At 45.6% G+C, this 72,089-nt stretch overlaps 1 protein-coding gene across 1 annotated transcript; it reads right to left on the bottom strand.

Moving 5' to 3' along the window:
- Positions 1–27,843: 27,843 nt before the first annotated feature.
- Positions 27,844–43,428, bottom strand: MAT1A (methionine adenosyltransferase 1A). The gene is made up of 9 exons (XM_075559150.1): positions 43,335–43,428; positions 38,479–38,556; positions 35,995–36,117; positions 33,645–33,757; positions 33,114–33,257; positions 30,781–30,999; positions 29,110–29,292; positions 28,622–28,755; positions 27,844–27,946 (listed from the first exon to the last, which is right to left on the bottom strand). Exons 1-9 carry the CDS (start codon positions 43,426–43,428, stop codon positions 27,844–27,846), a joined length of 1,191 nt encoding a protein of 396 aa, XP_075415265.1.
- Between the last annotated feature and the right edge of the window lie 28,661 nt (positions 43,429–72,089).

Consider the following 72,089-nt stretch of genomic DNA (forward strand, 5'->3'; position numbering starts at 1 on the left):
CTGTGGTTGTCTCTTCTCTATTGTTCTCCCTGCCCAATGATGTCAGACATCACCATTTCTCCTGTAGGTTCCCTGAGCAGGAGTGTTGACTGTACCCAACTATGGCTTCAAGCTCTTGGGAGGGTGCCTTCTCACTACGTATTAGGAACACTGACTGCACTAATCCAGAACCAGACTCCCCCACTTCCATGCAGGAATGCTAGCTACGCCCCTCCATCACCTGCTCACTCATTTAGATGATCAGCTGACTCTGTTGGCTCACCATTATCCTACCCACCCCCATCTCCTCCGGAGAGTGATGGCCACATAGCTCTGACACTAAACTCTGTAACTCTCAGAGCTGCACCAGGAGAATTCTTGGCCAAGGTCATCAACTTTGCTCCACAAGCCTCAGAGTCACCTCTCCACCACTGGAAGCCCCAGCTGTTTCCAATTCACTATGTGTCCTCACTGTTCATCCACCCAAGTCCACTATGCTTGCCAGGCTGTTCATCCCACGAGGTGGTGCTTCATCCCACAGTGTGCTCACCTGGTCTCTCCGTCCTGGGCTAGAAAGCTCAGTTCTAGCTTGTGCTATGCTCACCATGGACACTAGGTGTCTTCTCAGGCATTTTGGCTCATGCGGAACTTCTGGGCATCTCTGTCCTGAGCCCAACCACAGATGCACCGTAGCCTGTGCTGTGCCCACCACGCCACGCTTTCCCAGAACACACAGGAACTCTTTCCTGTTAGGATTGCCAACGTTTCCTGTCCTGCATCTGACCCCTTAGGCGTCTCAACTGCACTGTGCTCATTATGTCTCTGGCCTAGACCCAGCTGTCTTCGTGCCATGGTCCACCACATTGCTCTGTCCTGGAGTGCACAGGAATCCAGCTTGCTTCATGCTTCTCAAGCTGCTTTGCCCGGGTCTGACCCAATTTGCTCTGCTGCAAATTCAGAAAAGCTGCAGCCTCCCCAAGATGGCCACGGTGCGCTGGCAAGGGTGCATGGTGAATGTCTGCTCCCCCCTCGCCTGTACTTTACGTGTGTGTGGATGCATAGGAGTGTGCATATGTGGGTATACATATAAAGTCAAATGTATTGCCATCAAGTCAATGCTGACTCATAGTGATCCCCTGTGGCTTTCTAAGACTGACTGTTGACAGGAGTAGAAAGCCCTGTTTTTCTTCCTCAGAGCTGTTGGTGGTTTTGAATAGCTGACCATGCGGCTCTTAAACCACCAGGACTCCATTCTGTATATATATATATATATATATATATATATATATATATATATATATATATATATATATCAATGTATATGTGTGTATATATATTAATACACACACACATATATATGTATATATCTCTGATTGATATCCGGAATTGTGAGATTCTGAGATTGCTGATCTTAGGTTTTGGTTGTTCTGAATTTGCTGTAGGGTAATGGAAATATATGACTACATATGGCACCATCTTACTCCATTTTTTTTCTGTTACTAAAAATGAAATTTTTTATCCATACTTTATATCATATACAAAACTTAACTCAAAATAGACCTAAATATGAAACGTAACCCCCCAACATTTCTGCATGAAAACAGAAATGCTGACTCATATGGAACCCCTGTGGCTTTCCCTGAGACTATAACTGTTTATGGGAATAGAAAACCCAGTCTTTCTCCCTGGTGGTTTCAAACTGCCTCCCGTGCCTAATGATGCCTTCTGGGGTGGCGGGGTTGGGTGGGGGAGGGGGGTTGTAGCTTTTTTATAAGAGAGAAACTGGGAACTTTCCCCCTCACTTTGCCCCTTTGCCTTCCTGCTTGCTGGGACTCTGCCAGCCACCTGGCTCTGAGAACTGTTGGCGACCTGCCATGCTTCTTGACATTTTCTTTCTCTAGATAACCCAGCCTAAGAGAGACCAGGCTGAGTCAAGAAACTGTGTTTACACTTCAAGCTCAAGACAGAAGGAAAGAGTGGGGTTTGCTACCTCCAAATTACTTTGACAATCCAATGAAAATCAAGAAAGTTATTATATATCCCAAACAATATGCAAAGAAGCAGGTTTTCCAATGATCACAATTAATACCCCAAACAATGTGCTAAAAAAAAAAAAAAGCAGGTTTTGCAATGAATGCAGGAAAGAACTATCTATACCTGCATTTTTCCCGGGGATACCAAACCATTATCCCTTAAAGCCTCATATTTCATTGTTTATCTAAATAGGGAATGCTTCCTGCTGGGCTAATTATCTTAATGGCCTCACTTATTCCTTCCTGAGTTAGAACAAACGTATTGATTAAGCTTGAAAAGAAAATTGACTGCAAAGGAAGGGACTATTACATGCTGCATTTCCCAACAAATGAAATCCCAAGTTATGTTATCTTTCTAGTATTATGATTAACAGCAGGCTAATACTTTCACCCTGTATTACTAGGAGTGGCTAATGATCATGTTTAATAACTTCAAGGTCAGTATTCCACATTTGAAGATAGTACCTCTCCAAGGTACTTATGAATTAACTTGTGTCCCCTGCAGAATCTGTGTCAATTTATCTAATCCATGATCTTTCTGGTTTGACATTTAGATCATGATGTCATTTGACAGTTGTGTAAAGATGTAGTCATCCCCCGTGATGTGATCTGTGGACTCAGCCCTGATGGGATGTAAAGGGACTAGCGTGGAACCTCAACAAATTCACTGCCACTGTGTGACCCTACAGGGCAGAGTAGAACTGCCTCCGTGAGTTTCTGAGACAGTAACTCTTTTTCTTGTTTACGCTTCCCATCTCATACCATTTCATTGTTCAATCATGTTCAGAAGATGTGTGAAATCACCACCACGATCCAATTCAGAAGTTTCCCCAATACTCACGGTTGTTGGCACCCCATTTCTACCCCACTCCCCTCCTTCCCTGCACCATGCCCCTAGGCAACTATCAATTCCATTACTGTCTCTATAGATGTACCTATCCTAATATTTTAATACAGAAAATCGCACAAAACAGACAGCAAGCAAGCAAACACATGCAAACCAACAATGACCAGATAAAACATTTTTAAAGGTCAACTAAAAAGAAAGCCGAAAATATTAAAAAAAACTGAAACAACTTTAGAATGGGTCAGAGGGGAGATCAAGTGATAGGGTAGGACATTTGAGCCTAACTACATCCCATCTGCCGTAATTAACTTTAGAATACCCTCTGTCTGTTAGCACGGATATTCACATGCCTCAACTGTGGTCAGAGGGAGTCCCCAGAGGCGGAATCCACGTGGGCACCCAGTGAATGGACTCCGGGCTCCCGCTGTTAGCTGTAGCCTTCTACAAACCAGGTGTTCACAATTTAAACGCTGATACTATTTCCTCCTTCGGATTTGTATTTTGTTATTTACAATCCTTGTGGTAGGTACGAAGGTTAGGAGGAGATAAAGGACATCGTCTCCATCGAATGTCCACGCTAAATGAAAATTAGCTGGCCATGCCACAATAACGGGGTTTGAAAGCAATCAGGCACACATTAGAAACTTGTGGGGAAGATCCAAAGCTGGGCATTCACAGACCAAGGTCACCTAGGTGCTGATGAAGGTCAACCTGGGTGCTGATGAAGGTCAATCTCGGTATGCATACTAGACACTGGAGTAACCTCCATTAACATAAAGAACTCCATTTTGTTTCAAACTGCCTTTAACCCCTGCTAGCAGTTAGCTCCCTTCCCTCTCTCAGCTCTCCAAACAAGACCTTGACTCTTCTAAAACCTCTTGAGAGACCTTGAATTAGCACCTGCAACTGTGTTGTTCCCCCAAGCCCTGTTATCCTGCCAACCTGATAAGAATGTAAGGGCTAGAATATCCCTTCCCGTGATCCAGCCCCCCATTGTGAACTATAAACATTTTGGAATTTCTCTGTTCTGGATCGAGAGGTTTCCAAGCGCTAGCCTACTCTCAATCTAGCTGTTTAATAAAGACTTTAATTATGACTATAGTGGTGTGGTTGAACTCACCCCTTTACAACAGAAATCAGTAACATTAAGTCATATTTGTGCCAACAATCAGCCCCTAAGAGCGGCCAACACCCTCAGTCAGCCCCCTCTCCTCCCTAAACACACACACTGACCACATGGGCTTAGGAGGGAATCAAATGCAGAGACCAGGCCCCCTTGTCAGTTCAGAGGGCAGGATCTCTCCTCTGTGCCCTCTCAGAGCTCTCTCTCTCTCTCTCTCTCTCTCTCTCGCCCACATACTCCTTTTTGGTTCCTGAGCTCTCTTTCTGATTCTTTTGGTTTCACAACCTCCTCTTTCCTCGTGATTTCATCGTACTTCCCCGAAGCAGCCATTTTCAGTTGTGAACTTTTGCTCGGTTCCCCATGAGGCCTTGCACACTTTCCAGAGAGCGTGTACGACCCAAACTTCCCTTTCCCTCCTAAAAGTGACTTGAATGTACCAAAGTGCTGCTGCGGTGTGAACTCTTTCAGCGTTGAGAAGCAAGAACCGGGGGAATCCAACCCAGAAAACTAACACTTGGATCACACAGGCTGATGTGCTTCTTCCATGTGGACTTAGTTGATGTCTCACTTAGATGGCTGCTTGTTTGAAGACCCCTCTTTAAGACCCCAGACACTATTCTTTTTAATAGTCAGGCACCATCTGGTTTCTTCACCGCACTTTTCTATAGCACCACATCTTCAATGATCCCTTCTGAGGGCAAGCATCAATCAGGGCCATGTCATAGGAACGCATTGTTCTGAGATTCGGTCTACAATTAAGTGCAAGCCCCAAATCCACTCAAACAGCTATCGTTCATATGTCTCTGGTTCACTGTAGAGACACTATCATTTTATTCTAGAGAACACAATAAATCCTCCCCCTAGGGCATGAGGTAATTTTATTGAGAGTGTCATTAATTTAGCCAAGGGTATAGTGTTTGAAGCTCTGTTGAGAAAGGGAAATTGGCCAACTATAGGCTGACTTCAGCTCAAAACATAAGAATTATTGACTTATACTGATTAAACACTTGACTAGAGACCATTTACACAAACAATGGGAGTTAGTGATAGGTAAAAACTTCCAATAACACTTATTCTCAAAGGCAGAATCATGCCCAGGAGATTAAGACATGTCATTAAAAAGCAAGGAGGGCATTAAAGTAGTAAGTATATGGTAGTCCCAGACCACCATTCATTTGGCATCCTTAAAGCAAGTGATCCAAAGTAACATTCAATGATAGTCAATTCCATAACCTTGGGATAGCGGCCACCTGCTTCTCACACTACAGTGTTTCAGCCTTAAGTCCAATGAGATGTGGGTTCCTTAAATCTGTTACAGGTAGGTTCAAGGTAAAGCGCAGTTCGCATAGTATAGTTTCCACATTGAACCCTATTACTGTGGCCTATGAAGGGTGTTGAGCACCTTGAAAGGACAGAGACACGTCCTGCCACTAAGGCCTAGATCGAAACTAAGTCAAAGGTATCCAATTAGGAACATAGTACCGGGCATATTTTACCCTCAGTTTCCATAGAAGTATTGTTAAACATTTTTTTCCTGATAGATGTTATTTCTCCCAGTTTTCCCACCAACAGAAATGTAGCTGCTTTCACTGAGATATACATGCCTTCTCCCTGCCATCTGGACTTGAATGTCCAGTAAGTTTTGCAAATCACTCTTGTAGGAGTGTCTGTTGGTCTGGAGTGATCTTGGCACAACACTGCATGGCAGCAAAGTATGGTCTCCCCTCACCCCCCCCCCCCCAATCTGGAGTAATGGCCCGCAGCCGAGGTCCCCTCTGTCAAAGGGTTTTTGGAGATATACGTATAAAGGGGGTGAAATATGGTTCCTGGATGCAAGGCTCGGGAGAACAGATTCGATGACATGACCTGGGAGCAAACACCCGCCTTCGTCTTGATGTGTAGCCTGAGAGTAGTGGACTTCTACGATATGTGTCCTTTTGTCATTGGCTAGCTTCACCCACTATATTGGTTTCCAGGTCCATCCACGCATGAGGTGCTTCACGTTTTCATCACTGGCCAGTGTCGTACTGTGGTGGCTTTCGTGGTGCTGTGCTACTGGAAACCATGTCACCACTGTGCTAAAGGTCAGCAGGGTCACCAGCATGAATAGGTTTCAACAGAACTTGCAGACTAGGAACAGAATATGGAGAAAGGACAAGTTGTCTGCTTCTGAGAAATTAGCCACTGTTGCCTTATGGATAGAATAGAGCCATTGTCAGATATGGAAAACTTCATGAAAAGAAGCAGAGCATTGTTGGGGAGAGTGCCACCATCGAGCCCCTCGGCTTTAGAACGAGCTCAAAATATGGCTGAGTAAGAGCTGCCCTCTCAAAGTGGAGTTGACCACACGGACATAAATGGAATAAAACCTGTGACCTTCCTTGCTGAGGGGGGGCACAATTCAAAATGAGAAGAAACAGCTGCAAGTACCAACTAATAATTGCAAGGTGGAATGCATGAACATAGGACAATGGGAAGTTGTAAAACATGAGATGGAATGCAGAAAAATGGCATTCTAGGCAGCAGTAAGCTGCTGATATTGAATGAAAACAGACAAGCGTTGTCTCATCATTGCACCACATTTGTTTCCTTTTGACTAACGTGTGCACGTTTACTCACTTGGCTGCTAACCAGAAGGTAGATTGGTAGTTAAAACTCGCCAGTGGTTCCCAGGAAGAAAGACCCACTGGTCTGTCCCCGGAAGATTGCTGAGGAGAAGACTCTTTGGGGACTCTCTCCTCTGACATATAGGGTTGTTGTGAGTTGGAATCAAGGGTACAGACCCATACATAGTAATATCACATTGTGTCATCTTCAGATCAAAGAAAACTACCAGAGACACAGAGGAACATTATATAGAGAGTGAGAAAAGTTCCCTAAGAAGACCTAGTCATTGTAAATTCATATAAACAAAAAGCAGAACTGAAAACATCCAGAAAGCAAACACTGACAGAATTAAAAGGAAAAGAGTCAAATCTGCAATGATGGTTGGAGACTTCAGCACGCCTTTCTCAGTAATTGACAGGAGAAGAGACGGATAAGAACTCAAGGAAACCCAAAGGCAACAGAGTCTGACCAACATCTGTAGAACAGTCTCATGAACAATAGCATACATTCTTTTCAAGTAAGTGCCCATGGCACATAGGAAAAAGATAGACCATATTCTGGCTCGTAACACAAACCTCGCCAACTTTTTAAGAATTTATAGTATACAGTATAGTCTCTGACTACAATGGAATCAAATTAGAAAATAATAGGAGAGAGAAAATAAGAAAATCTCAAAATCTTCGGGAATAAAACACTAAACACACCTCAAAACAGTGAATGAATTACAAGGGAACCCTCAAGGAAAATATTTTCAAATTGCACTTATTGAAAACACATGTCAAAATTGATGGGGTAGCTAAAGCTGTGCTGAGGAGGGCGTGTATAATACCCCATACATACACAATAAAGCAGGTGACTTCTCACATTAACAACCCAAACTTCCATCTCAAGAAACTGGAAGGAAGAAGAGCAGCTTAAATACAAGCAAGCAGAGTAAACCATTAGCGCTGAAAGGGATGATGCTGAAATAGTGAACAATAGAAAGACTCGACATGGAAAAAGAGCTGTTTCTTGGACAAGATCAATAAAAATGACAAACATGTAGAAAGATTGACAAAGAGAAAGAGAAATCACAATTTACCAATATCAAGAATCAAACAGGGAATATCACCACAGAGGCCATAGATATCAAAAGATTAAGGGAATATGACAAAGTAGTCGTCTATACACTGAAACTTGACAGCTTAGAGTAAACAGACCAATTTTGTGAAAAGTGCAAACTACTATAGCTAAATCGTTTGAATGCGTTTTCAATGGTCCCGGAACCATTATCAAAAAGCAAGCTATAATTTGCAGACTCCTATCAAAGAAATCACTATGTCATAAGAGTTTCCATTGAGAATTCTACAAAACATTAAAAATTAAATAACACCAATTCCACACACTGTCTTTCAGAAAACAGAAGGAACTTTTTTTTGGTAAATAAAGCAATCAATGCTCATGGAAGCAGCAGTCAAGAGATCAAACAACACGTTGCATTAGGTAAATTGGCTGTGTCTTGTTCTGTTACAGAAAGGGTCACTATGAATCAGAACCAACTTGACAGAACCTAACAGCAATAAGCACAATAAGGACGTAGCCCTGGTGACATAGTGGTTATGCATTGGGCTATGAGCCCCAAGGTTGGCAGTTCGAAACCTCCAGCCTCTCCAAGGTAGAAAGATGGGCTTTCTACAACCTTATAAAGTTAGTCTCAGAAACTCACAGGCAGTTTTCCTCTGCCTTCCAGGGTCATCATGAATCAGAATGGACTCCATGGCAGGGGTGGGGTAGGGAGTGGGAGAGAGACAGAGAGAGAGATAGAGATAGAGAGAGAGAGAGAGAATGGTATTAACCTGATACCAAAATCAGACAAAGATGATACAAGAAAGAAGGAAGGGAGAGAAGAGGATTGGGGGAAAGAAAGAAATGCTAGAGATCAAGATCCCTTATGAATATATATGTAAAAAAACCCAAGAAAATATTAGCTGATAGGATTCATCAACATATAGAAAGAATTAGACATCATGACCAGATGTGTTTTATTCTAGGGGTGCAAGACTGCTTCCAAATCAGCTGAAGTAATCTATTGTGCAACCCTTTCTGTATACATACATGTAAAGGCTTCACTGTTTTTCTCCAGAGAACCCAGTCTAGAACAAATATCAATAGCCAAAAAAGAGAAGAAAAAAAGCCTCACACTTTATACCAAAATCAACTCAAAACAGATCATGGACTCAGATGTACAATATAAATAAAGCATGTAGATAAAATACAGGAAACAATGCCTGGGATCTGGAGTGAGGCAAAGCGTTCATATCATTACGCGACCCTGAAAGCACAATCCATATAAAGAATAAGTGGTAAATTGGACTTTATCAAAAAGTTTTAGAAGTTTTCTGCAAGATAGGCCTTACTTAATGGATTAAAATAATTTACAGACTGGGAAAATATTTTCAAATCGCACATTCAACAAAGGACAAATATCTAGATTATATAAAGGACTGTCAAACTCAAGAGTCAAAAACAAAGAATCCAATTGGCAACTTGGCAAAAGACATAAACCTTCTGACTCACAGTGACCCCATCAGAGAGAGTAGAGCTAGGACTGCCTTGTGGATCTCCAAGACTGTAAATCTTGAAGGGAGTAGAAACCTCATCTTTCTCCCAGGGAGCAGCTGGTGATTTTTAACATTGCTGACCTTGCCATTACCAGCCTAATGTGTATCACACTATGCCACTAGGGTTCCTCAAGTTATCACTATACACATCAGAATAGCTTAAAAAAACACATCTATGTAGTGACAACACCAAATGCTGCGAAGGCTCAGAAGAAACTACTACCTCACACATTGCTGGTTGCAATGTAAAGTGGTACCACCACTCTGGAAAACAATGCTTCAGTTTTTAATAAAGTGAAACATATAGCTATCACAGCAATGCACTCTTGGGTGCTTGTCCCAGATAAATGAAAGTATATGATCCACACGACCTGGATACAAATTTTCATAGTACCTTTATTTGTAATAACCAATATGTGGCAACATCTCAGATGATCTTCAACAGGTTAAACAAATTGTGGCATATCCATACCATAGAATAGTTACCATCAAGGAGGTGCCAACCCATGGTGACGCTATACACAACAGAGAGAACACTTCCTGTTCCCACATCCTTCCCATGGGTTAATATGCAGCACTAAAAAAGAATGGATTGTTGCTATGTGCAACAACTTGAATGGATCTCAAGGACATTCCATTGTTGACAAAAATCCACCTCTAAAGTTCACACATCATGTAATACATTTATGGAACAAGTTCAAGATGATAGCATGATAGACAGGAGAACATATAAATGGTTGCCAGTGGTTTAGCAGGTGGTAGGGCTGGGTGGCAAGTGGAAAATGTCTCTACAAGGGCAACCTGAGGGACCTTTGTGGTGATGGAAACAATATTCTCTATCTTGATTATATTAAAGTCAACACTCAGGTTGAGTTATGATTATAGTTTTGCAATATGGGAAACTGAGTTAAGGATGCATTTTTGAGTATTGTTGCTTACAAATGCTTGCAAAACTATAATTATTAAGACGTGCAGTGAATTAGATAGCTAAACACTACACATCTTCCCTTTATAAAAATGACCTAGGAAACCCAAGTTAAACAAGTAAAGAGGATATAAAGTAGATCTAACACCAATTGTCAGAAGAGAGTGAATGAAGGCAGCAAACAAGGAGGTCTACATAACTTTCCAACTGGCCTAGCATAGCATGTCCATTTTGTGTCATAGGAAGGCAGTTTCGTGGAATCCACAATAAGTCAAAGACAGCGTGGACAAACCCAGAGTGAAGCAAGGCAAAGGCTTTTCCACACTACTAAACTACAGCTGTTAACCCTGCCACCTGGTGAGTGTCATCACCTATTTCAGCATCACTTGATTCATGACAGATGGTGGCCAATGAACCTACAGTACATGACCAATGATCAGGGAATCATGATACCAAACCTGCCGAGACACAGGTGGAGAGCACATTGGTTCAACCAAACTAGCAACCAGAATGCCATGCCTACAAAGCCTGAGCAGATATATCAAAACATAAAAGAAAATCAAGGTGACGAAAACCAGCAAATAAATATATTAACACTATAATATGTCAGAAACAATAGTAAACTTCAAATCATATACTACATAAAAACAGAATGATTCAAGCAATTGATCAATATGCAGAGCCCCCAAAAAAATCCAGAGGGAAAAACATATAATGGAGCTGCCTGATAAGGAATTAAAAAGAAATATATCTAGAATCCTCAATGTGCTAAGAAATAACTCAAGGGAGATAAAGACAGAACCAATGATATCAGACAAAATTAAGGAAGACACAAAATTAACAAATCAGTATAAGTAAAAATTAACAAAAGAAATAGAAAATTAGAAATCATACAAGAAACAGCAGGCAAAAATCCAGAGGCTTAACGTTTCAAAATAGATAATTCATTGGAAAGATAGAAATGTAGAATTAAATAAATGGAAGACATAGTCAATGACATTGAAGACAAATCCCATAATACTAATTTTGTTGAGGAAAAGTCAGAAAAAATAAACATGAAAAAAACTGTTGAAAGCCTAAGAAATATGTGGGAAACCTTCAAGTCTAGCGGAATTAACTATGTGTGATCAAAATCCAGAACAGGAAGGAACAAAAAAATTGTCCCCAGAGAAAACTGTTGAAGATATTTGGGAGAAAAAAATCCTCAACATCATAATGGATGCGATAATATCCATTCAAGAAGCTCAATGAGCTCAAAATAAGATAGACCCCAGGAAAAAAACCACCCATTCACATTATAACCAAACTTTCCCCAAACCAAAGAAAAACAACATGAACTGTAACCTCCAAAGGAGTACCAATGCCTTGACAGAAACCATTCAGGCAAGAAGACAATAAGATAGCATATATAACACTCTGAAAAAAAGATCATCAAACAAGAATTGTAAATCCAGCACAATTATCCCTCAAATACAAGGGTGCAATTAGGTCATTTCCAGATGAACAAAAATGAATGGAATCTGGTAAAACTAGGCCACCCTTAGCAGCCCTGGGGGCATAATGATTACAAGCTGAGCTGCGAACGGCAAGATGGGGTTTCTACTCCCTCAGTCACCGTTTCAGAAACTCACCGAGGCAGTTCTACCCTGTCCTGTAGAGCTGCTGTGAGTTGGCATCAACTCGATGGCAGTGAGTTTGGTTTGGGGTTTTTAGTAGATTATCCTTACAAGAATTACTAAAGGGAGCTTTTTGGACAGAGAAACAAAAACAGCAGACCCTCTGAGATCAAGACACATGACAACATTACTCAGAAAACAAAATAGATGAAGAATTTTTAAAAAACCAACAACTATATACTGGCAATGGGGATAAATCACTGGACTTGGAGACTCAACCACAACCTGAGGGACATCTAAACATAATATAATCCACAGATAATATTCTGTATCCTACTATAGGGACTGGAGGCTGAGGTCTGTGATAGGGTTTTGGGGCTTTTAAATACTGGGGGGCCAACTTAACACCCATAAGAAGATATAGATGGAGTTTAGCCTGTCAATGAAATTACAGCTTGATGACCTCATGTGGAGGTGCCACCAAGATAAATGGCTCTCTGGAGGCGGGCCTCTCTCTCTCTGCTTCACCTTTTTACTGTTGAGTGACTTGGAGAGTTGCCAGAGACACTGCCATTGGATCCACACAACTTTGCACCCACCAGCCTGTGATCTCCCTACATTCTGCATCATTGCATGCGGCTGCGTGAGTCTAAAGAGGGATTTATGAACTAATATCGGACTTATAGGCCAGTATCACACTTATGAACTTGATCTGGGCTATACTGGAACGTTTCTCTGCTTCATAATTCTTGATATAAAGCTCTCTCTTACACATATATGAATGTCACTGGATTTGTTTATTTAGTCAACCTGGCCTAACACAAGATCTTAAAAATTTGTGAGCGGCAATCTAAGACGCCGTGACTGGTATCTCCCAATCCAGAGCAAAACAGAAGGAGAACAAAGACACAGGGAAACAATTAGTTCATGAATGACAGTCTCCACCACCCTGAGACCAGCGAGCTGGATGGTACCCAGCTACCAATCCAGACTGCTCGTAAAGAGATCACAAATCTTGCCAACTAGGGCAATTCCGCCCAGCACCCATGACACTACACCAAAACGGGCACACGCACCCGCTACCTTGGAGCAGGGTTTAAACCCCTCCAGCAGGAGATCAGGGTTCGGCTATCTCTTTACTCCTTTTTTTTTCTTCTCTCTTTCCCACCACAATCCGTCTCAACGGGCCCAGTTGTGTTTTGTTTGGCTTCTTCTTTTTCTTTCTTTTCTTTTTCTCCTTCTCTCTCTACCTTTCACTCCACATGCCACTGCTGGCTTCCAGCTCCCTACCCTCCACCTAGGACAACTCCATCTACCCATCAGGGGAGTTCCAGCCTGCCCTCTGTGGCACTATTGCACAGGCATGAGGAAGCTACACCAGCCCTCTCTAGCGCTCCACACTGCTGCAGAAACCTCCGCCTGGCTTCCACAGTGACCTTGCCGATTAGGGAGATTCCACCTACCCATCATTGTGGGGCTCTTCACCAAAGTGGGCACACCCACCCGACACCTTTGAGCAGTGTTTAAACCCTTCCAGCCCCATGGCCAGGCAATCGGAGCTGAGCTATTGCCTTATTTATATCTATTTTTTCTTTTGTTTTCCTTCTTATTTCCCCTTTTCTTCTTCTTCTATGTCCTCTCTCTTTCCCACCACAGCATCAGCAGTATTTTTTTCTTTTTTGTTTGTTTTCTGCTTTTGGTTTTTTTACATGTGTTTATTGGTTTTTATTTTTGTCCTACTCTTTGTTTTTTCCTTTGTCTCTTTTCTCTTCCCTGTCTCTTTCCTTTCACACTCCACTACCAGGTTCTAGGCCACTCCCTTCTGCCTAGGGCAACTCTGACTGCCCAGTGGGTGGAGCTCCCACCTGCACTCATTGGTTTTTCATGCATCTGGGGAAATCATGCCCGCCCTTTTCTGAACTCCAAACGGCTGGGAGAATCTCCCCTTCAAATGGCTGGGGAATTCCCACCTATACCCAGAGACCATACAAGTGACTGGGGGAACTTCTGCTTACCCTTCGTGGTGCTCTACTCTGCTGTGGGAACATCCACCCATCTGACCCCCCTGACCTAGGGGATAATCAGGCAGATTTCAACAAAGGGGAAAAGCAGTCAAATAAAACAACCAGAGACACTGAAGAAAACCTAGTCATTTATGATGCTATGAAGAGGAATAATATTAGAATAATTGGACTACTGGAACAAAACACAGCAAAGAAGTCAACAGTAAAAATAGGGAGGGAATTCATAGAGAAAAACTTCCCCAGCTTAATAAATGAAAATCAGGCACTGATTCAGGAGGCCGAAGGAACACCAGTTAGACTGAATCACAAGAAGAAGTCACTGAGGGACTCCACAGAAATCAGGGAAGGAGAGCTGCTTAGAGGGAAATTCAGCACTGCTGGAACGCAGGAGGGGTATCATAAAGATAAGTAGACACAGACCCACAATGTTTTGAGGAGCTGGGGGCTTTTGGCTTACCACAGTGGAGGCCGGCTAGAGCTTGACCTTAGTCCTGCCACTGTCCCTGAAGGTGCCGGGATAATTTGGAGTCTGTGCAAGGACTTAATCTCAACACAGCCACAGTTTGCCGCTGCCTGCCTCGGGGCAGGGACTAAACCCTTGTAGCTCCATGGGCAGGGATCAGGGCTCGGTTACATTGTTGCTTTTGGTTCCCTCCCAAACTCCTTCTATGAAGCTAGTATAACTCTGATACCCAAACCAGGCAAGGATCCCACAAGAATCAAGAACTACAGACCAATATCACTAATGAACATCGATGCAAAAATCCTTAACAAAATACTAGCAAATAGAATACCAAGGTATATAAAACAAATAATTCACCATGACCAAGTGGGATTCATACCAGGGATGCAGGGATGGTTCGACATACAAAAGACTATTAGTATTATTTGTGACATTGACATGAAAAACTATAAGAACCACATGATAATATCGATAGATGCAGAAAAATCATTCGACGACACCCAACATCAATTCCTGTTTAAGACACTTGAGAAGATAGGAATGGAAGGAAAATTCCTCAAGACAATACAAGCTATATATGAAAAACCAACAGCCAAAGTGGTAGTCAATGGAGAAAAGACTAACAGAATCTCACTGAAAAAGGGAACCAGACAAGGATGCCCCTTGTCCCCACTCTTATTTAACTTCGACTGGAGGTTTTAGCTAACAGCATAAGACAAAGAAAATACATCAAAGATATTCGTCTGGGGAAGGAAGGGGTGAAACTATCATTATTTGCAGATGATATAATTTTATATATGGAAAACCCAAAAAGCTCCACAAGGGGAGTACTGGAAGCAATAGAGGAGTTTGGCAGAGTGGCAGGATACAAGATCAACAAACAGAAGTCCATTGGACTGTTATACACATCTGATAAGGCCACAGAAGAAGAGATCAATAGCCAAACACAAATTGATATATTTAGGGATATACCCGACTAAAAGAACAAAAGATCTATTTGGGGAAAACTACAGAACACTATTACAAGAAACCAAGAGTGACCTCAACAAATGGAAGAATATCCCATGCTTGTGGATTAGAAGACTCAATATAGTGTAGATGTCAATTCGGCCAAAGGCACGATATAAGTTTAATGCAATCTTGATACAATTACCTTAATCTTTCTTCAGATAAATGGAAAAACTGATTACCAACTTCATATGGAGAGGGAAAAAAGCCCAGAATTAGCAGAGAACTCCTCAAGAAGAAGGACACAGTGGGAGGGCTTGCTTTACTTGACTTTAGCACATACTATACAGCCACAGTTGTCAAAACCACATGGTATTGGTACAATGACAGATTCTCAGACCAATGGAAAAGAACTGAAAACCCAGAAATAAAAGCATCAGCACACAGACAACTGACCTTTGCTAAAGGCCCCAAAAATATCCAATGGGAAGCAGATGCCCTCTTTAACAAGTCGTGCTGGAAAAAAAATGGATATTTACCTGCAGAAAAATGAAGCAAGACCCTTATCTCACTCCGTGCACAAGAATAAACTCAAGGTGGATCACAGACCTTGAAGTTAACCCCCAAACTATTAGGACCATCAATGAGGGAATTGGGACCAACTTGAGAACTTTGGCACAGGAAATACACAGGCTATCAGAAATAGGGAAGGACACACACACAGAGGAGGCACAAATTGACAAATGGGATATACTGAAGATAAAACACCTGTGCACATTGAAAAAATTCACTAAGAGAGTAATAAGAGGGTCCATGGACTGGGAAAACATCTTTAGCAAGGAAACATCAGACAAAGGCCTTATTACTAAAATCTATAATATTCTGCTAGCTTTCAAAAAGAAAAAACAAACAATAACTAATTGGCCACTGAGGAGGTGGGCAAAGGACCTGAGCATAAGTTTCACAAGGGCAGAAATCAGAATGGCCAATAAAAATATGAGAAAATGTTCCAGATAATTAGCCATAAGAGAAATGCAAATTAAGACAACCATGAGATACCATCTAACACCCTCAAAGATAGCCCAATTTAAAAAATCAGAAAGTAACAAGTCTTGGAGGGACTGTGGTGAGATAGGAACTTTTGTCCACTGCTGGTGGACCTGTAGGTATGTAACCTATTATGGAAATCGATCTGGTGACATGGAAAACATATACCCAGAAAAGGCAAGAAATCACGGCCAAACATCTGTGCTCCAATGTTCATCATAGCACAGTTCGCAAATTCAAGGAGTTGGAAACAACCCAAATTCCCATCAACAGATGAATGGATAAAAAAAAAACGTGGTGCATACATACAATGTAGTACTACTCATCGCTAGAAAGCAGTGATTGAATGGATGAAACACATTGCCGCATGGGAAGAACTGCACAAAATTATGATAAGTGAAGTAAACCAAGCATAAAAGAACAAGTACAACACAAGTCCACTCAGGTAAGCTTAAAAAAGGGGGCATAGGAGAAAAGCTACTATATAAATACATTCCTGGGGTGAGGTCCAGGTACTATGGCAGGCGCCAATCCCAATTCAGGGATACATATGACGACAGTCTATTAAACAGGAGGGGGAAGAATGAGAGGGGGGGGGGAAAGACATGCTTGGGAGGGAGCAAGGAACTAACCCACCCAAGGGGAGGGAGGGTATTGTTTATATCTCTACAGGAGAGGGAGAGAGACACCAGGCTTCAACCTGGTGTGCCAAGACATGACTACAACATACTGGCATGTACCAAGGAACCAATAGAGGTCTGTGGGGCTGGCCCCAATCCCAACTATGTGGATCACAACACCCCACCCCCTGCCCCAGAAGAACGCACTTCAGAGGACATCACTGAAGGTACAGCTTGGGGAGAGGGACACGTCGCATCAGAGCACACAGGAGAAGCAAAGAGGGATGGAGAGTGAGGGGAACACATACAATGCACAGAGAGGACCATAGGGCCAGCCCCACCATGAGATACAATGCCCCTCGCTGACCCATAGCACTAGGGGGGACCACACTGGAGACACAGTGTGGAGATTTTGCGTGAACTGACCCAATCACACTGGGGCAAAACACTAAGGGCACGCAGAAGAGCAACAAAGGGAGTAAATCAATGAAATCCCTGGGGAATACCAAAAATAGACTTTGGGGACAGAGTGTGACACCCCATCAGACTCGACTGGAAAACACTCTTAAAGGTCAAAAAACAGACCTGGAACTAACTATTTATAGACTTTTCCTTTTTTTAAATTTACTTTCTTTTTGTTGTTGTTATTTTGTTTTAGTTTGTTGGTTGTTGTTGGTTTGTTGGTTTTGTTTTCCTTTGTTGTTTTGTTTGGCTTTGCCTTTTGCACTTATTAATGTCTCTGCATGTCTATCTAGATAAGAAAAGTGGGATAAACAATTCAGAGATGAAAACAATGGGATCGATTGTTCTGGGGGGACATTGGAGAAGAGGAAGTGGGAGAAAGGAATGGGGGCGGTGTCAACCAACCCAGGGATAAGGGAACAACAAGTGGACTAAAATCGATGGAGAGAAGGGCGTAGGATGCCTAGTGGGGCTTAATCAAGGGCAATGTAACATCAAGGAATTCCTAAACCCAAATGAAGGCCAAACATGACAGTGGGACAAGAGGAACGTAAAAGGAAATAGAGGAAAGAACCAGGAGGGAAAGGACATTTATAGAGGTCTAAATACAGCCATGTACATATGTAAATATATTTATGTATAACAATAGGGAAATAGATCTATGGACTCATATCTGTATGTTAAGAATCAAGGTAGCAGATGGACATTGAGTATTTACTCCCTCAACAGAAGAACACTTTGTTCTACTAACCTGGCACTCTGTGTTGCTCACCTTCCTTCACACAATTGCTGAAGACCAAATGGGTGCATAAGCAAATGTGGTTAAAAAAAAAGGCTGATGGTGCCTGGCTATCAAAAGATACAGCACCTGGGGTCTTAAAGGCTTGAAGATAAACAAGTAGTCATCTAGCTGAAAAGCAACAAAGCCCACATGGAAGAAGCACACCAGCCTGTGTGATCACGAGGTGTTGATGGGATCAGGTATCAGGCATCTAAGACCCAGAACAAAATCATACCAATGTGAATGGTGTTGGTGTTGGTGTGTGGAGTGGAGACCCAAAGCCCATCTGCAGACAATTGGACATGCCCTGACAGAAGGGTCACAAGAAAGAGATGAGTCAGTCAGGGTGCAGTATAGCACCGATGAAACATAAACTTTCCTCTAGTTCTTTAATGCTTCCTCCTTCCCACTATCATGGTCTCAATTCTACCTTACAATTCGGACTAGACCAGAACATGTACACTGCTATCGATAAGAGTCTAAAACACAGGGAATCCAGGATAAATAAAGCACTCAGGACCAATAATGAGTGTAGAGATACCAGGAGGATAAGGGGAAGGTGTGGGGAGAAAGGGAGAATTGATCACAAGTACCAACATATAACCCCCTCCCAGGGGGATGAAGAACAGAAAAATGGGTGAAGGGTGACGGAGGATGATGTAAGATATAAAAATAATAATCTATAATTTATCAAGGGTTCATGAGGGAGGGGGAGGGGAAAATGAGGAGCTGATACCAAGGGCTCAAGTAGAAAGGACATGCTTGATACAATGGATGAATGTATGGATTATGATGAGATGTAAGAGCCCCCAGTAAAAGGATTCATTAAAAAAAAATTTTTTTTTTAAGAGGAAGAGATCACAATAGAAGGTCCCGGGAAGAGAGGGAGATTAAAAGGTAGAACAAAGAAAAGAAAAGAAAAAAGGTAGAATGAAATTCAAAATCATAAAAAAGATCAGCTTTCTGATAAAGAGAGGTGGAACACCCCTGAATCTGTGACCCATAGACATCTTTCAAGCCTAAAATGGAACTCAGCCCGAGGATCAACTCTCAGCCAAACAATAGGCAGGTATATAAGATGTGTAACAACACGAGGGAGCTGACTTCTGTGTCTTGAATTTAACTGGCCCAGCAGGTCCTCTTGGAAGCACTATTTTAACTGAACCAATTGTTTTTGGAAGGCACCTGCATTAGGCTGGGTTGTCTCAAGAAGCAAAACCAGTGCACTTGTATGTACATAGGAAGAGATTCATATCAAGAAATGACTCTCACCACTGTAGAAATGGTTAAGCCTAGTTTGGTTCAAGTCTGTATTTCAGAGGATGCTTCTTTTGACTTGTGTAGCTATAGGACTGATGAACAGGAAGTAGGAAGGTGAAACAGGAAGAGCAGAGGTGGGTGGATGCAGAGCTGAATGAATCTAATGAATCCAAGTTTGGCAATCTGCTGATGGAGTTCTATGAACCAGATGCAGGACCTAGAGCCAGCAGAAGTGAGCTTGTGTCCCCACAGTGTCAGTAGACATGAAGAGTAGTCCACACCCCTCATATCAAGGCTCTGACCAGATTAAAGAGATGCTACTCTACCCTGTTTTTCCCACAACTGCCTGCTGGCTTCATAGAAGATCCCATCATGGAGTTGACCACCTGCCCAGCCGGGTTGACATAAAACCTAACTATCACCGCGGTGGAGAGGAGAGGCAGCAGTGGAGTTAGGGAAGACATATGAATCTTCCCCCAAGGTAGGCGCTGGGCTTCCCTCAGCCCAAGCGTGACAGAACAGCCAATCCAGTATCAGGTCACCCACACATGTCACATGGAGGGAGGCGGACACGGTGGCCAAGAGACGTGAAGAAGACAGCTGACCCCGGAGGGTGGGGGGCAGGTACAGGGGTGGGGGTGGGGACAGAGGGGTAGTGCCCTTAACTTTTCCCAGGGGAGCCTCAGGGTTGCCCCCGTGCAAGAAAGCATGCCCTATTTAGATTTCAGGGCAGACTGGATCCCGAGGTCTCCCAGTCCTAACAAAGGGTCACTTTAGGTTAAGCATGAGATCGGGGCAGTAGCATCAGTAGGAGATGCAGGGGTGCAGCCTGTCAGAGGGGCTGACACAAAAATCACTATCTACACATTTTTGTTCAGTTTAGTAAATAATATTTTTATCAAAATAATCCCAGTAGTTAGTTAATAACAAGAATATTTTTCACAAACCCGCTTACATGTATCAACATAGCTACAAAGCTAATACACTATGCTCACTTACTTCTTGAACTTTCTAAAGGAGCCCAGGTGGCTTGTCCAGTGCTGGTGGCTGGGGCCCAACCTTGGAGGGTCACTGGGGTCAACCTCCTATCTCCCCAGTTTCCGGTGACTGTGCCCCGAGGCTTGTAGCTGACCCACTGCCTCCCTCTTCACCACGCCTCTTCTACTCTCTCTCCTTAGGACTCGACCATCTGCCCCCAGGGCCACCTCCTGAGAACTAAGCGCATCTTCAAGGACCCTGTTTCCAAACAGGGACGGGGGTCAGACTTCAGCAGGTCTTTGGGGGGAGATAAATAAAATGGGGTGGGGACCAGTGCCCATTCCCTATGACCCTTGTTGCAGTCCTGGCAGATCTGCAGGGTGAAGGTTGCAGGCATGAACCTGACCTCTGGGTCTCCTGCCTCTCACCTTGGGCAGGAGATAGGGGGCAAAGGATGGGGTGGGTTCTGTAGGGGCATTGGTGCCCCCAAAGCAAGCAGAGGGGGAAAGCCTGGGAATGGTACTCCCACTATTCTGTGAGGCACCCTGTAAACGGAGCCTTCTGGCTTCTCTCGTGGCTATGATTAGATTTAACGGCGCAGTAAGTACTTTCCTCGGCTCTAATAGAACATTCTTGCTGACAGCCGTGCCTAACCACGGGATCTCAGGCAGGGGATGGGGAGAAAGACCCGCGAGAGACCAGGGCGGGACTCGGGCATGGTGGCCTGGGTCTCCCAGCTGCAGAGCAAGACGGGGCTGGGGGCAGGGCCAGGGCAGGCTGTGGGCCCCATTACCCTGGGAAGAGGCAGGCGCCCTGTCCTTGGCAAAGGTGGGTAGGCGTGCCATTGGGTGGTGCCCCCTCCGCCAGCCCCACTTGGCTGTGTTTAGAGGCCAGGGCAAGGAGAGGTTCCCCGTTTCCATCTCCTTCTGCCCTGTTCGGAACCCATTAAGAATACATCTGTTAACCGATGGTTCCTGTGCACTATTAATTTGTGGTTGTATTTATTCCTGCGGTTATGCACCTAGGGGATGCTGTTAACTGCAAGGTCAGTAGTTCAAAACCACAAATTGTTCCTCTGGAGAAAGAAGACTTTCTACTTGTGCAGAGTTATAGCTTCAGGAACCACTGAGCAGTTCTACCGTGTCCCATCAGGTCACTATGAGCCGGAAATGACTCAATGACAGCCACAGCACGAGCTGTCACTATTGTCCAATCACAACCTTGCTTCTAATCAGGCAGTTCTGTCCATGAGCTGTTGTTTTTCTTTGCTGCCAGTGTCTTCATGGTCACTGATTGTGCAAAAATTTCTGGCGTCTTAGCTACAATAGTGTGGCAAATAATATTTGTGAACCCTTATCAATACTGTTTTGAGAATGAAGTAGGGATTAAAGGAATAAAATGGGGAAATAATTTTAGAGGCTTCTGCTTGATTATTATTAATATTCTCATTCCTAATTTTGTAACTCAGTGTACACAGATTCTATAAAACATTTTTGTTTGTAGTATACATACAATCTAAGAAATATTACAGTTATAGAATTCACAACTATATCCATCACATTTTATTCTGTGATTAACATTGATCATAGAAGCATTATTAAGAATTCTGTATGGTCTGGTCTGGGTGAAAGGGCAGGGAGTATGGCAGTTAGATTTTGTGTTCCCTTACACTTGTGTAGGGGTGGGGTACAACCTGTCAATCAGGTCACAGACTGATGATGTCCCCTGGGAGGTGTGGTCTTCTTAGAAGAGGGGCACTGGGAACAGCTCCCCTCCCTCTGCCCCCCACCTTCCTCTTTGCTGGGGCTCTGTGCATGCTTCCAGGGGTGACCTCATGCGAGCCTCCCAACCCTGAGAGCTATGTTTCCCCAACCTTGAATCATGTGACCCTATGCCACCTGGCCTGCGATCTTCCTGTATCCTGCTTCACCTTTCTGCATCATGGGCCTGCAGCTATGTGAGTCTGAAGAGGGCCCTGGCTAGAACTGGACCCATGGCTCATGCTTGTATGAGTGTTGCTGGTTTCTTAGACGACCCAGCCTACCACAGAGTGTCGCACCATAGTTACCTCACTGGGTGACACCATCCCTAGGGATGCCACTGGGTCAGCAGTGTTGGGTGAGCAATGTCCCCCATCGACAGGGCGCCATAAGCCCTACCTCTGGCTCGGATTCACTCCAACACAGGCTCTTCTTTTTATAGAGTGGCCCTCCGAAATGACTTCACCTGCCTGAGCTTCAGTTTCCTTCTCTGTAACAGGGGCTCTAAGTGCCTTTAAAGTAGGGGTCTTCTTTCCTCTTGGTTGCCATGATTAGTTCAACAAGGCAGCCTTGGCTTGGGAAGCAGGGCCACCTTGTGGAGACTCCTGAGAACACCCTGTGAGCGGAGGCCTGTAACATGTGCCTTAGCTAAAGGAAGCCAGCCTAGGTCCCTAGTGGTCAAGAAAAGATGAGCTCTCCTGAGAGCTCCCCTGCTAGGACTCTGACCCTGACCCTGACCCTTGCCTTTGCCCTCCTGCCATCCTTGGACCACGCAGGCCGTCTGACCCACATGCCCAGGAGCAGCGTGCTGCCTCCTCATGCTGACTGCTTCTCTGATGCAAGGGCTTCCAACGGCAAACCTGCCGTGAGCCAAGAGCCACAGCTCCCGCCAGGAAGTCTGTGCCAACTTCAACCCATAATTGTGGTTCGGAAGGTCCACTTTCATACTTTTATCAGCCCTGGATTTTAAAAACATCTCTCTTCTTTCCTTTCTCTTTTGGTTGTCTGTTTGCCAACATGCAATACTGTGTTTTTGAAGTTTTCATTTTTGTACAGGTAGGGGAGACTGGGCAACGTCTCATTGCTCATGATCTAAAAATTGTTTTCATTGCCTTTGTTTATTCCCATCCTAATACTGTTTTTATTTTCCACTGCGGTATTGGCACAGGGGCTGCATATAAGCACAATTGTGAGGGTGGTGCAGGACTGGGCGGTGCTCGTTCTGGGGTGTGGGGCCAGCAGGAGTTGGAGCCGACTCGACGGCGCCTGAGAACAACCGGGATATTTGTTGGCTTCATGCTCCTTGGCAGCCTTTCAAGGTGGCCTCACAACTTTTTGTTGTTCTGTCGCTCGTGACCGTGAGTCAAAAAGTACTGCTATGGAATCATAGAAACCTTTATTCAGCAAAAGTACCCAAATGCGACGCTCTTATTTCTTCATCTAGGGCTATATAGCTATAAAGTTGGTGCTTCCCTCTCTTGAGTGTCTTCCCTAACTCATTTATACTTATACCACATGGGTATTTTCAGATCATGCTTTTTTGAAATGTTCTTTGAGTTTGAGGAATAAAGAGAAGTCGGAAGGGGGGATATCAGGACGGTAGGGTGAATGGGATAAGATTTCCCAACAAAATTTGCATACGACGGTCCTTGCTGCCTGCACTGGGCCAGGTAGGAAATGACTAACCAAGCAAACAAGGTCAGACTGCAGGAGCACATCCATCCTCAAAGGGAACTGTCTCTGATCACTCCGAACCAGAAGCACAGCGGTGGTGCATGTGATTCACAGATGGTGTTTAGGGAGGAGCCCTCAATGCAAATTCCAGTTTTCTTTTGTGCGTGTGTATGTGTGTTTTGGATGCTTTATTTATTGCATGGCTTTACGTTTTCTGTTCTTAATTAAGTTTTCTTTTATTTTTAACATTGCATTTTAGGTGAAAGTTCACATAGCATATTAGTATACTCCCACATTAGTTTCCAATTAATACACAAATTGCTTGTGTGCAAATGTTCCATGACATGGTGTGACAACACTCCCCTATTTTTAAAAATCGTCTTCCCAATAAGCACTCCGAGTACTCTGGGTCCTTCGAGAAAATCTATCAGTATTACCTCTTTGAAATCCCCCCTCCCCTCCACTGCCAGTCATCACAACCTTCTGGGCTGACCTCTCTGTCTTGCATTGCACTGGCCTAGTAGATCCCTTCAAAGGCCTCTGCTCTAGGAGGACCTTCTCTGGGAAGGCATCCGAACGAGACTGAGATGCGTGTGATACTGAGAGTCGTTGTCTATGGCCATCCACTGATCACAGAGTCATGCTTAAATAGGTGTTCTTTGGAATAAACCTTCAAATGTATGAACTGAAACTCTAGTAGTAACACTTTTTTACTTACCCTCATATCTTTTTCATTTGTGGTTCCCCCCCTAATGCACCAGAATCATGTTTATGAGATCAGATTTGGCAGGTGAAGGCCTCAGACAACCACTTCAAATGAACCTGTCCCCGATTGCTTTACTGTGGGGACATCCAGCGCCACAGCTGAAGCAGACTCCTGTGAATCACAGCTCTGCTACCCCTCCTGGCAGGTCCCCTCTGCACCAGGGGCTGGTGTGCACGTACCTCAGCACACCCTCCCCTTTCCTGATGCCTTTGCACCTCTCAGGAAGATGCCAGGGAGGGAACGCAAGGGCCTGGGACCCAGTGTTTGTCACACCACTTCTCCCCTTGTGCCTAGGTCACAGGGAAGCATTTCTTCCAAAGCTCTTGTCCTGAATCTCCCACTTCAACCAGCCACAGGCCGAGTTGTCAGTCCTTTCTCCCACTGACCCTTCATAATACTTTTCTCCCAACGCATGGTCCATTTCTCAGTTCCAATTTTCCCGCTCCATCCTCAGCAAGCATTTCAATGGCCTTCTCACCCCACCTGGAGGCAGAGAAACGGAATCAAAGACCCTGGAACAGGCATGAGTGTGGGCTGTTTGGGAGACGAGAAGTGGGGAGAGGAGTTGTGTGTGCAGCAAAGTCCAAGGAGAGGCAGAAGTGGGCACAGGCCAGGCCTGTAGGCAGCAATCGCCAATCGCACTCCTTGGGTTGATTCTGAATGTACGACATACAATAAAGGGCCACATGTGGGTGGGAACATCGTCCTATTTACGGATTACCATGCCCATTCCACGGTCACTGACAACCACATGGCCCTCTAACGTATCATTTAGCATTCCATCCGTTGATCCCTCCCTCATCCCCATTTGGCTCCCAGGAGCAGTCATGCTTGGGGACCTGCCCACATTACTGGCCATGTGCTTTCAGTCTTCTTCCCTACTTCCTCGACTCCTTGATATTTTAGCACTTGGGGACTTCAGAGCTCCGCTTTTTTGCTTTCACTAATTATTTCCTTTTAAGAATTATTGTTTAAATTATTGATTGGCTTATTTTCCTGATTATCCATTATTTTATTTTCCCCAGACCCCCAGTTAGGCCTTCTCATGTCATTGTTGTGTGCATTCTGGAACGACAGGTGTTGTCTATGCAGAATATTCCACATCTGGGTCTGCTATCAGGGTCTCAGCAACTTAGCCGGGACTTAATCCAGCTCCCGCACCCAGGAGCCTACCCTTAAATGTCTGCAATCCTGACCCCTTCAGCTAACACAGGGTGCTGCAGGCAGCGGCGCAGTCCCCAGCTCCCCATCAGCACTGATCACACCTTAGGGACAACCTTCTAATAGAAAACAATGTTTCTTTTCCTTATAATCAAAGAAAATGGGTGAGGGGAAAATGATACCCAGTTAAAGGTCTGACTCATCTTCCTGCAGATTAAACCCTTTGTCATCAGTTTTCAATCATTGGCTATAGAATGGCCTGAGTGCTGGTCTTACTGCAGACCATAGGCAATAAAGGAGGGACCGTGCACCTGAGACATCCAGGGCAGCAGCGTAACACAAACAAGCACTTGTCCCCACAGCTGAGCCACTTCCCAGCCAAGACTCGACTCAATTCCTCACCCTGGGGTTCCCCATATGCAAAATGGGTTCACTAAAAATTCCTTGGGGTGGGGGGTGCCAAGGAGTAAATAAGGGAACACAGTGACTGAGCACAGTAATGGCAAACAAAATCCTAGCCCGTGTGGGATGTCTCACATCGACTAGCGTGTAGAGGCCAAGTCAGGGACTCAGAGGGGAGGATGCCCATGCCTTCCCAGGGATGGAGGATCAGTAATGCTGCCCCAGGAAGTGGGTGGGCTCCTGGGGCTTTGATGACCAAGATGAGGCGTAGTGGAGTTTTTATTCGTTGTTCTAGCTGGAGCTGTTAACACATAAAGTCCTTTGTTTCATCTGAACATTTGTTTACAAGAATGTTGCCAGAAAGACCTTGTTTCTTTCTCTGGGGTAGGGGGTGGCGGGGTATAACATTCGGTGGGGGTGGGGCGTCGTAATAACGGTTTGGATTTTCACATCACATATGGTCAACTCCCGTCTCTGCTGGAGGGGGCTTGAAACCTTTTGGAGATGAAGAGCTCTTCCTGTGAGGAAACCCCAAGCATTTCCTGCCACACAGGAGTCCAAGACCCTTGGGGTTATTTGAGCTTCTTTTCACCACCCTAAAGAGCTCTTTACCCGGACGGCGAGGGGGAGCCTGGTCTCTGTGTAGGTGGCTCCGCAGTCGTACTTCAGACTTACATCAGAACCAGCACCCCGTGCCTACAGGGCCCCTAGCTGAGCCCACGGTCCTGGGAGCTGGGACGAAGCAGACCGAAGACAGAGAAGGCAGCTTCATGGAAGGAAAGCCAAGCAAGGATGCTGCTCCCCGCACCCCGAGGTGTACGCCTCAGACCCTAGGCTTGTGATCGGGGTTTTGCCCCATTGAGCTGCTCCATCACTGTTTCATGCCCGAAGCAGGCCTGGGCAGAGGCAGAGGCAGAGGCAGAGACTGAGGGGAGGCTGTGGATCTGTATCAAAGGGTTCAGAGTGGCTGTAGTCATGCTCTTGTGTGGGAGCTGTGGGTTTAAAAGGGGGTCTAGGGGCCCTGGGGGTGTGTGGAGGTGAAGCGCTCAGATGCTAACCAAGAGACTGGGGGGGGGGGGGTTTGAATCCATCTGCTGCTCATTCGGCTTTCCTAAGAGCACAGCCCTGGGCGTCCTATGGGGAAGTGCCCCTCTGTCCTGTAGGGTGGCTATCAAGTAGAATGTACCCAATGGCAATGGGCCCGGTTTAGAAGGCGCCCTATCACTGTGCTGCAGAGAAAAGGAAATGAGACGGGGGTGTCGCTCAGTCCTTGCACAACATGAGTGCAGAAGAGATGCCAGTCCTTATTGTCGCAGCCAGGCCTTGGCGCAGGAGCACTGGCTGCAGAGGCGGTGGCGAGTCAAGCACTCAGAGCCTCGGGTCCCCCTGGGAGCTATGAGAGATTTGCCCTTGGCACATGTAGGGCTGTGTGAGGGAGCTGGCGAGGTCTAGGCTGGGTCAGAAAATGAAGGGAAAGATAAATTATACCACCTTGGTGTGAAAGATGAGCAGGGAACATTGTCATTCTCCTCCCAAGGAGTCCTGACCCCAGCACCAGACAGTCCTGCCTCTGACCATTCATGGTGGTGCTGGCCAGGGCACCATAAGGGACCTGACTTCACCCTGAGGGCTGGGAATCGGCCAGAGGTAGCCAATGGCCTGGGGCTCAGGGGACCTGAGAGATGGGGGGAAGGGGAAGGGGACCATGCCATTCAGCCCCCTCCAGGGCCGGGCGAGGCCCCCAAAGGCCAGGTCATCCCATCAGCCCTAAAACACGAGCTTCTTGGGAACTTCCCATGGGAACTCGCTTCTTCCAAAGTGACCATAGCAAGCTGTCTTCTGGTAGATGGCCTTCTTCAAGTCCAAGTCCCTGCGCAGAGCGGAAGAAACAATCTCGTTAGAACCGGCAAGGCACCAGGTTGCCTCCTCTCAATTCCAAGCACCCAGATGACCGAAAGAAGGTACCAGCCAAACTGTGTGGGCACTCACTACCCACACACACCCTAGGCACCTTTACCCCACTTTTAAGAATGCTGAACAGCAGAAGTTCACACGGGGTCATCAGGGGCCAGGATTTCAGCCAGTGACTCTGGGCCTTGTACCTCCTATTGTGCCAACCCAAGTCCAGACCAACTGGGATACCACCCAGGGATGAGGGCACAGAAATGAGAGGGCAGGGGAACACACTCGCTGACACCATTCTCAGTCACAGGCCTTATAAGACACTCCCCACCCACACCCCACTGTAAACCCCACCCAGCCACACATTCCTCCCCCCCACCACACACACACACACACACACCAGCTTTCTGTCTGCTCGCCGGTGCCCCTGACTCTGTCTGCAGGGCCTCTTGGGATCCACATAGATTGCTCCAAGCTGAAAACCAGACTGCCTACATTTCGGGAATGGCTTTGCTGGGCCCGAGACTTGGAGATGCCTCTATTTCAGACAAGACTGAACGCCCCTTCTGCTGTGGAGCCCTAGGTGGTGGGAGGAGGCTCTGAGTACAGCAGTGGGAAGGGCGGGGGTGGCTCTATGTTCTACCTGACAATGACGCCAGGCCGCAGGTCGAAGTTCTTATTCACCACATCCAGCAGTTCTTTCTCTGTCTTCTGAGAGGTTCCGTACGTGAAGATGGAGATAGACAGTGGCTCTGCCACCCCGATGGCATAGGACACCTTGCAGGGAGACACAGCAGGAGGCATGAGCCTGTGCCCCACCCCCACCAGGCTGTCTACAAGGGAAGCTTCCCACTGCCTAGAAAACGCGTGCATTCTTCCCAGAAGGCGATTTCCAACCTGATCTTCTTCCCTGAATTACTTTGTTTTCCAACCCCCCCTCCCCCAGGTTCTCTTAAGGCCTGCCATCGTGTCCCACCCACGGTACACAGGTCGCAGCATGTGGGCACGGTTCCTGGCTTTCCCAGAAGGCTGAGGTCTCGTGTTGAGGCAGAGTGCTCCCGGCCCACACCAGGAGGAAAGGTGAGGTCAGCACACGGGTAGAAGACCGGCCAGCAAGGCCGCTCTCCCTACCTGCACGAGCACTCGCCGACACAGCCCTGCTTTCACCAGGGACTTAGCCACCCAACGAGCGGCATAGGCAGCCGAGCGGTCCACTTTGGTGTAGTCCTTCCCAGAGAAGGCCCCGCCACCGTGAGCGCCCCAGCCACCGTAGGTGTCCACGATGATCTTTCGGCCGGTGACCCCCGCATCTCCCTGTGGAGGGAAGGAGGAGCCTTAGCACCGGAAGGCAGTGCCTGCGTGCTCCAAAGGGCCCTTGGCTAGGGGTCAGGCCAGCACCAACCCCGGGCTTTCGCCCTTGCTCCACCACCCACCAGTGAGGGCAGCCAAGTGCCCTCGAAGGAAGAAGGGTCAGACATTCTCTGGGATCATGGCCGGCTCCAAGTGCCTTTGTTTTTGATGGGCCAATCATTGTGAGAAGGGATTTCATGGTGTTAAACAGAGTCCTGGGCCATGGCACCTGCAGGTTGGTGGCGTCACCCAAGATGCCATATGTTGGCTCTGTCAATATAGCAGTAGAGATGTCTTAAAGGGCGAGCTCCAGGTAAAGTGATCTCAGAAAATGTGTATATTGTATGTCCTTCTGAAAGCTCCACAGTGCATAGTGATGTGTGTGCTCCTCCTCACTGCCATCAAGTTGAATCAGACTCATAGTGACCCAACAGGACAGGGTAGATCTGTCCTGTGGGTTTTCAAGACCGTGACTCTTTATGGGCATAGGAAGCCTCATCTTTCTCCCTCAGAGTGACTGGTGGTTTTGAACTGCTGACCTTGTGATTGGCAGTCCAACGGGGAACCACTCCACCACCAGGGCTAGTCTAGGCTTTGAGAAATCCTACAAGAAAACGTTCTCTCTCTCCCACCCACCTGCGTTCCTAAAGAGTTCTGCTTATAGAACCTGATGTGGGAGTAGACAAGTCAGTCAGGGTGCAGTGTAGCAACAATGAAACATACAACTTTCCTCTCATTCCTAAATGCTTCCTCCCCCCACCCACACTATCATGATCCCAACTCTACCTTACAAATCTGGCTAAACCAGAGTATGTACACTGGTCCAGATGGGAACTCGAAACACAGGGATCCAGGACAGATGATCCCTTCAGGACCAGTGCTGAGAGTGGTGATACTGGGAGAGTGGAGGGTGAGTAAAGTGAAAAGGGGAATGAATTACAGAGATCTATATATGGCCTCCTCCCTGAGGGACAGACAACAGGAAAGTGGGTGAAGGGAGACGCTGGACAGGGAAAAATATGACAATATTTTATAAATTATCAAGGATTCAAGAGGGAGCGGGGAGCGGGAAAGGAGGGGATAAAAATGAGGAGCCGATGCCAGGGACTGAAGTGGAGAGCAAATGTTTTGAGACTAACGAGGGCAACGAATATACAAATGTGCTTGACACGTGGATGTAGGTATGGATTGTGATAAGAGTTGTATGAGCCCCTAATAAAATGATTAAAAAAGAAGGACCCGATGTGGGTGACACTCATCTACAGAGGCGATCCTGCAGGGATGGGCAGCCATTCCGCAGCACTTGCTGCAGCTGGTGCAGGACCCAGGGCGGCAGGGGTGCCCATCTCAGTGACAAGCCTCTGCCTTCACAGCAGGTCCACAGCCTGCCCAGGCCTTCCACCTTGGCACCCCTACAGTGACCTGTGGCCTAGCCACAGAGGCAGGGCATACCTGGGGGCCTCCGATAACGAACCGCCCACTGGGCTGCAGGTGGTAGATGGTGTCCTCATCCAGGTACTTGGCTGGCACGACAGCCCGGATCACCTGCTCCTTCAGCGCTTGCCGCATGTCCTCTAGTGTGATGTCCTCGTTGTGTTGCACCGAGATGACGATGGTGTGGATGCGCACAGGAATGACGGCGCCTCGTTCCTGTGTGTACTGGACGGTCACCTGCCAGGCAGACGTAGAGGACGTCCTGAGGCGAGGCCCGGCCCTGCACAGAGTCAGCCCCAAGTGACCTCTTGCCCACAAGAACCTCAGGAAGCTAACCAATATGCCCATCCATCTGAGTATCTACCCCGTGCCAATGAAGTGAGCCGAAGGCCCGAGCTAGTCCCATCATTTTCAATTGCACAAAACCTGGAGTCTCAGGGCTTACACAATTCCCTCTCAACTTGGGAGTGCTAGTCTACCTGCCTTCTGTCTCACAGGCCCCTGGAGGCCCCAACTGTCCCCTAGCCAGAGACTTAACTGCCAAGGCTTAGAGCCAAGGTATCCTGGTGCCAGTCCAGAAGCACAGGGGTCCCCACATCACACTGTGAGACTGTCCAGTACCATAACAGAGGGTTCCAGATTGTGGGGGGTGGGGAGGGAGTGTACCTGCCTGCTACAGGGACAGGGTGAGAGGGACCAGATCTAGATGACCAGACTGAGAGGAAGATCGGATATCATTGGAAGGAAGCTGCTAGGATGCCCTTCAGCCCAGGCTGCCCGGCATGCCTGATGCTGGAACCAGCTCTGTGCCCATTCCCTACCCCACCAACTAGTATGTAAGTCGTCACGGTGAGGAAGGCATGGCTGTGCCCTTGGAAACCTCCAATTTCTTGTCTAAGCAAAAAGAAAGGCCTCTCCGGTGACGGGGAGTAGAAAAGGGAAGGATCAGCAGCCCCACGCCCTGTCCTCCCCCCTGTGCTCATCTCAGCCTCCTTTGCCATGAGCCCCCTGCAGCGTCCCCAGCCCAGCCCAGCCCCAGGCCAGGGCAGTCTAAGTCCCATCCTTCCGCGGAAGGATGCGCAGTCAACTCCCCATCTTGAGGTCCATGGGTGGCAAGCCTGCACTTCTCGGACCCAGACACCGCTCCTATGCCACCTCTGCCCTGCACGTGGCCAGGGTAGCTTTCTTAACCAGCACATGCTCACTGCTGAGTTGTGAAACCACTCGTGTCCTTGAGGGGGCGAGAACCATATTGCCCATCGTAGGCCAGGCACGGACCAAGAAAGACTGCCCATATGGAGACGAGGCGGGGAAACCAAGGGACAAGGGGCACACGCTGCAAAAAGCAGGTCAAGTTACAGCTTGTGGGGTCTCAACAGGGGACGGGCAGGGAAAAGGGGACCATGAAATTTCACTTTCAATACCAGAAAGGCAAGTGGAGAAAGAGGGAGAAGATACAGAGTAGGTCTCGGGAAATTAAAAATGAAGCCCAGGAGAGGAAGGCTCTCAGCAAGGGGGTGGGCTGGGCTTTCAGGAGAATACCACACTGGCTGGGTGGACAGCCAGGACAGAGCAGGACATTCTGCCACAGGGGAGGCGGGGATCAGTGGTCAGGCAGTGCGGGCATGGGGACTGTGGCAGGCCTGGAGTAAGAGGGGGCGGGGGGTGAGCACCCAGCAGCCTTGCAGGGCAGAGAAAGGGGTCTGGTGTCTGTCTGAGAGATGCCTTCCATGTGAAATCTGATGGCTGGACGTGTGAGAGGACAATCGGGCTCTCAAATGTGGATAGAGGGGAAAGTGTGGAAATGTCAGTAAATGGGGGAGCCACCTGTTGGAGCTGAAAGGCCAACAAGGGAGGAGTCATTGGGGTCACCAGGGATCACAGGAACAAGGCACGTGGAGCGCAAAGGTGGAAGAGGCCCTCCATGGGCCTGCACCCCTGGGCATGGCCATTGGCAGGAGACACTGCAACACCACCTGGAACCTCAGGCACGAGGAACTGGGAATAGCAAGCGAAGAGTCCCCGTGTCGGGAACAAATGCTGGAAACAGAGCCCGGGCAGGCCCGGACCGCCTTGCTCGTGGTGGGGAGGACCACGTAGGGGAACTGGCGGGCTCCCGGCGTCTGGAAGCTGGAGGGCAAATCCGTACTCAGCATATGCTGAGGCGGCAAAAACCGACTTCATTCAACTTTTCTAAACAGAAGATTTTCCAAGTCAATCCCTCCTTTAATAAAGGAACGATTCTCTTGGTGCCCCGTCTGCACTCTTTCATCTTAATCAAGAATGCAGAGGATAGACGGGTGCTTGAAGTTTGTCGGGAGCTTGGCAGGTGGCAAGGAAGGGATGCTCACCTGTGTTTTCGAGTCCGGCCTCAGCCAAGGCAGGACTCCGGAGCGTCTCAGCTCTGCCATCTGGGCGTTGAGCTTGTGCGCCAGGATGATGGTAAGGGGCATGCACTCCTCCGTCTCGTCGGTGGCATAGCCGAACATCAGACCCTAAAGGCAGAGGGCAGCAGGCTGAGCAGTGCCCGCCTCAAGACAGCAGGAAAGCCGCTGGCTTCTGGTCTACAATTTCACTTCAGCAAGCTCGGATTGGGTATCGCATTTATAGAACTGCGCTGGGCCCCGGGAGAGGGAGGGCATGGTCCTTGAACCCCACAGCAAGACCACTCCCCAAAGCCACCCCAGTGAAGCAGGGTGGTTAGCGTGTCCTAAGCCTGGCTGGTGGCTCCTCAGGTCTTGTCCCCAAATGATGATCTATCACAGGGTGATCAACTGAATGATTCATGAGGGTCACCAGTTGGCTCTTCCATGTGTCTCGTGTCAGATCCAACCAAGACAGGCCATCCCACTGACCCAGCTCTGCGCAGGAGGTGGCGGTACCTGGTCTCCTGCACCGACGTCCTCTTCATTTCTGTCTAAGTGGACGCACTGTGCAATATCAGGGGACTGCTGTTCTAAGGCCACCAACACATTGCAGGTCTTGAAGTCGAAGCCTGGGCAGCGGGAAGCAAGCCCGAGTGAGCATTTGCAGAGGGGTTGGGTTAGGGGGGTGGCCCTAACCACAGGCCCAGAGTGGATGCCCAGGACAGGAAAGGACAGCAGCCCCTCACGCGTGTCTGGACAGACGCCTGACAGGAGAGCAGGTAGCATCGACCCCGCTCTGAATGGGGAGCAAGTAGGGGGAGCTGTGGTCCCAGCTCCTCATCCATGGGCTTCCCAGAGGCCCCCTCCAAGGTCCAGTTTGAGCATCAGTGCAGAGTTAAGAAGCCCATGTGCGGTGCATGTCTCCCCACACCTTCAATGAACAGATCCGGGGCTCTCACATGACCCAAATGGGCTCTGCAGTCATTACTCTGGCCTTGAGACAGGCCTGGGACAGGGCAAAGAGAAGTGCTCCCGCTCCAGCCTGTCCCCAAGCCGAGGCTCAGAGGCAGAGAGCTGTTCTTCCCACCCAGGTTTGGCCCGCAGGGGACAGAGAACAAGCTTTGCCCTAGGCGGCTTGGCCATCTCTTTCTATTCTGCTATCCACACTGCCAGAGTGAGCCAACGTACTGTGGAGAAGAATGTTTCCAAGAATAAAATAGAAACTCCTTAGAAGATCATGCTACAGCCCTTGCACCCTGGAGTTCCTCAAATCGCAACCCCACATTATTTCTTTAGTCAAAAGGAAGGGAGGCCCGGCCATGCCCACAGTACACTTCTGAGCTCCACCTTTGGCGAAGGAGGGCCACCTGCCTAGAACACGCCTCTCAGATTTTTGGTGCGGGCACCTACTCAGCCTGGGGCAAACAGAAACTCTGCCAATTACCAAGCTGGCTCCCTCTCCCTCTCCTCTGTAGGCCACATCACTTCCGGGGACCCTCTGTACCTCATGCAGCGCAAGTGCTGCTCTGGAATAAAGTCTACACGGATGCACACGCCTGGCGTTTCAGGCTACAGTGGAGGCCGGCTCTGCATGCCAGGAAGTGGCGGCCTGGGAACATTTTCCTCAAGCACATCACCTCTGTCCCGAGGGGAATGCCTTGGCACACTCCCGTGATCTCTTTGCAGGGATTCTTGTACACACTCGCCTGTGTTCAGGAGAAGGTAGCTAACTGCTCTCGAGATCTTGGGACCCGGTCAGACTTGGCCTGCACTGATGTTCCGTGTGTCTACTTTCTCCCATGGACTGGGCTCTCTCACTCACAGAGGTGGGGTGTGGTCTTCTCTACCACAGCGGTCCCCAAAGCTGTCACGTGTCACATTGTACCAGTCAGGGACAAGGGGCACACCTGAGCAGATTTAAACAGGAAGCCCAGGCCGGCTCCTCTTCACGGCCCCTGCTACACGGAGTGAGTTCAGGGGATTCTGGGAGCAGAAGTGGTGACCCAGAGGCTTTGTCTTGAACACTGACTATCTAGCGCCAGGAACCATGGTCAAAGCCTCTAAGAACTAAGGGCTGAGGCCAATGCAGGAGCCCTCGACTGTCTGTGCACATGGGCCATCCACACCAAATCGTGCATCTGGGTCTTCCGGTGCACTCCCATAGTGCCTTTCGCCTGTCCCCTCCTATTTCTTGGACTCTGTTTCATGGCCTGCAGTTCTTCCCAACTCTCAGACCCATCAATTTCCTGCCACACCTGTTGCCCATCGCTAGCTTCAGGCTCGGCCAGGGGGCACTGGTGCCCTCCCTGAACTCAGAGCCGTGCTTGACTGAGACCACAGTCTGACCCCGAGGCCACAGCCTGGCCTATGCATGTGCTGTCACTGCGCATGCTCATCTTTGTCTACGCCTGCACTGGCATCATTCAGTGGGAAGTCCCCAACCCGGTCCGTCATTCCACGGTCGTGTGACTGCATACAAACGCTACCTCTTCATCTGTGTCTAGGCACGCCAGGGCTTCTGAAAGCAGAAAGCAGTCAACAGGACAGCACACACAGAGCATATGTCTGCCTAGCACAGAGAGGGCAGCTCGCTTTCCTCGGTGCCTTTCTCCTCCAAAGTCTTAGCACTAAGGCACAGCAGCCTCCTAAACATAATCAGTGTGCCAGTGGTGTGCAGTGCTCGTTCAAATGCTCCTGTGACTTCTGCCAGGGTCTTGGACGGTGGGCGGGTAGATGGGGGAGTGGGCAGGGGACTTCCTTTCCTGGTGCTGTCTGCACCTCCACAGAGCAGGAGCTCAGATTTGGTACAGGTGGACTGTCTCCAAGAGCCCAATAGCAATGCCTATCCAGAGGCCCTTCTGCCCACCTTTAGCAGAGTCGTCATAGCCGATGTGCTTGATGGTGTCTCTCACCACCTTCTGGTAGTCCACCATGGCCACCGACGTGATCTCCCCACACAACAACACCATGCCCGTCTTACACACAGTCTCTGCAAGAGAAGAGGGAGTCAGCAAAGGAGGATCACATACTTAGACCACTCGCAGCTCTGATCAAAGGACCCCCAGAGATTTCATGAGGAAGCCATTTCAGAAGGAACACGGCAACGCTAAGTGAAAGGCCAAGTGCCCGACTGAGCACCGTCGATCTTCCAGTGCAGTCTGAAGAATAATGCTTTGGGAAAGATTTGGTCACAGTTGTTCACAGCAAGACCGGGTACATGTGCAATCTTGGTCAGGTTCTTGAGCCTGGCCAAGCCTCAGTTTCCTCCACTGTTTGAGGAAGAAACTACTACTCTGTGCGAGGATTAAAAGAAGACCATGCCTGGCTATCAAAAGATAGAGAGTCTGGGGTTCATAGGCTGGAAGACAAACAAGGGGCCATCTAACTGAGAAACAACAAAGCCCACATAGAAGAGACACACCAGCCTGTGAGATCACAAGCTGTCATAGGGACCTGGTATCAGGCATCAAACACCAAAAAAAAAAAAAAAATCATAGCTTTGTGAATGAGGGGGCATGTGGAATGGGGACTCAGGGCCCATCTATGGGAATTAGGACATCCCCTTGCAGAAGGGCTGTGGGGAGGAGAGGAGCCAGTCAGGCTGCAGTGTAGCAACTAGCAACGACGAAACATACAACTTTCCTCCAGTTCTTGGATGCTTCCCCCCCCCACTATCATGATCCCAATTCAACCTTATAAATCCAGTTGGACCAGAGGTTGTACACTGGTACAGATAGGAACTGGAAACACAGGGAATCCAGGGCAGATGAACCCCTCAGGATCAGTGGTGAGGGTGGAGATACTGGGAGGGTGGAGGGAAGGTGAGAGAGAAAGGGGGAACGGATAACAGAGATCTATATATGGTCTCCTCCCTCGGGGACAGACAACAGGCAAGTAGGTCAAGGGAGACATCAGACAGCGTAAGATATGACAAAATAATTTATAAATTATCAAGGGTTCATGGGTAAGGGGGGAGCAGGGAAGGAGGGGGAAAATGAGGAGCTGATAACTAGGGCTCAACTAGAAAGCAAATGTTTTGAGAATGATGTCAACAAATGTGCAAAAGTGCTTGACACGATGGATGGATGGATGGATTGTGATAAGAGTTGTATGAACCCCAATATAATGATTAAAAAAGAGAGAGGGAGAGACCATGAGAAGGCTATCAATACCCGCTAGACCCATCCCTCCTCATTCCCAATGCTAGAGCTTTGCTTCAGGCTTCAGGGAGGGGCGCCATGACAAAGGATACACGTGCATCAGTTTTCTCTACTGCTATTTCCAAAAGGTATGGGTGGAGGTCTCTGTCGTATTTGGCACCCGAGTGAGAATACCACTAGAGAGGGTGGTGGCATGTGTGCATGGGAGCAAGGAGAAGAAAGATTGAGCCTTGTGCTGGGTGCTTCTCTCTACCCAGGGGATGTACCCAAGGGAGCAGATCTTATGAACACATACGAAAGGTACGAGGTTGGAAATGGTCACTTCTAGGACCCTCTAGACCAGCGGTTCTCAACCTGGGGGTGGCGACCCCATTGGGGGTCAAACAACCCTTTCACAGGGGTCACCCAATTCATAACAGTAGCAAAAGAACAGTGATGAAGTAGCATTGAGAATAATTTTATGGTTGGGGGGTCACCACAACATGAGGAACTGTATTAAAGGGTCGCGGGATTAGGAAGATTGAGAACCACTGCTCTAGACTCTCACGGACTCTGATGTTGTACCTGCTGAGGACACCAACAGTTTCACCTGCCAAAGAACTTATGCCCCAAATAAAATGAAGGTCTACACCTGTGTGAGTCCCCATGGCTCAATGATGCGCATGTGAAAGAGGATTTCAGGAGATTAACCAAACAGCCCCTTAGGAGATCTATTGGTTTAATTAAAAGCTGCCCTCCTGTTGCCCTTGAAGGGGAGACCAGTTATTCCAGAAGCTAAGCAGGCCACAAACTAGGGGAGAGGCCAAGAAAATATCCTGACCTTGGAGTGACCGTCAAGAGACTCCTAGAAAGGGGGTGCATCGCATAACCACCCAGCAGCTCCCCTGGTTTCCAAGAGCTCTGAGAGGCTCCCTGCTCCCAGGGAAAACAGGGGTCCGAGGCCGAGCTCCAACTCGGCCCTCTACGATTGAGCATTGCTAGGATATCAACTGCTAAATTCTTGCCAAGATAACTGTCAAATGTTTTCATGATCAAGCATGCTCTTCCTCCGCTTTATTTCATAGGGAAGGTTGCAGACTTAAATCTACTGCAGACCAGGGAGCACAGTTTTTGAAACTCCATTGTCTTGACCCCCATCCTCAGTCTAAGCCACTGAGATCTCCAATGCACAGGAACTAGATATTTCTCACCGCAGGCCACCTTGGCGTTGGGGTCTTGCTTGAGATGGGCGTCCAGCACAGCATCACTGATCTGGTCACAAATCTTGTCTGAACAAGAGAGAAAATGTGGAGAATCACTGAAATATTAGGTGTAATATACCAAGGATGTAAAATGACGAGTTTATGTTATCAGTTCATGCATCAAATCTACCTACCTAAGAGAACACTTTTTTTAAGTTAAAACAAAACAAAACTATAAACACTGTAACTTTTTATTTTATTTAATATGCCTAATTTTTGGTGACGTATAATATCCATGTGTAAAGTCATGGAATTCCTCAAAAGATAAATACCCTCCAAAATTAGTCCTTCAAAAGGTCCAAAGTTAACTGGCGTGCGCGCATGGGCACACGCACACAAACACACAAACATCTCTTGTAACCAAATTGTCTCTCACTTCTCCACATATTCCTTTTCATGTGACCGCCTGGAATAATCCTAGAAACAGAAGTTAGAATTGCTGGTAGCATCAGGTACCAGGTTGTAGAATCTCTATGGACAAAGAGATACACCATACAGCAAGTTCCACAAGGCACTGTGCGTTGTTTATAAACCACCACAGCCAACCCCCTGCCTCCATCCAAGAGAATTCTACAGGAGAATGCCTACACGCCCTCCCCGTTCTGCAGGATATTTCCATATGTCTCTCTCAGGTCCTCCCCGATGGGCAGCTGGCCTCCTGATGCCAGAAGTCCTGGTGGCTGGTTGGCCCGTTAGTCAAGGTGGGACTTGAAGGAATGCAGCATGCACTGGGGTTTGATCTTCCTTCGGTCTCGGTCTGAAAGGCTCTGGGTGGTCTAGCCTGCTCACTTAGTGGCACTGTGGGAAAATCCCCTCCTACTGGGGGTGGTGTGAACTGTCAAAGTCACAAATTCATCATTAAGAGTGGTCTGTAGTTACCCATATGTGTTATTATTAGTGTTCAAAGTACATGTAGTCAGTTCTTAATAGATTGATAAGGCTTTAGAGAGTCCAGGTCTATAATAAGTTCTATAATTAAAGATTTAACTAATCTACCATCAAAGGCTAGCTCTCTAATTTCTCTTTTAGGAATTGCTAGTTAATATATGCTATACTAAATACCAGGTTTTTGTTTTGTTGTTTACTCCTCTCTCTTGTCATTGGTAGACCATGGTTGTGAATCTGAGTTGACCTGAGTCCAGAATCTCTGACTAGCCTATCAAGGAGGGGCTCGGCCTACTAGAATATCCTAAGACGGATAGCATGACGGCCACTTTAAGCTTACTCTCCAGAACTTTTAGGAGTTACTTACGTGCTGGTCACAGATGTCCAAAGGACATGTCTCACATGCTCCCTATCCTCAGGGAGAAATCCAACCGCTACTGTGGATAAATTGATGTCAGGTAAGGGGGTCAACAAGCGTCTGACTACTGGTCAGAATGGATGTGAAGGAGTCATTCTGAACAATCTTTAGACTTTCACATTTTAAAAAAATCAATATCACTTGGTGAGCGCCAAATAGACAGGCACTGATCTTCTTGGTAATTAAAAGGAAAACATTAATTTTATCTTCCTGGTCAAGAGAAATTCAGCCATAAGACACAAAGACATCTAGCCTTATGGGAAACTGATTTACCGTATATACTCGTGTATAAGCTGAGCTTTTCAGCACATTTTAATGCAGTTTTTGCGGTAATATGAGGTGCCTTGGCGGATATTTGGGTCGGCTTATACTCGAGTATATATGGTATTTGGTTAATTTCGAGTAGCAAGTGTAAGAGCCAATCGAATTATTAGATTACCATTAGGTAATCTGCTAAATCTCATTTTCTGTCCGTGAAGCACACTGGTATTGTGTACAATGGGCCGTGCCTGGGACCACTGACCATGTCCTCCAGGTGGAGTAGGTCTCCTGGTCTGTATAAGGCCTTTACTGTCATAGGACTGTAGAGAAGATGCCAGATATAGCGATGTATCTGAGAATATGAATATAGTAAACCTAGAACCACCATTTATAAAGTTGTACATAATAAGAGTCTATTCCTCAATTGAACCAAAGGGTTAGCCCGTACATTGTGGGAATTTTAGCAGGCTCCCTGGCCGCTCCTTATCGGATGTTACTTGCATTTCCACCCAGCCCCACTAATTTTGACATCCATATAGTTCTCTAGGAGGAGGGCAGGGCAAAATTGGCCCCGGTTGAGAGCCATTGGCTTAACACGTGCAGGGAGCAGTGAATCGAAATGTCCAAAGTTGACGTATAAGGTATGAGAGTTGAATATCTTTGAGAATGGAGATAAACAAGATGAAAAAGCCAAGCTTGTAAACAAACTACCAAAAAACTTCAAATGCTGAAATGAATTTTGAGGATGCTAACTAAGCACTAAAATACAGAGCCCCTTTGTTGCAGTGGTGTACGCGTTAGACTGCTAACCCAAAGGCCAGCAGTTCGAGATCACCACTCTACAAGAGAAAGATGAGGCTTTCCATTCCTGTAAAGATTTACAACCTTGGAAAATCACGGGGGCAGCCTTGCCCTGTCCTATCAGGTGGCTATTAGTCAGAATGGCCTTGGTGGCAGTGAGGTTTGGATTAAGTAACATAAATCAGGACTTTCGGGGGGGGGGCTCTAAACTGACGTGGGGCTGATTGTACCATTCTATGTGATATGATCGAACTATTGAATGATATATGTACCGTTTATACTCGAGGATAAGCCAACCCGGATATCCGCCGAGGCACCTGATTTTACCACAAAAACTGTGCTGAAAAACTTAGCTTATCCTCGAGTACATGCAGTTAGTGACTTGCTAATAACACTGTTGGGGGAGGGGGGGGAAATGCATTTTCTCTAAAGCAGAGCTTCCATTGCGAGCACCTGGTTTTCGGAAGGCTGCGGAAGAGAGGAAGATGGAAACCCATTTGCAGGGGCCACACAGGGACCCAGTCCAGGGAGCCCCCGGACCACAGTCAGGGGCACGAATACCCTTGACATCAGTCAGAGCACAGTAAAGCGGATCATGATAGATGCAGTTAGGTTAAAATGTGCCATCTTATCATTTGATCTCCCTATTGACCCCTGCTGTTTCAGCTAAAAAAAGAATTGAAGAGGAAATCCCTATGCATGAAGCCTCCAGTCGCCCCGGTGACAACGACCCAGGAAGTGGGCAGCCTCGCTGTCTGTCACGCGGAGTGCCTCGGCAGTGGACTGCGGCACAGCACTTGGCTCCCTTTGGGCCCACCTTAAGTTTGTTCTACTTTTTAAATAGTTTCTGCTTTCTTTCACATCAAGATACTTCTGTGTTACTGCGTTACTGTTCGTTTTAGCTGTTTGGGTTTTGGTATGTTTTATCCTGTATGAAAAGATGTGGGTGGGGGGTTGGTATATTTTTCTGTATGGTATATACTTCTACATGAAACCCAGAATGGTCAGTTTATAGAGACAGAAACGGAACGAATGGTTTCTTGTGGGCACAGCAGGGGAGGTCGAGGGGAGCTAATAACAATGAGGACCAGAAAGAGAGAAATGTTCTAACATGGATTGTGGTGATGATTATACAACTCTTCTTCATAGGATGAAACTATTGAATTAGATGCCGTGTGAATTATATAGGATCCCTGGTGGTGCTTTGGACTGTGATTCTCAAGGTCGGCAGTTCAAAACCACCAGCCGCTCCTTGGGAGAAAGACAGGGCTTTCTACTCCCATAAAATGTTATTGTCTCAGAAACTCTCAGGGGCAAGTCTACCCTGTCTTATAGGGTTGCTCTGAGTTGGCATCGACTCGATGGCAGTGAGTTTTTTCAATGAGTGAATTATATGCCAATACAACTGTTAAAGAGAGAAAGAAATGCACATGACATATTCTCTACCCTCCCCCCGCCTCCACCCCCCGCCCGGGCCTACTGAATCCAAATCTAGGTTGAGGTTCATCAAGCTGTTTAAAGAGTCCTTCAGGAGATGGTGGTGCACGTCAAAGCCTGGCAGCCAGTGTTCTAGAACTTGACATTGAATTTCTGAATATAGCAGCTATCGAAGATCCTCTCATGCCTCCAATCCACTATCCACCCAAACTCTCAGGGGAAACAGTTGCCTGGATTTTCTTCTGCCTCCAGAAGTCATCTGTATCTCCCTTGGCTCATCTGCCTAAGACTTCCAGGACCTGGGGGTCTGTATGACCACCAATTAGAAGCATGGCCAAACATTTCCAAACAGCCTGTGCTTATCTGCACAATTTAGTGACCCATGGCCTTGTGTGCGGGAACAGTCTCTGTTGACATAAGCTGCTGGTTGATAACAGATTAAGGCTACACTAAACACATATGTTTGGGGGTAGATGCACACACATACATACCCACATATGGTATCTATAAATATGTATCGATCTATAACCAAACTCATGGCCATTGAGTCAATTCCGACTCATGGTGATCCTATAGGAGAGGGGGGAAATGTTCCTGGGGGGGTGTTTCCAAGACGCTAACTCTTGATAGGAGGAGAAATCCAAGTCTTTCTCCTGTGGAGCGGCTGATGGGTTCCAGCTGCTGTCCTTCTGGCTAATAGCCCAACTCCTAACACTGCCCACCTGGGCCCCTTCGGCTGCTCTCAAGATACATTGCACGTAGCCCTCCAGCGCTTCCCCCCACTGCAGTCCCCCGTTTTGAGATGCTGCTGGTGGGTAGCAGTGAGGGAGCTCAACGTCATTCCCTTACAGATTTGTCATTTGTCCATAGGTGACTGTCGCATCTACTACCAAGTATCAAAATGACACACGCCTTCACTGACCCCCCAGCGACACTTTAGGGCTGGCACAAATGACTTCCTCGGCTCTCACTCAGCCTAAGCTGTCCAGCCGAACCTACTCACCAGGGTGTCCTTCTCCCACAGACTCCGACGTGAACATGAAGGCACTGTCTTCGCTCATGTAGTCGTCGCACAAGCCGTCCACCGGCCCGTTCATGTCTCCACACTACTCCAGGGAGCGACTTCAGAGAAGCAGGGACGTGGCTGGGCTTCTGCTTTAAACCTGGCAGGCTGGTCCCTGGCAGAGACACAGAGATGCTTCCTGCTTGGCCACTAGGAGCCCGTGAAAGTGAGGGGAGTGCAGGTGGGACGGGAGGAGTGGGCTGACCAGGAGGTGTCACTCCTCCAGCTTGCTCCTGAGGGACTCTTATAGATGGACAAGTGAAAAACACCTGGATAATCATGTGGGGGAAACTGGAAGAGTCCACTTCCGGGGAGGGGAGTCTCCTTACCTTGGGAAGGGTGCGTCCTCCTGAGCCCTGGTATCAAGTGGGGAAGGCTGTGTCACTCGCTCCCAGCTGAAGCTCCTGGGGCCTCTACTGCATCCTGCGGCTCCTGGCCACGTGGCTCCAGGGTTCGCAGGCCCCCTGGGGGCGGGGCTCTGTGCACTCAGTGGCTCTTTCCCAGATACACGGTTTGCACTAGGATTACGACTGGCTGTGGGCTGTGCTCATCCTCCCCCCTCCCTTAGTCTGGGCTGGCTCGTCCCCATCTTTCCCCATGCTTAGAGCAGGCTCACGCACATGCCCCCGGTGCCAACCACGAGGTTACACAACCTACCTGAACGCTCCATTTTTCTAAGATGTTGCCAGTCATATCAATAATCAAGGTTTTACAGAATATGGGACTGCTTACACAGATCAATGCTCCTCCCGAGAGCTTTTGCAAGACTGATTCCAGGAAAGTGTCATCAACCAGTCTCCCAAAGCTTCCAGGTGAGAAATTAAACATCTAGGCGCTCAGTCTTTATGTACTTGATAAACATCCTGTTCACATAACTCCTGCATGATGCTTGTTTTGAAGCCCCCACCCTGTCCCGCCCCACCAAAAAAAAATTTTAAACGTGGCCATCGAGTCAATTCCGACTCATAGTGGCACCTTACAGGACAAAGTAGAACCGTCTCTTTGGGTTTCTGAGAAGGAAACTCTTTACAGGAGTGGAAAGCTTCATCTTCTCCCATGGAGTGGCTGGTGGTTTCAAACTGCTGACCTGCAGGTCACAGCCCAACTTGTAACCACTGTCCCCTCAGGGCTCCCTTTGCCCTGGGTAAGACGTACACAGAGTCACTCACGCCTTTACCAGCGAAGGCACTACCTGACATCTCTCGCTTCATTTTATCCCACGCTGGGATGGAGCTACATTCTCGTATCCGAGGGGTGGCAGGAACAAGAGTGAGAACAGGTGGATAAGCCAGTCCCCTCTAGAATGCAATAGAAGGGAACCACCCCCAACCCTCATGCATGAAGGAGAGACTGAAAGAAGCCCCCCCCCCCCCAAAAGAGCCAATAGCCCAACTAACAATTCTGATGACCCAAACAAATCATGTTGGTCAACAATGGCAGCCCGGCTCTTCCAGAAAATGAAAGCTATCTGTACGTGACCTCCTCTGGGATAAAGCAGGGGACTTTGCGCATACGTATCAGACACATATAACAGTGAGCTGGGTGCTTAGGCACAAGACTGCTAAAAGTTCAGAGGACAAGAAAACAGGTTGGGCAGACCAGCGAGAGATCAAACAGGGACTTTAGGCACAACAGTCCTCTCAGGGTCAGCACACACACTCCTGTTTGCACTGACAATGTTTCAACATTGCTCCCCCTGGGTCAAAGGCTTCTGGGTACGTTCATTTTGAACCTGGGGCACTAGGAGCTAATGTTTAATGTGAATTATAGACCTAGGTCTTTCCAGGCCTTTGGGCAATATTCCAACCATTGTTTTCTAATTTGCTTTAAAATGAAGTTTGGGGAAGTCATTATCAAGGTTCCAAGAGTTGACAAGGAGTCAGAAAACCAAGCAGCCTGCCCTCCTTCTGAATTCTGAAATGGGTAACAGGATTCTCGGGTGTGCAGCAGCCTCTGTAACTTGGACACCAATTTAGAGGGAGGGGAAAACATCTTGCACCACCCATGACATGTCTGCGCAGTCCAAGGTCACCTTAAGGAGCCCTGGTGGTGGTTGTGCCTTAGGCTGCAAGCCTCATGGTTGGCAGTTCAGAACCACCAGCAGCTCCGCTGGGCTTTCTACTGTAAACAATTAGAGCCTGGGAAACTCACAGCGGTTCGATATGAGTCAGCCTTGACTTACTCGATGGCCCTGAGTTCAGGGTTGTTTTGCTTTATGAGAAGCTGCCTTATAGGCAGTCTCTCAGCAGTTAACCGTCATGAAGCAGCATGCAAGGCAGAGTTGACAGGGCAGGCTTTATGGTTCTGGACAAGCTTGCAAGCTTCTTCAGGCTGCTGCGAAGCAGGTTAAATAACTACCTCAAGCTTTGCTGTGACTTGAGCTTATTTAGGTTGGATGAGGACTGAGCATCATACTGGTACATTACAAAAGTTTATGGGATATTAGCTAATGCTATTGTTTAAAACCTCCTACATACATATACATAATTTTCTTTTGAATGAAAATAAATCATAGATCTCTGCATGTGTGTACATGGATAGGGATATAAGTAGAGAGACAGACAGGCAGATAAACAAAAAATGGAGGGTTAATAAAAATATTGTTATTAGAGTTCCACTTCATACTTACATGGCTTTATTCCAAAGAAAACATACTTAAACCAAGAATATTACATGAATAACAATACATATAGGGGGAAAGAAAATGTTCTAGAACGGATTGTGGTAATCTCTTGGTAAAATGAATGGTACAAGTCTTCTTGATATGGTTCAACTATTGATTTGTGTATGTGGATGAAGTCCCAATAAAACTATTAGACGCACATAGCATAAATCTGAGATGGCTGGATAGCTGCATACAAGTTCTCTCAGTGATTTATTTATCAGTACGGTACTTGCCTTAATCTCATTTGAGCATCTCCAAGATGCTGGGCCAGTTCAGGTTCAAGGCACAAGTCAACTCAGAAGGCCATGGTGCCTGGAGTTTCCCATTCCAAAGGGAATAATGCTGACAGATTTTCTTGAAGGACACAAGATGACAATAAGGGCTTATTATGAAGACATTTTTAAGAAAATTAAAAATGGAGCGATTTCCCCCATCACAACCGTGCAGCTGCTTATTCTTTGAGGGCCACAAGGGTTGTCCTGTAAGCTGTTCATTGGAAAATATTACCCCAGACACCCTACAGCCAGGATCATGCTGCTTCAGACATTTTTGGTACCTCAAATTCAAAGGATATTTTGAAAGGACGTGACCTGAGTCCCTCAGGGGCACCCAAACTATCATTTTCATGTGAGGCAAATAGAAGAGCACAGGATTCCTTAGAAATGGCTGGGTGGAAATGCAACCTTCCAAAGTGTAAACCCCTAGACGGAGGATTTGTTGAGAAACAATAGCTTCGCAGTTTGGTATTTTGACTGAATGAAGAGTTCTGATTTTCCAGCAATCCCTTTTGACCCACCCTCCTATTGTTCTGTATTTGCTTTTTCTCCCCATAATATACAGCCAATCGCCTTCTTTTCACATCTCTGCAGGCACACTTCATTTTCAGCACTGAATAGTATCTAACAATAAGGACTGCTGTTAATAAATCACTGGTGGAGTAGTGGGTTAGGTGGGTGGGGTAGTGGGTCTGAGCTGCTCATTGCAAGCTCAAAACCACTAGCTGAGACTTTCTACTCCCACTAAGCATCACAGCCTTAGGAACCCACACAGGGCCGTTATGCTGCATCCTATTGACTCAATGACAATTTGTTTGGAGTTCCAGAATGGTTGAGTGTTTTCAACTTCTCCAAATTTTTAATATCATAGTCATGTTCTACAGAAGAGAGCTACTCAGTGGCAAGATTTTGTTTTGTTTTAAGAAAAGATACAGTGTAAGACACAGAAAATGCTGAACCAACAAAAAGATTTCTTTTTGGTAACAAATTCCACCAGTCCTTTTGATTGCAGAAATAGCACTATGAGCTGGAAGCCAGCAGAAAGTGGGCGCACACATGCAAATAGACAGACACACACACACATAGAGGTCACAGTTACAGGTACTTCTCAGACATATCTAAACACTTTGAAGGAATGTTTTTCTCTTTCGGGAGGCATTTAGCCTCATGGGACAACTCACTCAATTGACACTCCAATTACCCTAAAGCAAAGAAGACGAGGGGGTAGGGAAAACAGACTAACCACAACACAACTAGTAAGAATGTGAAGGCACTGGGAGAACTGAAGCTCATGTCAATGAACAACTCTTGCAGAGAGCATTACATGGGAACCTGATGTGCTATGTAACCTTTCAATAAAATTAAAAATAACAGAGAATTTGGGTGCATAAGCAAATGTGTTGAAGAAAGCTGATGATGCTCAGCTATCAAAAGATATAGTGTCTGGGGTCTTAGAGGCTTGGAGATAAACAAGTGGCCATCTAGCTCAAAAGCAACAAAGCCCACATGGAAGAAGCACACCAGCCTGTGTGATCACGAGGTGTCGATTCAGGTACCAGGCATCAAAAAGAAAAATCATATTATTGTGAATAAGGGGGAGTGCAGAGTGGGGACTCAAAGCCCATATGTAGGCAACTGGATATCCCCTTACAGAAAGGTCACAGGGAGGAGACCAGTCCGCCAGGGTGCAGTGTAGCAACGATGAAACATACAACTTTCCTCTAGTTGTTTAATGCTTCCTCCACCCCACCCTGCCACCACCATCATGATCCCAATGCTACCTTACAAATCCAGATAGACCTGAGGATGTACACTGGTACAGATAAGAGGTGGAAACACAGGGAATCCAGGATAGATAGACCCCTCAGGACCAATAATGAGAGTGGCCATACCAGGAGGAGAAGGGGAAGGGGAAGATGAGGGAGAAAGGGGAAACTGACCACAAGGATCTACATATACCCTCCTCCCTGGGGGACAGACAAAAGGAAAGTGGGTGAAGGGAGATGTCGGACAGTGTAAGACATGACAAAATAATAATAATTTATAAATTATCAAGGGTTCATGAGGGAGGGAGGAAGGGGAAGGAGGGGGGAAATAAGGAGCTGATACCAAGGTCTCAAGTAGAAATAAAATGTTTTGAAAATGAAGATGGCAACAAATGTGCTTGGAAAAAACAAAAACCCAAAGAGAGAATTTACAGGGCAGCTTCAACATAATCCTTTCAGCAAGATTTGGCAAATCTTGGCAAAGTGTAATAACTTTGAGGCCCAAGGCCACAAGGACTTTGTAACCCTAATTTGTCATTATAAAAGCAAATTAATGTCCCCCTTATGCACAAGCTGTCCTGTTTTTCATTGCGCATGAATTGTCCTACTGATGACCTAAGTCCAATCCAAAGTGTCAAAGGCTCACGTTTGATCTCACTTTCATGCACAACCTTCAACTCTGAGCGTCACTGACAAGCTTATGAAGAAACTTGGCTTTGAAAAGAAATCTCCCTGCGAGTCATATTTACAGGATATATTTCTTAATTTTAAATATCAAAGATTGTGCTCTAATAAGCTATAGCTATAAGTCACAGTGACTATTAAGTTAAGGAGCCCCGAGAGACCTTAACCTGTACCGCCTGAGGCAGCCTGGCTGTGGGAAGCACCTGGGCACACGTTTGTCTCTCCTCTCCTGCCCTGTATGGCTGGGCCACTGGCTTGAAGAAAGAGCCATTTGAAAGAACTAAGACTGGATGCAGAGCTGGTGCTTGTAAATGTTGTTCAACTGCAACTATTTCTAAGTTCTTGCTAGGAAACTCCTGACTTAGGGGTCATAATAACTGTATGGAATATCTTTCAGAATATTTTTTTCCATTTTATACATGGAAAACTGCAAAACAGCACTGCAAGATAGGAGCTGGAGGCACAGGGAATCCAGGGTGGATGATACCTTCAGACCAGGAGTGTGAGGGACAATACCGGGAGGGTAGAGTATGAGAGGGTTGGAAAGGGGGAACCGATTACAAGGATCTACATGTGACTTCCTCCCTGGGGGAGAGACAACAGAGAAGGGGGTGAAGGGAGACGCCGGATAGGGCAAGATATGACAAAATAATAATCTATAAATTATCAAGGGCTCATGAGGGAGGGGGGAGTAGTGAGGGGGGTGGTAGAAAGAGGACCTGATGCAAAGGGCTTAAGTGGAGAGCAAATGCTTTGAAAATGATTAGGGCAAAGAATGTACAGAAGTGCTGTATACAATTGATGTATGTATATGTATGGATTGTGATAAGAGTTGTATGAGCCCCTAATAAAATGTTAAAAAAAAAGATGCATGTGTAAATAGAAGAACATGCCATGCTCATGGATAGAAAGCCTTAACCTTGTGAGAAGGTCAGCACTACCAAAATTGACCTGTGCATGATTTGCTTTGATCCAGATTCCATCAAAATTCTTTAAATAGATATAAAAAACAATCAGCAACTTTCTATGGATGGAAACAGACTCCAGATGAGCAAAGCACTTGTAAAGAACAAAGTAGATGGTCTCACATTTCATCTCAAAGCTTACTCTAGAGTAATGGTAATCAAAACAGCCTGATGCTGCTGTGAACACAGACATGTGGGCCAGTGGGAAAGAATGAGAACCCAGAGTAAATCTATTTACCTATGGATAGCTAGTCTTCAATAAAGGGCCGGAGTTCATGAAACGAGGGAAGCGACAGTCTAACCAATGCTGCAGGCAAAGCTGAATATCTGTGTGCAGAAAAATGAGATCATACATATACCTCACACCACATACAAAAAATGATTCAAGATGTATCAAAGAGTAAGCTTTTAAAAGGGGGTGAAAAGTAGCTTAAACTACTGAACACAAAACTGAACTGATGTAGATGTAACTCCTACCCAATTCACACCCCAACGCAAAAAATTTTAAAGAGATATTGAAAACCTAAACGTAAAACCTAGAACTATACAGCTCGTCAAAGGAGCAAACTTAGCAGGCTCTAATTTATGGCACAGGCAGTGAAACAAAACGCAAATGATACAAGCAGCAGAAGACCAACTGAATAACAGACTTTCTGAAAATGTAACACTGCATGTCCCGGCCCGCAGGAACTTCAACGCGGACCCTGGAGGAGGGAGTGGGAATTGAGGAGACAAGAGACACGAGAAATGGAGACAAGACAGTAGCCTCATCAAGCCTCGTTGATTAAGTAAAAGGCTACAGCTTATATAGGCCAGGGAAAGGGAAACAAGCCGCAGGTGTTTCCCTGAGAACAATGACCGCAGAAAAAAACAGTTCCTGTGGAAAGTTACAGAGCTCAGGCAATAAAGATCAAGACAACGGCTGGGCCTCATGGCTCTGGACAGGCAAGGTTATGGCCGGGCCTCATGGCTCCCGACAGGTCCCTTTTTAATTTTGTAAAGCCAAGAGAGATCCCTTCGGGAACTGCGTCTGTCTTAGGTTGGCAGGCATCAAGAGTCATCCTTACCCGTCATTGATCAATGGAATGCTTTCATAAAATAAGAGCAAACCAATGTCTGTCTTAGGTTGGTATGTCTTGTGCCGACCTTACCCGTCATTGACTGCCAGTTCAGCACACAAGGGCAGGGGGTCTTATCATAACTTCTCATATGAGCCACCCTGTTCGCACATCTCAAGGCGGTGGTAATGGGCCTGTATAGGCTTTGCCTGGAGGGCCTCAATCCGTTGCTTGATAAATGCCATGAGCTTGTAACACACCACAGGTCCCAGTGAGAGAAAGAGTAAGAGGCTAACCAAGGGGCCCTAAAATGGTAAGAGATAGGGTAAAAGCCTGTTCAGCCAAAGACTCTAAAAGGGCTAAGCTGTATGGAGAGGTAGCCCATATTGAGAAACAGCCTTTTTTCATTCCTTTATGAGAGCAAATTTGACCCCAACATAATTTCGGACAGGCTCCCCCTGCTCATCTATGGTCTCGGTAACTGGGAAAGCATGTACAGGAGAGAAACCCCCCTCCTCTCTGTCTACAGGCATTTTCTTTGTAGGGAGCTGTTGCCTAGGCTGTTGAAGTGGGCGGGCCATTTCCGTCCCTTTTTCTGGTTCTGACACCCTTTGACTCCCTGATCTCAATGTCTGCTGCCTGGTAATCAAAGACTGATGTAACTCTTCTAGTTTTATCTGTTCTTTAAGCTGACTAATTTTTCCTTTAAGTTCCTCTATTATAGGAGGACCCTTAGGCCCCTCTTCATCACTTTCTAGGGAAATAATGTCAATCTCCTTCTCTGGTGGAGACTCTCTGAGATCTGTTTTAGAACTGATTTTTAATATTTCTTCCGTCTGGGCGATGGCCGCCGTTATTTGCGGACAACTCTCCTTTCTATCTATCAAATCTTTAATTAAATTCCAATAAGTAAAAGCTGTAACAGGAATTTTTTTCTGGTCCAAAGACCTCATAATAATCCTCCAAAGCATTACCAACTCTTTTCCATCGTTTTATATCAATCGTCCCTTCCTGCGGAAACCAAGGACAAGCATCTTTTATAAAGTCAAAAAATTCAAATAAATCACAACTTTTAACCTTTACTCCTCATGTCTTTAAAGCCTCTTTCAATTGTTTAACATAAATCTGATGCTGGCTTAATTCTTGTCCCATTTTCAGGCGCTTTTACTCACCTTCAGTCTCGGCGCGGCAGGTTTCCGCAGCGGCCAAAGGGTTTTTCTTTCACGTTTACTCTCCAGCCTCCTTTGGCGCCTTCTTCCTCGCGGTATCCCTCGTATCCAATCCCCACGTTGGGTGCCAGATGTCCCGACCCGCAGGAATTTCAACGCGGACCCTGGAGGAGGGAGTGGGAATTGAGGAGACAAGAGACGAGAAATGGAGACAAGACAGTAGCCCCATCAAGCCTCGTTGATTGAGTAAAAGGCTACAGCTTATATAGGCCAGGGAAAGGGAAACAAGCCGCAGGTGCTTCCCTGAGAACAATGAATCGGGGAAGCAAGCCGCAGGTGTTTCCCTGAGAACAATGACTGCAGAAAAAAACAGTTCCTGTGGAAAGTTACAGAGCTCAGGCAATAAAGATCAAGGCAATGCCGGGCCTCAAGGCTCCGGACAGGCAAGGTTATGGCCGGGCCTCATGGCTCCCGACAATTGCACATAAAAATAGTTCACCAAATGAAGAAAAATAGTTCACCAAAATATTGAAAGGGAAACCTACATGAAGGGGGGAAATTGGCAATGGAATATTGGTGAGAAAATTAAGGTTTATTGTGTCAACCTCGCTGATAAACACATGCGGAATTAATTGAAGGGCGGAGAGATAAATGGCTCAGAGAGTCCCGCCTTTCTAGTTCTCAGGTCTCTTGTTCTCTGATGGTCAGACCAGTGTGCAGCTGCCTTAGCCAGTTCCCTGCTTCAGCTGGCAAGGCTCACTTCCTGCAAGACATTCCTGAGGAGAAGCCACATGGACCTACCCCAATGCAGCCCTGGGTGCTGGAGCAGCCATGTGGAGACCCCTGCCAGTGCTGAGATGCTCACACGTTCACTGACTCGGCTTTCCTCCTGCAGTCAGCATCATTGAATGTGTTTTGTAAGATGAAGGAGGACTTTGTGGATCAGTGTCAGACATATGGGCTAATGTTGAACTTATGGACTTGGACAGCACTGGGTTGAGATGCTTTCTTAATGTACACTTACCCTTTATACAAAACTCTTATAAAATATGAGTGTCGATGAATTATGTTTCTCTAGCCTACCCAGACTAACTCAATTGGACAAGGAATTAACTAAAGAAAACCCTCCCTGCCATCAGATTGATTTTGACTCATGATGACTCTGCAGGACAGAGTAAAACTGCCCTTTTGGATTTCTGAGACAACCTCATCTTTAGCCCATGGAGGAGCTGGTGGGTGTGAACTGCCAACCTGTGGTTAGCTGCTCAATGCACAACCCACTACATGACCATAGCTCCTTGGACAAAATATTTAATCCCTAAAGTTTATAGAACATGTCTATAATAAAAATGGCAGAAGACATAACCACATCACCAAAGAAGACTTTTAGGCAGTCAGCAAACACATGAAGAAATTCTTGCTAACATTTGATGCCATGGAGATGTAAATCAAAACAACAATGAGATAGCAAATTCAATCAGACAGAAGACAACAACAAATAGTGGTGAGGGTATGGAGAGATTGTCATTCTTATACATTGCTGATGGGACTATACAATGGTACAGCCACTGTAGAAAATGGCATGGTGCTTCCTTATAAAGTTAAAAATAGAAATATGATTTGATCCAGCAACCCCACTATTAGGTATACATTATATGGAGTAACACCTGGGACATAAATAGGTAAATATACATATGATCACCACAGCGCTATTCACAATAGCAAAGAGACAGGAACAACCTAAGTGCCCATCAGTGGATGAATTGATAACCAAACTATGATATATACCCACAAGGGAAGCCACCTGTGCAAGGGTAAAGAATAATGATGAATCTATGATATGAATATCATAAAATGAATAAACCCAAATGACATTGTGCCGAGTGGAAATCTAAGACCACTGTTGTAAAAAGTCAGGGACAGGAATGGGCACAGAAAGATGCATCCTTTGAGGGTTACCAAGAAGCTGAGGGAAAATCACGGTGGTAGTTACCTAATTTCATGCCAGCTTAAAGATCCCTAATAGTGTAGGGTGGCATTCAGCTTGTCAATCAGGTCCTGATGGTGAGTCCTTGTGGGCATGGCTTCTCATAAGGAGTGTCCTGGGCACCTCCCACCTTCCTGCTGCCTGCCCCTGATAGTGAGAGCCCTGAAAACACACCCACTGCCATTGGATCCACAAGACTTTGCACCCACTGGCCTGTGATCTTCCTGTGTTCTGCATCACTGCTTATGGCTGCATGAGTCTGAAGAGGAACTTATGGACTAGTATTGGACTTGGGGGCTTGAGTTGGACTAGGGTGGGGTGTTTTCCTGATATATAAAACTTCTTGATATAAAGCTCTTTCTTACACATATATGCGTGTCGCTGGATGTGTTTCTCTAGTCAACCCGGCCTAACACAATCACTAGCTAAATAATAGATGTGTATCAATTTTGATGAAGGGAGATGCAATTATATAAGGGAATGGGAAGAACAATGCCAGTAAGGGGACACAGAAGGCCACAGAAGAGTTACAGATCACACAGCTAAATATTGGCACCCACACAATCCTGCCATGTCAGGGAAGAATGAAAATCTACAAGTAGCACATAGACAGACATAAACTGAATAGATATGGGTAAGCAAATAGGAGTATACCCATGATAAAAAATCAGTTGGACAGAGAATATTTCCACATATGTATGCGTATATGCTATAAACATATCCATATGTTTGGGGGCAAAGAGGGGGAAAAGATATGATAACGTCTTAGTCATAACCAAACAGTTCAGAACGAATCACTGTGCATGAGGGCTGAGAAGCACAGTCTCAGGGAACAGCTAAGTCAATTGGCATAGTGTAGTTCACAAAGACAATACACCTAACTCCTGGGGCCTTAAGACTGGTGAGTGGCCATCTAAAATGCAGTTAGTGGTCTTTCCCCAGCCAGAGGAAACAAGAGTGAAGAAAATCAAAGGGAGAATAAAACAATTGGTCCAAAGGACTAATGAGTCATATGAACCGCAGCCTCTACTATTTAGCGACCACTACTGACCACTCTAATTGGGACAACAGGAGGTCCTGGACAGAATGGGAGAAAAAATGTAGAACAAGACTTAAAATAATAATAATAAAAGACCAAATGTCGTAGTCAGAGAGAGATGCGTGGAGACCACAAAACCATGGCACTCAGACACTCTTCAAACGTGGAGCCAAACTCAACCCCAGGGTCACCTTTTCGTCCAACAAAAAAAAACTATAAGGTGGACGATAGCATTCCTGAGTAACACGCTCCTCAGAGTAATCAATGGTTGGAGGCTGAAAGGGCAGCATTTGCCCCAAAACACAGCTCAGAAGGTGGGAAGGGACAGGGAGGCCAGGGAGGACGCCAGGGGGGTGCTGCTACATTGAAGGAATTGCAGCGACTGTAAGGACCAAATGTGCACAAATTACTACCTGGAAAATGAATTAACTCTGTAAACTTACACCCAACCCACAATAAGAAAAGAAAGACTAGATGCAACCTATCAAACTAGGTGAAACAGACACATCTAGACCACCCCATTCAACAGCAATTCACTGTACTTCTTTTCTAGCGCATATGGAATATTTTTCAGGACAGACCATACTTAGGACACAAAACAAGTCTCAATAAATTTTAGAAGATTGAAATAATACGAAGTATCTTTTCTGATCCTAATGGAATAAAACTAGAAATGAATAATAGCAAGAAAATTGAAAATACATAAGAATCTGACAAATAAATAACACTATATATATATATATATATATATATATATGAAGAGTTTGTCAAGGGTGAAAACATAACATACCAAAATGTATGGCATGCTTCTGCATTATTGACAATAGCCAATGATGGAAATCACCTAAGTTCCCACCAACAGAAAAATGAGTAAACAAAATGTGGTAGAGGAAATTAAGACGATATATACTACAATATGAAGAGAGGGTACATTGTGCTGAGTGAACTAAGTCAACCACAAAATGGCAAATATATTTATATTTTTAATCATTCTATTGGGGGCTCTTTCAGCTTTTATAAAAACCATACATCCATTGTGTCAAGCACATTTGTACATATGTTGCTATTATCTTTCAAAACATTTTCTTTCTACTTGAGCCCTTGGTATTCGCTCCTGATTTTTTCCTTCCCTACCCTCCCACGCTCATGAACCCTTGAGAAATTATAAATTATTGTTATTTCCTATCTTCACCATGTTTCTGTCATTTGTCACCCTAGGTGTAGGAGGATGTTATACAGTGATCACTGAGATCGGTTTTCCTCTTTCTCCCCCGACCTTCCCCTACCCTCATGGTATTTCTACTCCCATATTCCTGAAGGGTTTATCTGTCCTGGATTCCATGTGTCAAGTGCTCTTATCTGTACCAGTGTCCATGCGCTGGTCTAGCCCAATCTGTAAGGTAGAACTAGGGTCATGATAGTGGGGGGGGGGGGGCAAGCAACACATTAAAGAACTAGAGGAATGTTGTATGTTTCATTGGTGCTATACTGCACGCTGGCTGGCTTGTCCCTTCCTTGTGACCCTTCTGTGAGGGGATGTCCAATTGTCTACAGATGGACTTTGGGTCTCACTCTGCCCCCCCTATCCCATTCGCATTGATGTGATTGTTTGGGGTCTTGTGATGCCTCATACCTGATCCTGAAGATGACAAATATTATAAGGCACACTTATACAAAGAGATGAGAAAGGGAAAATATACAAAGAGCAAAGTTTGTGGTTAACAGAGGCAAGAGGCTAATGGTTATGGAGAAATCATACTGGCTAAGGATAGGGATGCACTCACAGTCACTGAAATTAACTTCAATATTTTGCACACCTATAAAAAGTTAAACTAGCAAAAACTGAACTAGACATACTTGCAACAACCAAAGGTGGTGGTGGGCCAGCTGCTGCGATTGCACATGTACAGCCAAACCCTAATTTCTGTTTTACCTTCTATTTTGTTGCATAGTATCTGGATTCTTTAGAGGTCACCAGGGCACATCTGTGCACGTGGAGCGACAAAAGAAGGAGGAGAGTCCAAAACAGGAGGAGGACAGGATGGATTGACAACAGGGTCTTCAACAATGGGCTCAAATACAGAAACAAGGGTGAGGACCACACTGGACCGGGCAGTGTTTCCGCCTGTGGTCCAGATGGTCCCTGTGTGCCGGAAGTGACTCAGTGGCATACAACACGTGATACGTTGCTAACTGTCCCATGAATAATTGCCTCCTTTGCCAGGGGACCGGAGCCGCTGAAAGGTGGTCAGTTACTACAATGGAGCTTTCCGAGACCACGCCCTGACCTGCTTAACCCTGTTGTAAATTCCACCGCTTGCTCGAGGAAAGTACTTGTAGGCTATGTGACATTGTCCCGGGCTACTGGAATATGCCTCTTATATGGTCCATAATGATAGGGGCCCTGGTGGCGTGGCGGTGTGTTGGGCCGCCAACTGTCAGGTCAGCAGTTGGAAACCACCAGCTGATCTTCAGGAGAAAGATGGGGGCTTCTATTCTGATAAAGTATCATGTTGGTTGACCAAGCAAGGAGTAAATTGGGATTAGAGTCCGAAACCCACAGAGGCAGTTCTGCCCTGTCCTATAGGGTGCTGTGAGTCAGCATCCATTCGGTGGCAATGAGCTTGGTGGTGGTGGTGGTGGTGGTTTTATTTATTGCCCATAATTAACCTTCCTAATAACCTGTGTCTTTTCAACTGTTTTCCTCTTGGGAAATAATTTCATCACAGCAAGTAAATATTGGTTATGAAAAAACCTGGCCCACCAGACATGTGCAGAAAGGCCAGTCACAACCTTTAGTCATGAAACCCAAAGTTCCCCGGAAGACGTCACGTAGACCAACTCAGAAGACATTTGAAAGCCAGGAGTCTGACAAACTACATTTTATCAAGAATCATAATCCTGCCCTAATGCATATTCATATGTATTCCTCTAAAATCATCTACATATTCATAATTCCCTCCATTTACTTCCAGGTGTATGCCTATAAAACTGTAAATCCCCTATTTGGGGAGCTTGCCTCGGTGTCTCTAATCCCAATTTACTCCTTGCTTGGTCAACCAACATGATGCTTTCTCCTGTCACCTTCACCCAGTCTGCCTCTCGGCTGTGCCGAGTGAGACATGGGTTAACGATACTTCTGGTGAGGCAGCCTGGAGGTTCTTCTTCTCCTACAACCGAGGGCTGGCCCCATGACATCGCTGGCACAGTCCAAGCTGGCGCTCACATTCCCTGGGAGGCCCTTGTTCCCCACGGCGCATCGCAGAAAGTGAGAGAGGAACATTAGGTGAGGCCAAATCTGTTGACTCTGGGGTGACGAAGCTCCCTTGTGTTTTAAAGACAAAGAGGGCAGGCAGTATTAGCAGACACAGAATCCATCTGTGATTCTTGTAGCTATCATCCAGGAGGCTGCTAAAAGCCTGTGGGCAGTATGTTGAAGATCCATTGTGGATTCCGAATTGGAACACACAGGCATCAGCCCTTGGACGGTTGGCATGTGTATATCTGTCTGGTACCAAAAATCTGATCTCGAATCTGTTTGTTTGAGAGTTTCTGTTCAAACCTAGGTATGATGAATCAGCGGGGAATTTCATTTGGGACCTATCTGTAAAAATTGATGATACTTTATTTAAGACCCTGGGGGTGGGGTGGAGATTTAAATATATATATATATATAAATATACACACAAATACAATACTGCATGGACACTATAAATTGCAAGGGGACTGCTGACCCTCCAAGTGAGACCTTAGATTATATCATTTTAAAATTAGAACTTTCTGTTCCTGAATTGGAAAATGGGATGAAAAATTTAGTTGATGTGTTCTTACAGCAATAAAGATATCCAGGAGTCTTATGAAATCTGTGTCCATACTCCTATAGAAAGGTCTCCCACTCCTGTCTTGACAGGAAGGGACCCATATGAGCCTTGTGGGTTGGTCCCAGTGGCCAGCCAGCATCCACACACAGGCCTGTGGTGAGGTGCAAGCCCTTGTTACCTTCAGCGAATGAGCAGGTGCATTGTTATGGTGGGGCTGGAATCCCTCAGTGCCTTTTTGCTTACCAATGCAGGTTTTTATTTTCTTAAAGCTGTTTATTAAAAGTTCCCATTAACATCTTGTGTCCTTCAGGAAAATCTATCTAGATTATCCCTTTGGACTCCCCCCACCCTCTGCCCTCGCCCCCCAAAAATCACCATAACCTTGATCTGGCCTCTCTACCTAGAAGTTGGTGCCCTAAACCCCTTCAGAAGCTACTATCCTGAAGAAGAGCAGAGTGCCAGGGTTAGAGGAAGATTCATCAACAACCTGTGAGATGCAGATGATAACAACCTTGCTTGCCAAAAATGAAGAAAACTTCAAACATGAACCAATAGTCACAGAATACAGCCTTCTGTATAGGTTATACCTCAACAAAAAGCAAAAATCTTCACAGCTGGTCTAATAAACAAAATGTGACAACCAGTGAAGAAATTGAAGGATTTCATTCTATACAAATCAACCATCAATGCCTATTGGAGCAGAAGTCAAGAAATCAAACCGCATACAGCACTGGTAAAATCTATTGTGAAAGACTCTTCATCGTGCTATAAAGCAAAGAGGTTATCGTGATGATGGACGTGCTTCTGATTCAACCCATGGTCTTTTTAATTGTCTCACATGCATGTGCAACCTGGACAATGAAAAAGGAACAAAGAAGGAGAATTGATATGGTTGGCAAAGAATAATGAATACATTATGAACTGCCAGAGGCACAAAGGAGCCCTATGGTGTAGTGGGCTATGCTGCTAACCACAAGGTCAGTGGTTTGAACCCATTGGCTGCTCTGTGGAGAGAAAGTTGAGGTTGTCTGCTCCCAGAGAGCCTTGTTTCAAGCCTCAGCAACCCCCAGGGGCAGTTTCTCTCTGTCCTCTAAGGTCGCTGTGAGTTGGATTGACTGGGGAGCCGAGAGCTTGGGCTTTGGTTTGACCAGAGGAACAAATCCATCTGGGAGAATCCTATGGAGCAGAAGTCAAGAAGGGACAGCCAGACCGTTCCTTAAAAGCAAGGACATACCAGTTAGGATATACCAGTTGCTAGAAAGGACATCATTCTGGTTAAAGCAGGGAAATAAACAAGTCAAGGGTCACTGAAAATGAGGATGACCATCCAGGAGGTAGAGTGACGAGGTGGCTGAAACAATGAACTCAAACACACTGTAGGGATGGCAATTTTCAGATGTGTCAAGTGTTTCCTTGCGTTATACATAAGAATGCTATGAATCAGAGCTCACTCAGCAGTAACTAACAACAACAGCAAATACAACGATGTAAGATGTTAATATTCGGGAAATGATGTAGAATGGACAGAAACTTTCTGCACTTAATGTTTGCAATAATTCTATAAGTTAAAATCGTTCTAAAATAAAAAGAAACATACTGAAAAATACACACTCAGTTGGGCCCATTTATTATGCGTTCATCAATGAATTTCATTATTTACTGAAAACCTGCTTGAACCCAGGCACTGTTTCTAGTCTCTGGGGTTGGGTATAAACAACCAACAAAATTGTGCATGTTTCTTGCACTTTAGGGTACAAAAGAGACCCCAAATACAATTTAAGGGGAACATTTATTAAGTTAGAGGGCAAAGTCAGGAACACATCATCTGGAGGAGGGAAACCATTAACTCGAGGTCAAAATGGCATCTGAGGGTTCACAGTTAAATAGTCAAGGAACAAAGAGAACTGTTACAAATTCATGATTGGTAGTAGATCAATACATCACAGTTCCAGGTGAGAGCATAGAAGCAGAAACACGATCATGATTGGGATCTGTACAATTTGTTAGGTAAACGGGATTACAAGATTGGTTCAGGGCTTTCCGGTCAAGGTAGTAAGGGCATGACTATGTGACACACACCCTCTTCCGTTCTGTCCCAAGTACTACATCAAGGACACACCCAGACAAGCCTCTTATAAGGGCTGAGCCTCTCTGGGCTGGCTGGAGAGGGGTAGATGTAACCTGCTTGCCAAGGCATTTTGCCAGAGAGTAAGATTATCTCCACCCTTGGCTAAAGATAAGAAAGAATTCAAGGGGAGCTTAATCTATACAGTGGCCCTGTAAAAGGATTTGGTTGTCACTGCCTTTTGCAAACCCAGATGCTCAAAACTTCAGGTGTAAACACTTGTCATCCAGGAACTTGTGCTCCAGTGGGAAAATAAAACAAGAATGCTAACAATCATTAAGCAATATCAGGGAAAAATGGTTAGATTGAAAAATTTAAATCATTGTCTGAAGTGTTCACTACACGGATGGTCTTTGAGAAGTTAACGTCCTAAGTTGAAAATCATACAAGCTAGAAATTTGACTACCAAGGGTCAGAGTTTGCAAAGAGGAGCAAAAGATAGTTCTGGGGCCAAGTAATAGAAACACCTGAAAGGACACCCTAGCTCTTGGTCCTAGCAGTCACCATGATTCTGAGGCAAGGGTTCTCCCACAGGGTCAAGTTGGTTACTGGCTCCCCACACGCTAAGGCTCTACTGAGGGACGGGATGCGGAAAGTGCCTGTACTGGGTTGAACCATGTCCCCCTGTATCCACCGAGAACCCCACAATGTGACCTTACGTTGTGGTTACGATGAAGTCAGACCGGACAAGAGTGGTACTTAAAGCCAGCAAATGGCTTACATATAAAAAAGCATTGAACACAGGGAGACGAACCGACACACAGTGAAGAAGGCCGCCTGGTTCCTGAGACAGAGATGAGAGTGATGCAGCTGTAAGGCAGCGCCGCCAGCAGTGCCGGAAGCTAGGAAGAGACAAGGAAGGATATTTCTCCAGAGGATCCTGCTACCACTTTGATGGCAGATGTCTAGGCTTCAGAACTGCAAGAGAACACTTAGGTTGTTTACAGCCACTAATTTTGTGGTATTTGGTTTCAAATAAGAAACGAACACAGTGCCTACTGGGTGCTGAGTCACAGTGGCTGTGCAGGTAGGGTGGGGCAAACTTCACTCAACTACACAGAGACCTATGTCCCCACCCTTTTCCATTTCTCACATTCTGCTCATCCATGCCTGGCATGTGCTAGGCATCTCCACAATAGAAAAACAAAGTAAACAAATGGCCATCTGGCTCAGAAACAACAAAACCCACATGGAAGAAGCACACCAGCCTGTGCGAGCACGAGGTGTCAAAGGGATCAGGTATCACGCATTATCAGGACAGAAAAATCTTACCATAGTGAATGAGGGGGGGAGTGCGGAGTGGAGACCCAAAGCCCATGTGTAGGCCACAGTGCATCCCCTTCCAGAAGGGTCTCGGGGAGGAGACCAGCCAGTCAGGGTGAGATGTAGCAACGATGAAACATACAACTTCCCTCTAGTTCCTAAATGCTTCCTCCCCACCCACTATCATGATCCTAATTCTACCTTGCAAGTCTGGCTAGAGCAGAGGATGTATATTGGTACAAATAGGAACCAGAAACACAGGGATTCCAGGGCAGATGATCCCTTCAGGACCAGTGGTGTGAGTGTCGATACTGGGAGGGCAGAGGGAGGGTGGGTTGGAAAGGAGGAACTGATTACAAGGATCTACATGTGACCTCCTCCCTGGGGGACGGACAACAGAAAAGTGGGTGAAGGGAGACGTGGGACAGGTCAAGACATGACAAAAAAAATTAATAAATTATCAAGGGTTCATGAAGGAGGGGAAGCGGGGAGGGAGGGGGAAAATGAGGAGCTGATGCCAGGGGCTTAGGTAGAGAGCAAATGTTTTGAGAATGATGAGGGCAATGAATGTACACAGGTGCTTTACACAATTGATGTATGTATGGATTGTGATAAGAGTTGTATGAGCCCCTAATTAAAGGATTTAAAAAAAAACAAATTTGATGACTAGATACATGTATACCATGTAATAATGAGAGAAATTGTTTCAGACAACAGAATGGCATTTACTAACATACAGAACGTTGAGCAAGTAGAAGACATTCATGTTCTTTTAAGTGGAATGTGGGCTGCAAAACAGCCAGAGAAGACTGGAGAGGGTGGCAGTGGCTTTATGGGTTCTATTCTGGTTACACAGAGCGGCCAATAAAGGCCTTTAAGCAAGAGGTGTAGTTGATAGAATTCAACAAAAATCATTTTGCGTAGAGACTGAACTAAATGTAGGCACGTTGGAAAAAGAGAAAGAATGGGATCTGTGGGGGGATTCAGGGATGGCTCCCAAGTGTCTGACGAGTGAGTGTGTGGAGTGCCAGGCAAAGAGTACAAACCCGGTGTCCAGAATTCAGTGGACTCTTCCCGGAGGTGAGCGCAGTTGCCCTCAGGGGAGGGGAAGTGGGCGTTCTCCGTGAACTTGTCTAGGTTCGTGTGCTACAAAAACTGGTGTCCAACTTCGCATGCATCCCTCCTCGGGCCTTCTTCCAAGTCAACAGCTTGCTCGGGCAGTGAGGATTCATTTGATGAACATCTGAAATGTTCAAAGTGAAGGCTCTCTGTCTTTACAAAATGCTGAAGTAATGCTATTCCCTGAGAAGTAGGGCAATTTTACAAGTACTTTTATGAATATAGGATTCTGGATTAACTAAGCAGTATCTGAAAGTTGCTTTCATTAAGCAAACAGTACTCATTTTACATAAGCAAACAGACGCAGAGAGGAACAGAGCCAGCTAGAGGTCAGCTGGGGGAGTGTTTAGAATTAGCCAGTCCCGGTAGAGGGAAAAGCAGGAAATTGGGTGGGATTGAAGAGCAGAATGTGATTGGCCAGTTAATCTCCCAATCGAGGGTAGTCTTGGTAAAGGGGTGGGAGAAGGAAAATTAGACAAACCCACTTGTGTTGGAGAGTAGTGTGGTTGTTTCTGTGAAATTCTCTACCCTGATAAAAATAGCTGTGTTATAGAACGAATTTTAATTCTTTTTTTCCCCCGAATTTCAATTCTTTTCGCAACAATTTTTATTGTAAGTTAGGTGGGGACTTACATTCATTGCATCAGCTTTATATTCAATAGTTTAAACTGCTAATCCAAACCTCCCTAGTGACTTACCCTCCACCCACTCCTGAATGTCTCTTCCCCCTCGTGTGGATTCCTCTACGGGCTGCCCTTTCGCCCAAGTTACACCTGTCAACAATGCAGTTAATTTCTTTCTCTTCCTCCCCTTCCCTCCCCCTCTTGGCAATCTCCAAAGTCTGTTCTCTTTAATATGAAAGTCTTTATTGCCCCCCACCCTTATCGCGCTGGTCTCAAAAGTATTCCTCCTTTCGTGATTGGCTGATTTCACTCAGCATAATGCTCTCCAGATCCGTCCATGCCCTGAGGTACATGGCTTTTAAGGGATGCACAGGATCCCGTTGTGTGTGTGTGCCTTGTCTCTCTAACCATTCTTCTGCTGAAGTCATTTTGATTGATTCTCTCTTCCTGCAATAGACACGGGTGTGCCTGTGTCTGAGCTCTGACTCTTCCTTCTGTAGGATGTATATCCTACAGATATATATATATATCCAGGTGAGGGATTTCTGGGGCCTATAGAATGTCTGTTCCCAGTTGTCTGAGATAGCTCCATGCAATGGTGTACACCAGCAGTGTACGAGGGTTCCAATCTCTTCAAAGCCTCTCTGACATTTGTTATTTTATGTGTGTGTGTGTGTGTGTGTGTTTTAACTTGGCTGTCACTGTCGGTGTAGTGTTGTTGTCTTGCTATTGTTTTGACTTGCTCTCCCAGACGACCTTTGTTGACTGACTGGATGTCATCTTTCACTGTTCCTAGCCTTCCCTGCTTTTTAATTGGGTTATTGGGGTGTACTTTTCTCTGAACTTAGCGATTAGTCCTTTGTTCATTGTGTTGTTTCCGAGGACTTTTTCCCCAGTCTGAGGGTTCTCCTTTTACTCTTTTGAAGTTTTTGACGCAGTAAGTGGCTTGTTTTTAGGAGGTTCTAGTCATCTACTTTGTGTTTCCTTTATTAGATTTGTTAGTGTGACCATGCCCTGCAATAGGGCCCATAATGTTGTCTTTATTTCCTTATTGATTATCTCGATTGTTCTGGACTTTAAATTAAATCTTTGATTCATCTTGAGTTTGTTTTTGTACATAGGGTGAGGTATGGGTCCTGTTTCATTCTTATGCAAATAGAGATTCAGTTTTGTCAGCACTATGTGTTGAAGAAATTATCTCTTTCCCATTTAATGGTTCTTGGCCCTTTGTCAAAGATCAATTGTCTAGTGGGATGAGTTATTTTTCTAGGTTCTCTAGTCTGTTCCATTGATCTAGGTATTTATCATTGTACCAGTACAAGGCTGTTTTTTCACCTCATTATTAAATCCTCCATTTCCCCCCAACCACCCCTGCCATGCCCCCAAGGAGCCATTAATCCATTTACTATCTCTATAGATTTACCTATCTTGGATTTCATATACAGAAGGAAAAAAAAACTAACAACATTAACAAAGTAAAACAATAAAAACCTCAATGGCAAAGAAAGCAGGAACTATTTAAAATTAGAACAGATTGAAATGGATCTTCAGGGGACCAAATGGTAGGGTGCTAGATTTTAACCTAACTGCAACTGCAACAATCCACTTTCCAATGCATTCTGCACAATAGCAAGGCGATTGACAACCTTAATCCATGGTCACAGGGGATTTACCGGGCTTAAGCCACCTGTTTTCCCCTTCACTTTTTAAAAAACAGAAACAACTTTAAAATGGGTCAAAATGGAGATAATAAGCCTTAATCAACTTTACAATGCTCTCTGTCTGATAGCAGGACTATTCACATCCCTCATCTGTGACCAGAGGCTGAATCCAGGTGTGGACCCTGCAAATGCATTTTGGGATTCTGCTGTCATCCAGAGCCATCTACCTGTTCATTTGTGAACAGGTGTTCTCAAATTAAGCTCTGATACCATTTCCCAGTTTAGATTTGGATTATATTACTTACAATACTTGGATCATACAGTCTGGTGTGCTTCTACCATTTGGACTTAGTTGATGCCTCACTTAGATGACTGCTTATTTTAAGACCCTAGACACTATTCTTTCTGATAGCTAGGCACCATCTAGTTCCTTCATCACACTTTGCTATAGCACCCATATCTTCAGTGATCTCTTCATGAGTTCGAGCATCAAGTAGAGGCATGTCGTAAGAATTCATTGTTCTTAGATTGGGGCTAGAATTAAGTGTCTCAAATCCATTCATAGACCTATGCTTTATATACACCTCTGGTTCACTATAGAGGCACCATTATCATTTTCTGAATCTTTCCTGCCTTTTTAATGACCTTGTACTTTCTTCATGAATGATGTTATTTCAAATTCATCTGGCCTTCAGTCATTAGTGCTCAATGCAGCATATCTGTGCTTTAATTAGTCTCCACCTTCCAATGGGTTACATTCAAGGTCGTATTTGGGCTCTCATGGACTTGTTTTCATTTTACAAAGCTTCAATTTGTGTATAAGAAATTGCTGATCTGTTCTGCAGTTGGTCCCTGGTATAATGATGTTGAGCTTCTCCACTGACTCTTTCCACAGATGTATTTTATTTGGCTTTTATTTATTCCATTGTTCAAGGTCCACATGTATCGTCACCATTTATGTTGAAAAAGAAAAGGCATTTTCCATGAGTTGTTGATTTTACACAATCATATCATACAATCTGTAGCATAATTTCTATAATAAAGGCCATATTTTACAACATCTGGTCTTTCTTTTCTGGGTCCAACTTCTGCATTCCAATCACCAGTGTCTACCAATGCATCTTGATTGTATTCTTGATCAATTTCAGACTGCAGAAGTTTGTAGAAATGTTCAGTTTCTTCAGCTTTGTCCTTAGTGGCTGGTGCTTAAAGTTGGGATGTGATCATATTGACTGGTCTTCTTGTAAGCATATGGATATTATGTTATCACTGGCAACGTTGTACTTCAGGACAAATCTTCAAATGTTCTTTTTGACAAACGAATGTGCTGCCATTCCTCTTTGTCATTCCCAGAAAAGTAGACCATATGATTTCTTGTCTGATTTGAAATGGCCAAAACCAGTCCATTCAGCTCCCTGATGCCTAGAATAAATCTACTGCCACCAAGGAGATGCCTACTCCTAGAAACCTTATGTAGAGTTTCCAAGGCTGTACGTTTACAGGAGCGATCAAATTCTTTGTCCTGGTGTGTTTGAACCGCTGCCCTGTAGCTAGCAGTCCGAATGCTTACGTCCCAGCACCACCAGAGCTCCTCAATGCTGCGGATCTTTATATATTCTAGTTGTTTCAATAGCTTCCAATTTTCCTAAATTTGTACTTTGTGCATACCACATTCTGATTATTAATGGGTGCCTGCAGCTGTTTTTTCTCATTTTGAATTGCACCACATCAGCTAATGAAGGTCCCGAGAGCCTTGTTCCATCAACATCATCCATGTCAACTTGACTTTGAGGAGACGACTCTTCTCCAGTCATGTTTTGGGTGCCTCCCAACCCAAGGGGCCCATCTTCCGGCAGTAGATCAGACAACGTTCTGCTGCTATGTGTGAGGTTTTCAATGGCCTCCCCACTCTTCCCTAGTCCGAAGTAGATGATACAATCCTACTTCCTAGTCTGTGTTAGTCTGAAAACTCCACTGAGCCTCTTGATATGCGAAAACTGATGGAAAAGCTTCCAGTATCAAAGGAACACACCTGCACCTCAGTACAACAAGCGAGTGATCGTGTGCAACTTCACTTGCCTTTTATTTCCTTTTCTTACCTATTGCTCTAAGACACCGACACATTATGGAATAGGAGTGATGATAAACTGCATCTTTGTCTGGTTCCACTCCGTCAGAAACTGTTCGGTTTCTCTCCATTGATAACTTCAAACTTTTCTCTTGGTAGCACAATGTTACCCTTCGGTCCAGTTGTGAGGATTTGGGTTTTCTTTATATATAATCCAGCTTTTTGATTTTTTTTTTTTGCTCAGCATATAGATTGAATAAGTATATAACCCTAATGTACTTCTTTCTTGATTTTAAATCTCACAGTATTCCCATTTCTGTTTATTCAACCATCTCTTGGTCCATGTATAGCTTCTGCATGAGCACAAGGAAGTGTTCTGGAACACATTCCTTCCACGGCTATCCATAGTTTGTTATATAATTGATCCCATTAGGGGTGAGTGCATTGTTTGGCCAGCAAACCCTCCAATGATGTAAAAAATATCCAAATGGTTCTTATCAGAAGAAAAGGTCCCCCACTCTTAACTTATGTGGTGATAGGGCTTTTCTAATGTTGAATTTTCCTTGCATACCTGGCATGAATTCCACTTGGACTTGGTGAATTTTTGAAATACATTCTTGGATTTCACACTATTACCAGTATGTAAGTAATTAACTGGGATTGGTTTAGTATTTATTTAGTGTTCATCAAAACTGATAAAAATATATTTTAAAGTATGAACTTGGTCACTGGTTACATTTGAAGGCAATGAAACTTAACATTTTTGCCAAGGAAGACCAGCCACCTGAGAGATTTCTCAACACATATAATCAGCAAAACAAAATCAATTAGAAAAAGACCAAAATAATCAAGAGCAAATATAATAAGCAAATAATATAAGCATGGAATTTTCAGAAGAGTAAAACCATGGTTCTCTAAGCTGGGAACGATCTAACTAGTGATCTAGGGGAAATGCAAATTAAATTGCAACAAAACTATGACGTCACACTTTGGCGATGAGTGAAAAGTGCAAATAATCAGCTAACCAGTTCAATGGGAAATCCTGGGAAACACCACCCAATTAGAGGTCCCGCGTGCTGCTGGCCAGAGTGTAGACGCGCATCACCAGCTGGGAAAGCCGTTTGACATTTTATCGTGTACCATGTGGCGATGGCAAGACCCCGAGCCGCGGAATTGTGCAGACATCCTTCATGTGCCCTGCCATCACCATCGTCGCCACTCATCATGACGTCGTGCTTCACCACCAACTCATCATGACGTCGTGCGTGTCGTAGTTGACTTGCGACCATGCATTTTTCCCTAATACTTCCGTGTGGTCTGGGTGGTTTACATAGACGTTCATGTGCCCATTCAATAATTCTGCACAAGCTGTTCAGTGACATTGGCTACTTTATTTTTCCTTTTTAGTGTATGGACTTTCTCGCTGTTTCATCCTGGCTGTGGCATTTCCATTCATCTAGTTTCCCTGCCCCCTTCGCTTCTCATCTTTAAATAATCTTTGGTCTCAGACAGATAATTTCCTCAGGGAACACATTACTCATGGAGGATATACTTTACTTTTTACTCAATCTGTTGTTTTGCTAAAAACAACAAACAAACAAAAACCTGACCTAGTTTCAGGCCAAGTTTTGAAGAGTATCTCAAGAGATACTCTTGGTTGTTGATCTCAAACAGTTCCGTAAATGTGGACTTGTAAGAATTTGAAGTTCTGTTCCACATTTCCCTCCCCTTCTATTACAATCCACCTATCGCAGCCCTGATCAGAATTGTCAGTAGTGCGAGGCAGGGACCACCCAGTTCCTCTGATCTCACCTCCAGCGTTTTGGTTAGCAGCTGAGCACATTACCCTCTGCACTACCTAGGGACTCTTTACATATCCCAAAGCAATGTTTTCCAAAGTGTGATCACAGCCAGGAGCATCTGGGAGCTTGTTAGAAACACCGTTTCTCCAGGTTCACCCCAGGTGTAATGACGTAGAGGGGCATGTCGTGACAACCCTTTAGTCTGTTCTGATGCATGCTAAAGTTTCAGAAACGCTGCCCCAGAAGACCTCACATTAGTTCTTTCCCGCTTCAGTGAGAAACGTGACCGTAGCCCTGTGTGCTGGGAAGGGGAGTCCAGCAGCACATATTCACCCGTGTAAAGTGCCGCTGAGACTCAAGGGGGCAGTGTGCAGACAGTCTGATTCTCTCCAGTGCATTTGGTCAAGGAGTTCCAGATACAGATGTGTGGATGGAAACAAGACCTCCAGAACCATCTAAACATCCACCAACAAAGAATGGGTGCAAGGGAGCACTTTGTGTGAGTCACAATAACTGAGCAGCTACGCGTTGGTAAGTAGAAAGTATTGCTGCTAGTATTCCAGTTCTTACATGGAGGAGTTTATCTCAAACAAGACATCTTTCAACACGTCTGAGTATCAGAGACGTTGACTGTGGACGACTTCTCTCAGCAATGCATTCGTCTCCATCTCATTAGGGTGACTTCAAAAAAGGGGCCAATCAAAACAGAGGCCTCTGTGGAGATCGGCGGGGCCCGTTCAATTCGAGGCGGCGAGATCGGCTCAGAAGGTTATGGTGACTGGTGTGGGAAGTTCCAAAGAGGTAATCTTGATAGATTTTTCTCCGAGGACACAGGAAAATCACAGGAGTTTATTGGGAGAACTTTGATGAAAATTGGAAGCTGTGTTGTTGAGGAAAAGGCCAGGAAATTTTCACCAAGCGATGGCTGTTCTTGGAAAACAGCACTGATAAACCGTACCCCACTGACCTGACAGTATGGATCTTGCCCCTTCAGACTTGTTTTTGTTGTTAAAACTCAAAGAACCTTTAAAAGGAATGCACTTTGGGTCTCCCTAGGATGCCAAACCCACCATTTTGATGTGGTGTATATTGAAGAGCTCAGGATTGTTTGGGGGAAGGGTTAGAGAGATGGAAAACATCGCTTTCAAAGTGTATAGGCCTAGATGGAGTCTATGTGAAGAAACAATAGATTCCTATCTTGATGGGTTTTTTAAAAATTAAGTTTTCTATGATTTTGTAGCAAGATTCTTTGACTACGCTTACAAGTGCATCAGTAGAAATAAATATTGGAAATATAATGCTGAATTTTTAAAGCAAGGTGTGGAATGAACCTCATGGTAAGATATCATTTAATTTCAAGTTAAAGACACACCAAGAAAAAATATCATAATCATGAATAAATATATATAAAACAACACACTGTCATCTGACTCATAACGACCTGAGTTTCCAAGATGGTAACTCTTTACAGCAGTGGTTCTCGACCTTCCTAATGCTACAACCCTTTAATACAGTTCATGTTGTGGTGACCCCCTATCCCCAACCATAAAATTATTTTCGTTGCTACTTCATCACTGTCATTTTGCTACTGTTATGAATCAGGCGACCCCTGTGAAAGGGTTGTTCGATCTTCAAAGGGGTCGCGGCCCACAGGTTGAGAACCGCTGCTTTCCAGAACCAGACAGCCCCATCTTTCTCCATCTAGCCACGGATAGTTTCCAGCAGGGCTCCTATGTAACTACTGGAAAAGCCGACATATAAAAACTCTTACAGCAACAGCCTCAAGATTCAGAGGCAATTCCTTGTGACATCTAGTGGTAGTAAATGTACTTACAATTTAATACATATTTACATATAAACTTGATTCAGTTGGTATCTGAATCTTAATCAAATTTTCACAAAATACAGTAAGGACTGATTTTGGTGTGCTGTTTCCAGTGGTACGTGCTGAATATTTTAAATCTAGAAAATACTTTAGGATAAGTTATTCTCTCATAAATAACATGTGATTGGGATATTGGCCTCTCCAAAAATGCACTAATTATTTCCATGTTAGTGATCCTCAAAAGAGGTACCCACTTCTGCCCACTCTCAGAGAGGGTCAGCAAGAGCATGAGGAAGAAGCCCTGAATTTCCTCTTTGCAATGTGCTGTCACGCTCACCAGTGACCCCCTCATAGCCCCCTGACTAGCCCCTCTAAGCTCCAGAATCCCATGTTTCCTAAAGTGGGTGACACTACCCCCTAAGGGTACTAGAGTGATCAGGCAGCCACAAAAGTAGAAACCTATATATTATCCCGGATTATAAAAATTATTGTCATCATGGTGCTGTTTTTGTTTGTTTCCCTAAAAAGGAGGCAGTAGGCCAAATAAGTTTGAGAAGTCATGCCCTAGGTCCTAGGTTCCCAAACGTGGGTGGTCACTGGACTCACTTGGGATGTGGTGATCCCTGGGCTCCTTTTGCAACCTACTGAATCAGAATCTCTAAGAAGAGGAGCACAGGGGTCTGCAGGTTCACTGGGTCCCCGGGGGATTGCAATGATCAGCCCCAATATACTCTATTAATTGTGAATGACTTGAAAGTGGTGAATTTTCCCTACACATAT

The sequence above is a fragment of the Tenrec ecaudatus genome, chromosome 10 (genome assembly GCF_050624435.1).
Source record: "Tenrec ecaudatus isolate mTenEca1 chromosome 10, mTenEca1.hap1, whole genome shotgun sequence".
Taxonomy (NCBI): Eukaryota; Metazoa; Chordata; class Mammalia; order Afrosoricida; family Tenrecidae; genus Tenrec; species Tenrec ecaudatus.

What these genes read in the sequence shown, in the direction of transcription:
- MAT1A (XM_075559150.1), bottom strand. Translation starts at nt 43,428, where the DNA reads ATGAACGGGCCGGTGGACGGCTTGTGCGACGACTACATGAGCGAAGAC. An exon ending in CTATGACGACTCTGCTAAAG is followed by an intron (nt 33,758 to 35,994) that starts GTGGGCAGAAGG and finishes CCCGCTGCCCAG; the next exon opens with GCTTCGACTTCAAGACCTGC. An exon ending in ACGTCGGTGCAGGAGACCAG is followed by an intron (nt 33,258 to 33,644) that starts GTACCGCCACCT and finishes CTCTGCCTTTAG; the next exon opens with GGTCTGATGTTCGGCTATGC.